This window comes from Enoplosus armatus, chromosome 19 (genome assembly GCF_043641665.1).
Source record: "Enoplosus armatus isolate fEnoArm2 chromosome 19, fEnoArm2.hap1, whole genome shotgun sequence".
Classification (NCBI taxonomy): domain Eukaryota; kingdom Metazoa; phylum Chordata; class Actinopteri; order Centrarchiformes; family Enoplosidae; genus Enoplosus; species Enoplosus armatus.
This window is the reverse complement of record NC_092198.1, coordinates 19798071-19867705: the sequence shown is the minus strand read 5'-3', so window position 1 is coordinate 19867705 and position 69635 is coordinate 19798071. Positions and strand designations below refer to the sequence as shown.

The following is a 69635-nucleotide window of genomic DNA, read 5'->3' as shown; positions in this document are numbered from 1 at the left end:
CAGTAAAGTCAGAGCTATTTAGTTCAGTCTCATTGCACTGTGGCAATTTATGTTATTTATAATCCACTTGTAATACATTTTGCAGCTGGTGGAATTCCAATGAAGACAAGCTCAATATAAATGAGATTCCTACGAGCCAACGATGTCTGCCGAAATACCTATGGAGAGAACGTACGAGAGGACGTGCATACGCCCAAATCAGTCAGTTCAGCCTCCTGCGCCTATCCCACCCACTCCTGGAATCAGCAGGGTGGAGCACCAAGGGGACAGACGGGACCCGCTGGCCTTTCAGGGTGAACCAATGGCGGGCGAGACTCCCCCTTACCTTTCCTCTGCCGTGAGCCACGAGGATGCTATCCCCACTGGACAATACCAGCCAACTGCTGCCAACCTGGCTGCTGAAGACTTTCAGACCGTGCATCAGGCTAGGCAACGAGTAAATATTACTTTTCTGTCTTACACAAAATCTCAATGATCAAGAAAAAACATCCACTATAAAATATGTTCACACTGTAAAAAACAGCTATTGTGTGCGCATTAGCCTCAGTAAACTAGAATGCAATCCAAAACACATGTATTTTCATTAGGGGGGGTGCTGAAAAGTTAAGGACTACAAATAAAATGCCACCCGAAATGCCACATTTCTTTCGCTGTAGGCCTGCGTGGAGGTTCACACATATTATATTGAACATTGGTTCTTGTGCATCATTTGTATGTCCACAGGAGTCCACTGAATATCATAAGTTGTTATTTTTTATATTATTATTTGTAGTACCAGTGGTGGATCTCCAGGAGGAATTTTTCCTACAGTTCATGATGTGACGGGGAACTTTGACTTGATTTTGTATAAATATTGTATGATTCATTGTATGCAATACTGCTCCATGTAATCGGGCATGTTCACTTTTAGTTCAGTTCTACTTGCCACTGGATAGCACTGGAACATCAGATTATTGTTTCTCCTGTAAAGCATCTGGAACTCCTCATTGGAACATGTTCTGTTCTCTTCTAGTTCTTAAAGATTTGTCTGCTTGCAGGCTCCAGATCATCCGTGTGAGCTGGTTCAGCAGCAAATTGAGCAGATCCACAAGGTTCTACAGGAGCAGAGTAGACTGCTGACTCTACTCGGAACAGGTCGGTGTAGAACAGTGCGCGCTGTTGTTAAGGCTGGGATAACTCCTGTTTCTCCATCAACACTTATCTTAATGAGCTCAATTCCATACAACTGCTCTCAGTCTGCGGCTGAGACATGAAGCCATTACAAGCTTTAAAGAAGCAGACAGAGCATGGAGCCGATCTGCAAGGAAGGCGGCTGCAATAACACTGACTGATCAGTGTTTTCCTATGTTTGGGGTTTGTTTTGTCTTCTTTGCTCTGCTGTTGTTGTTGTTGCTGCTGCTGAGGCTGCTAGCCTCAACTTGACAGCCACCACCAGCTCTCCCGTCGCAACACCCACGCAGCCCGCTCAGATCAAAGGGTGCACACCTCAAAACCATCCAAACGTAATCATATTTTTCAACAAAATGAGGGGCTAATGCGTTTATACACAGGATGTCAGTGCTCTGATTTAGTTTAGTGCTGTATTTGACCTATTGGAGGATGACTTCATGTTCTAAGTGTGACTGGAGTGGTTGCTGAACAAACTGTAGCACCAAAGGGGTAGAAACAAGGATATGGTGGTATTGCTTTTTGTGCTTGTTACACCATTAGAAAAAAAAGAAGGTGGTCTTACAGACACAGCTTTGTGTGTTGGTGCGTTGCTCATTGCATATGTAGCAGTGGTCTCAATCTTGTTGTAATGTTTTTTGCTGAGAACACTCTGCTCTTGTAGACTCTTAAAGCTATAAAACTACCGTCATGCAGTTGTGTTTACTGTGTCACCTGTGTTTTGTGTATTTACAGCAGCAGTATACAAAGATCTTCAGTCAGTATCTCAGTTTTATACAGATAACTCCATTTTGATAATCAGCGTCACAAAATTGTATACAGTGGGAATGAGGAAAGTTTAAAACAGCCTTCCAGGTTTCTGTAATCAACTCAGGGTTGACATTTAAGCGGTTGTTGAACGTAACCTCTAAACACCAGAATGTAGACAGGCTTATAAAAGATTATAAAAGAGGCAATAACAGGAACAATTAGTTCCGCATTAGCTGTAGAGGAGTGCAAATGCAACCACAGAAAAAAAAAAAAAAAAAGCTTAATTGAAATGTAGATTTACATTTTTGAGTGATGTTACAAAACGTGGTGGAGTTCACAATAGGTTGCACTGAGGGTATTCCCCTGAAAGGACAGGCACAACTGGTTTGAGGTACTCATAATGAACACAAAGATATAGGGTTTCCTGAGTTACAAATGAGAGCTGTGCAAACACTGTAAGAGAAAACGTGCAGCATGGCAGGCTGTCACAAGTTTCTGTACAGTATGATGTGGGGGTTTTCTACACTGTTCTGCTGAGTACGTTGCAGTTATTGTGGGGGGGGGGGGGCATCATATGCAGTAAAATACAATCACGAGGGTAATGCCATATCATGTCAGCTCCTTAACACCAGGTTTTAAAAATAAATCCTTATAAATCAAAATGCCTTAATACTTTCAAGTAAATAATAATGTATAAAAAATATATATCTGAATTGTAATATTTTAAGCACGCAGCTGAAAAGTACATTTATATCTAACACATCTGTCTTACGATTTTACATTAGATCAGGAGGCAGCCACATGATATGAACCCATAGGAGTGGACCAGTACCTCACTTTTATACACGTCCCTGTTAACCCACTTAAAGCCCTGTGCTTCTCTGACCTCTCTGACTACTTTCTTGGACAAAGTGTGCATTTGTACATTAACATACGCCTCCAGATAAAGACGTGAGCACGTGCTGCGTTTAGGTTGATGATGGTTTGGCCAGATGGTGGCATGCCTGCAGATGACTAACTCTATGGAGGAAGAGTGATGCATCCAGTATGTCATCATCCTTTGTGTAAACGTCATTTTTCAATATTGCTCTACCCAACATTTTCAGAGAATAATGCTTATCTGCCAGAGAAGCTGAAAACATCTCTGTAGGTGGACCAGTAGCGGTTATGCTCCTGTATCTATGAGGCTGAGGTATAATGATAAATAAAGAGCCTGTGCTCCCTCACACATACTTTTCATTACAATATAGGAGGAAAAAATTATTATTTGTCTATTATCGGCAAAGAAATGGTTCTAGTTCCAGACGTTGTAGTTGTGGTTGTTCCCATGCCAAAGTCAGTATTTAGCAGTCTCTTCCGAAGAAACGTAGGGCAGAAGGTGGATACGTAAGCATCTTTAAACCCTGAGTTACAGAAGCAGTATACCAGCGGGTCCAGCAGGCAGTCAATGTAAGACAAAACCATGAGGCTGTCGTAGACCTGAACCACTATGTCCTCTGCAGCCTGCCACTGTCCCAGCCTGACGCTCAGCAGCACCGCTCTGGCTACAGCGCAAGGCAGGAAGCAGATGGAGAAGACAACTGCCACAGACATGACCACGCACACAGCTCTCCTCAGTTTGGCCTTTTCCCCCACCGTCTTCTTCCTCAGCCGGTTGACGATGCGCACTGTGCAGTAGACAAGGATGATGAAGGGGATGACGATCTGGGTGAAGAAGACAATCTTAAAAAAAATGAAAAGCGACTGTGAGTATGATGGCCCCGAACAGCAAAGTGACCTTCATATATCTACAGACAGCCGAGAGTTCATTATCTATACCCCTCACTCAAAGATTATTTTGACTGTCGACTTTATAGGAAGTCTGTGCGTAGGTATGAGGTTCTTATCAAGTGGTGAAAACGATTAGCTTCTCGTTGGGCACTGAGTATATATTGTCCACATGTCATAGGGAAATATTTTACAGCTTTGCCACTTCAAACTAAAGCTAATCCAAATAAAACAATACCTCTCTGAACGTGTCTGTCACATCGTGAAGGTGGGTCTCAAATTGACGGCCGTGGCTGTTGCAGCACTCAAAGGTCTTGACCATAGTGGGGATGGTGAGGGGCAGCAAGAGAAGCCAGATGACGATGGAGATTTGGGGAGATTTCTTCAGCACTTTGACGAAATTCCTCCGTCCAAGATGCACCACGTTGAAGTAGCGATCGATGGACAAGGTGATGAGGAAGGCGATGCTGGCCCCTCGGTTGAGAAACAGCATGAAGAGCATCGCCTTGCACGTCACGTCGTCCGAGCTGCGCCGGAGGCCGTGATGGTAATGGTAGGCCTTGACAGGAAGACAGGCCACCAGCAAGAAGTCCGCCACAACAATATTGAACAGGAAGGTGCTTTTGTTCTTCCAGAACTTGAACCTAAAGTTGAAGTAATTGACAAAACTGTGATTTGTTCCACTGACAGAGTTTATTTTGCATCAAGAATAAACATAATAGAAGCAGAAAAAAAAATCATCAACCTGATGCACTCTGCTTGATGTTCTATCCACAAGTTGATGCATGCGTTTAGTGTAGCAATGTGATGTTTATATTAGGTTGTTAGTATCTCATAATTGCCATCGGTTTTCTTTTTTTGCATTGTATATTTCAGTGGTGGAAATATACAATGGTGCCCCTGTGCATGCTGGGCCACCGGAGTGAGTCTAGTAGGATTTCTTCCCACAGCACTAGTGAAAATGCGTTGAATCAGATCTGAATCAAGACACAACTCGAACGGGTCACAGTGGCCGAGATGCTCACCGCCACTATGTGACCGTTTTAACAGTGGCATAGTTTCAGCTTTTGTCATCCACTTGATAGAAAACACTCGTTGTAGTGGATTAAAAAAAAGCGTGCTGTGCCATCGCCATGTCGACATGTGGTCTTATCGACTTTTTTTGAAGTCAAGGTTTGAATCAGAGAGGCCAAATTCCAGGAAATTCCCCACCAGCTGATGAGCCGTGCAAACATCAAATGACCAAGTCTTAGTATGACTTGATACATTGCAAAAATAGTTTCCATGACTTCTTGCTGACCACCTTAGTCGACATTTTACTTTTGAATACTTTTGGAAACTAGGGAAAAGGCAGTGATAGAGAGATTTCCTCCTACCTGAAGATGAAGGTGTAGAGGACCGACAGGTTGAGAGGCAGACCCAGCATGAACTCTCCAATCATCAGCCAGGAGAGGATTTCGTATGTGACTGGACTGGGCGCTTTGCAGTGGTCGATTGTTGAGTTTGTAGACATGTTTTGTTGGCTGAACATAACGGTGGTGGAAGTAGAAATAGGAGAAGCTGCAGTCAAAGCAGCAGAAGTCCTATCTGACCAAAGCAATAGGAAGAATAAGGGTTGAAGGTGTTTCTAGGCAGGCATCACAAGGTTAAATCAGTCGTCTGGAGGTGGTCGTAGCAGCCTCTGACCCAGAATCGTCTCTCCTCAGGCGCAGATCCCCCTTCTCACTGTGATCCGTCAAATTCAACAGTCCCCTTCTGAGAGCCTTACAGTGATTCTGGAGCTCTGTCAAGACTCGACTGACCGTGCCAAAACATGCTGAGGAAACGAGCACTGTACACAGCGCGTACACTCCAAAAAAAAACAAAAAAACAAAGGAGAGAGTATAGAGAGAAGGAGAGAAAACACCCTGTCTCAATAAGTCTGTCAGCCTTCTTATGTGTGAGGCTGCCTCCGATCGTTCAGAGGGGAAGAATTTATAGTCAGCTGGAGGTGTGGTTTAAAGAGAGAGGCCTGTCTGACTGCACAGCATGGAAGATGCTGGTTTCAGCCTCCCACTTTAAAATGCCGTGATGCAGCAAGCTTCGTGGCACTTGGATTATGCAGAAATTGATACTGTGATAAGAGAGGATGACTTGCCAAGTGCAGTTTCTGTATTATGCGCATTTAAGGGGTTTTCCCCAGCAGAATGGGGGGGAAATGCTTGTGAAATTCCTCAGGTGGCTGTCCGCTCGAAGCCATCACGCCTGCACACGTCTAGCTTTATGCTTGGATGTGATGACAGTAGGAGCGGGGAAAAACCTTGTCCCACAAGGAAAAAAGGACATCAAGTTCTGTCACTTTCGTTAAACCTATGGAAGGACGGAGAGCTTAAGAACAAAAAAAGATTGTATGGGAAATACTGTCCGTAGTACATGTTGTATATATTTATTTATTATGACGAAGCTGCGTTACATGCGTTAACAGAAAACAGCGCAGCAGGAAAATTATCCTGTATCCATGCTTGTGTATAGTCGTTGCTGGCTTGCCACTGGAGAAATTACAGTCTGGAGAAAGGCGAATTGTTTTAATTGAACAGGATTTCTTCGCTTGTCGTCTGTCGCGGGGAATCGTGTTTTTTTTTTTTTTTTTTTTTTTCATAACGTTATGATTCTCAGGCACATCACCTCGCATGACAAAGACACTCTGTCCCAGACGTGATGTAATATTGCACAAAAGAGCAATACCACATTACTTCTGCAACAGCACGCAGGTCTAAACACAGTGGGTGCATTTAGACATGTGGCCTCTTGCACCTCTGACCACAACTGTGAACATTTTCATCGATCATAGTCATTGCCACATTGCTTCTCTGCCAGAGATGCGTAAGTCACAGCTGTGCAAGGGAAGTACAAAAACAGATGCATAGTACAGATAAGAAAGCTAAGAATAATGTGGGTGAGAATTAAGGAAGTGTCCTCTTAGGTGGATCCATTTGCTTTACAAAAACTCATTGATAGCTTTGAATGCTGCAACATTTAAGAGAACTATGGTACTCTTCGTGGGAGAAAATTATAAAAACACTGTGCAAAATTAATCAACAATGTCATCAACACCACAAACTAATACTAAAACTTTTCATTTGTTTTCCACACAGAGAAAATACAACATGGCTGTTCAGCCTTGTATTCTCAGATAATTTCAGTTCTCTGTTCTTCTTAGTTATTGAGTTCTTTGTTTTCCACGTGATGAGTTTGATCTCATTGCTATGAATACCTCAGTTTATTATTTTATATGTGGTTTTTACATGATTTGCCCAGCCTCACTGATCCAAAACTCCTGTTTCAATGGGTTTCAAATCGTTTTCTGACATTCGGACACTGGGCGCAGCATCATTTAAGTTAAACAGTTCAATCAGGAGAGACAAGTGAATGAAGTAAAGGTAATTGTTTATTAAAACAGCTGATATGAGATAATTCAGGTCTTTGGCGCTGGGACTCCACGGGGAGATTTTTGTAATCGGGAGGCGACTTCCCTGAGCAGCAGCAAGATAAATCCCCCCATGGAGTCCAGACCCTGGTGGTGGTGGCTGATGTATCCGCAGAGACTGATGCAGTGATGGGAAAGTGGAGGGCTGTGCATAACAGGGGGAATGAATGGCAGGATAGTATGAGAAATAAACTAAGCCTACGCCTAAGCATGCAGAAGAGTAGTCTACCTGACCGAACCTTTGCTCGAGCTTCATTCGGCAACACTAAATGATCACATATAGGACTGTGCTGTACACAAGTCCACTGGCGACACACGAGCAGGCTTGTCCATATGGTTGTCAGTTCCAATTCGGACCATGTAGCTAAGTCTACTTGCTCTGCTTTCACGCCAAAGTCTGACATTGCTCTGATCGAGACCCTTATTGCACTGCCCTGATCTTCTGTTAAGCTTTGAGGTTGAACCACATTTGGAAAATAAGAAGTTAATGCGCCAACATCAGTATAGAATAGAAGGAAGGAGAAGTTCAACCTGTGCGTTGAGTTATGCATTGCTACTCTTCAGTCTAGCAGGACTTAGAGGTAAAAAGTCTCAAGTGTGGGCGAAAATATCTACCTTGAGCAAGCTGCACTTGTGCAACCGTGTGTGACTGTTGAAAGGAGAACCACGCAGGCTCAACTGCTGTAGTCAGGTTGGCGTGTAGGCAAGAGAAAATGTGATGTACCTCCATAACGTGCATACAGAGCTGTTCAGATAAGACGCCCATAAGAAGTTATCTTTTCTTCATTTCGAGCAGCTACCCTCCAACAAACTACGGCTTCATTTCTGCCTCTGTGATTTCCAGATCAGGTCTTGGTAGTAAGCCACTGACTTATTCTTAACTATCTTGTTTAAAGCACCAGTAATGATGATGATGGTATACAGACGCTTGTTTACTTTGTCCGCACTTAGAGTAAGGTGCTCTGGAGGACATGTCCCTTAGATTTAGTGTAATCGGTATCGGTGGAAATGCCAAGGAGCATTTCTGGGTAGTGGTTCAGACTCCCCCCCACCCCCACCCCCACACACACACACACACACCAGATCATAGAAATTAAACACGTTGTTTCACAATCTCATCTGCCTCTCTCTCCTACTCTCCCCTTATCTCCGTCTCAGTCTCGGTTGAAGGGCTGATGTTTCCTGCCTGTGTGCCTTTGCGGTGGATTGGCGTACCGCCTGCGCAGGCTGCCATGAGCGCTGAGAAGGTTGGTACTTGGTACACGACTGATGAGGTGCTTCCTTCGAGTCAGGGCTCCTTTTAAAACTAGTAGAGTCACCAAACTTTCTACATTTTTACGGAAAATAGGTTGGAAAGAAAGTTAGGTCCACTCAGTTCTACCTATTTTGATAGACAAACAACCAGTTTTAAGCCATATACTAACAATCTTTGAGTCAGATTCTTTTGCATTTTAGGTAGCATGGTTTTATTTAATTCTGTTATGTACTGCATTCCTACACTCTTGTGTAACGCGAAATGGGTCAGTCACAGTGATGAACTGCACTAATTTGCCAGCACTAAACAGCCGACAGACAGAGTAAAACTAACCAGACCAGAGCTGAAGCATGCGTGAATATAGAACTTTTATTGATCAGGTGGCCAGAAACACGACTCCAAATAAGTGATAATTCTGTTCTCTGCCTGCTGGGTGTGGAAATGGTCAACTGTTTGCCAACGTGTTGGTCATAATAACACATAAATGTGAAAAGTGTCTTGTCAGATTAACCAGATTTTCTTATGAGACGTCTTTTTAAGATCCTTCCATGCCTTTCTATGTAGACATAACAAAACATAATTCTATCACTCCAACAACTCTAAAAACCGGTCTATCTACTCTATTCTCCTTGAACCCCTGCCGAAACGTCTTATCATGTCATCTTTTCCCCTTCACATGCTGCCTCTCATTCTCACCCCTGTCCTGCGTGGGCCCCCGACAGCTCCCAGTCCTCCCAGCGTCATCTCCTCCACCATTTCGACGGAAGCCAGAGGATGAATCTGTCCCCACATGTCCCAGCCAGGGTAAGAACTGGCCACTGCCTCCCGAAACCGTATCGACACTACTTGCTTATCTTATCTGACTCGGATTTCATGTTAACATGTTATGACAGAGCCCTGTTGTGTGGATGATTTGAAAAGTGATGATAAATGGACTGAAAGCAAATAAACCATAGATTGAATTTGAAGTAAAAAATCTGTCAGCTGTATTAGCCAAAATCAACCAAAGAGGGGATTTATTCAACTGAAATCATTAAACTGGATTACAATTTTGTATCCAGTGTATTGTATGTGATTATAATACAGCCAAAATACAAATTAAAGTTCAATAATATCAACTATTAATGGTACTTTTCAGACACAATAGGGCCAGGAATCAAAACCACACCCACTCCTTATCCCAGAACAGAAGTTTCAGGATTGCTCAAATGCATGTTGACTCATATCTGACCTTTCATGGGAATGTTTGTGTGTGACAGCTGAGATATGCTGCCGGATACAGAGCTCGTAGTTGGAGTTAAAACCGTTAAGTGAATTTACGGCAAGTGACGTGAAGATGTTTCAGGTTTTTCATCAACATCAGTTTCTCACCAGACGGAAGACGAAGGACCACGCAGCTGAAATGTACTCAAAAGATAAAAATATATTTACACATTCACATATTGCAGCAGTAGTAAAAACACATACAAGACAAGGCACATAGTATTCACACAATGCCACATGTAAAACAGAGTTATATCCCTGCTCTATTGTACATTTCTGTTACCAGAATGACACACATTCCTATTGACAACGTCACTCAATACAGTGATGGTTATCATGACTTGGGGGGATGATATCTAAAGCATTTACCGGGACGCTAGCAGTATAAAAAAAAAATGTATAATGTTAACATATCATGTAAATGTCTTACGTGTCACTAATCATCAGAATTCAGAAGATGTTCGCTCACATAATTCCTTCTATAAAAACAGAAACTGAATCTGTACTTTTACAATTAGTGACAGTACACGAGAGGCATTGGAGGCCACAAAAAAAGGGCCATGTCCTACTTGTAACTGGGCTGATTTATGCGTATATTTTATACTTTATCAATGCGGATACGACATTAAACACTGCAGGGTGTCAAAATGTTGTTTGCTCGTAAACACTGACATTGTCTTGTTTAAGGTCATACTATATATGGCCTGTGTATGGCATGGCTTCCTCTATTTACTCAGTAAATATTTCTTGTTTTCGTACACTCAAGAGTTAAACATAATCAGCTGAGCAGATGTGACATTTGCAGAGCCAAATATTTTCGCTCACATTTTCACATGTTGACTTATTTAAATCATGGAGCCACGTTACAGAAAGGCATTTAGATCCGCTACAAAGCCGTAGAGCTAAAGATCTTCTTCCCCTCAGTACTTAGATTTTTTAATAAATTCAATTTGACAAGAACGTTGCCTAATATCCCGCAGCACGTGTCTAATTATATTGCTGCAGCGTTTCACCATTTCAGACAGTGCTGTGACAAATACATAGCAATGACTTATTATGTGATACACAATGATGCTTCTTTAACACACAGATGAGTAAAAGCACACGCACTTAAACCCAGAATCACCAGACCCAGCTGGTTGATTACTTAAATGAGTAAGCCATCTATTTATAGCCAGACAGTGAACAACAGACCCTCAGACTCGTTTTGCTATTACTACTGATGATATCATCCAGGTGACTTGTGTGAATAAGTCTGGGTGAAGTATTTTGTTTTGTCTGGTTGAAGGCATGATTCATTGTATGGGGTGTTCAGAGGAATTTTACATTTTTGCGGCATTTTGTGCGCTGGATGAATAATTGTCACAGTGGGATCGTAAATCACAGTGTTCATGAAGAGGTCCTCAACATAATGAAGGACAGTTAACTGTAATTGTGTTCTAAATTTATTTACAAGAAAGTATCCCAGACTGAAAATATGTACAATGTCTCTCTCTACATACAGTATAAACTTCAGTTATGAAATTCAAAATATTAAATCAACATTAATGATCAGCTTCCTGTATGGGCCTTTAGGATTTAGGAAGTCTTATGTAATAGCGGACTGGCCATGGCCTAATATGCATCTATTTTGGGGTCAGTTACATGCGCACATTTAATACCGCTGCCGCAGGAATCCATATCAGTGAATACTGTCTGATGATTTCTGGAAAACCTTTCAGTTCCTTTTAGTTTGAAATGTCTCACCATCTACAGGTTCATAGGAAATCAATTTGACGACACATTCGGGTGACATGGTTGTATTTTCTGAGCCTTAATTAATGGCATTAAACACTATAGTTTGTTTGACTGTGGAAGCTTCGATGAAGGTTGTGTTGGTAAAGTTTGACAGATAAGATTCCTGTTCTTTTTTTTGGCCTCGGAGACTTGAAAGGAATCTTTCATGGTCATAACTAGTCATTCCGCTGTCCAAGACTAACAGAAAAACAGATGTGCATACTTTAGCTGAGGGGCATTCCCCTTAAAAAACCCTCATGTTTCACCAAATAAAATCCACAAACATTATTATATTCTAAACTATTATGAGACTATTTCACCTGTTGAGTCACTACTGGGGTATATCTACAATGCTGAAGAACACATCCCTCCTATTTACATATGTACCTCTATATATTTCTATTTAAGAATCAATAGAAAATAGAAACTTAATAATTACTGTAGGTCTTGTCTTCATAGCGCACTTAACCTTCAGAGTCCTCTTTCATAAAGTAGGCACAGTTTTGGGGCACACTGTCAGTCTCAGGTAGTATCCTGTTGGGTTGTACTGGTGTCACCACACAGAGAAACAACACAGTACAGTACAGTACTGTACAGTAGCCATCCATCCTCCGTTTGCCATGAACTTCAAATGACGGTGTTGCGTGCAGGATGGGATGTGTTTCCTGTTGAGCTGTCTAACGGCACTGGACCCTCTTTCATTAAGAACGGGAAATAACTGGAGAGATAAAGACTTTTAAACTTGGTGCTACAGAAGCAGTAGACCAGCGGATCCAGTAGACAGTCCATGTAGGAGAGGACCATGAGGCCGTCAAAGGCCACAGCAGCTATATTCTGGTTGATGTCAGGCCAATCTTTGACCCGGGCGATCAGCAGAACCATCCTGGCTATGGTGCAGGGGAGGAAGCACAAGGAGAAGACCACCATAACAGAGGTCACCAGGAAGACTGCTCTCTTCAGCTTGGTCTTATCCCCAATAGTTTTCTTCCTGAGCCGCTTGACGATGTGCACTGTGCAGTAGACCAGGATGCAGAAGGGGATGAGAATCTGGGTAAAGAAGACCACCTCCCGCATACTGTCCACCACACCCTTAAATCAGAAAAAGGATCAACTTAATTGTCATGTACATCAACAACAAATTCTCGTTCTGGATTGGTGAACCATCGTGTCCCTACAATTTGTATATCAGGACCAGTACCAATCAACAGTTTAACTACAATTCTAAATCATTGCACAAGGCAATCCTTTACTTAAATAGTAAAAGTACTGCAGTCAAGCTATAACTTTAGTAGCAAGATCTAGTTTGAAAAATAAAAGTACTTGCTCTGTAGAAGAATGTCGCTGTGGCCGATACATTATAATGACATTAGATTAAGACCGATGCATCAATATGTGAGTAGCATTTTCCTGTTGTAACTGGTTGAGATGGAACTAGTTTTAAGTACTTAAGTACTACGGTTTGGTAGTTTAGTCCTGTGGTTTCCGAGCTGATGGTCAGGCCCCTTCCAACTGCTCACATGATAAACTTGAGGGATTGTGAGATGATTCATTGGAGAGGAAAGATATAAAAATTGTTATTCTCTTTTTGGACCTGTCTCTAACCTTTTGCTTGCTTTATTTTGTGAAATATTTAATATTTTACCTCTTTAGGGCCTCAAACCGTTATTTAAATGAAACCATCTGTTGAGTTTGGAGGGGAAGTCACTCGTTGGTGGAACTGCCAACAACTCATGGACATCTGAAACGTGACAAAGGGTCCCAAGTAGACTCTACTTTTGTGTAAGAGGTCACAAGCCAAAAAGGTTGGAACCGCTGAGTTTATCGTTATCAACGTATTGTATTTTATAATCCAATCATACGTGTTTTGTAATATAGAGGATATTTAAAATAAATAAAGGGAAGTAAAAAGTACAGTGTTCGCCTCTGAAATGTATTGGAGTAGAAGTTTAAAGTAAAATAACATGAAATATTCTACTTAAGTAAACGAATTACATTGCATAAGTAAATCGTCTACTTCCTTTTAATTCAATTCAATTCAATTCAATTTTATTTATATAGCGCCAAATCACAACAAAGTCATCTCATGACACTTTACAAAATAGAGCAGGTCTAGACCGACTCTTTATAATGTCTTTACTTGTCACCACTGGTTAGGTATATGTAAAAGTAGCCAACAGAAGTTATACTTCAATCTATCAGTTAACTTACCAGCTAATCTCACCATGAATTACACTTCAAACTAGATAAGACACAACCTTGTTTACTAAGAGGCCATGGTATAAACACGATATTTCACTGCGAGGTATAGAAAATAATAGACATGCTCATGAGGCACCTTGTCCCGCATAGCATTTTATATAAGGTCTAATGCATGGTGAATAAACTTTTTTTTTTGGGGGGGCAATATTGATATTTTGGTTTCAGCGTGCACTTATCTTCTCCAAACTGTGGCCCTGTCACGTGTGGTGCAGTTTGACACACTCCGGCTTCAACACGTCTCAATTTTAGCTAGTGTCAGTGCAAAAAATAGCTCTGGGAACAGGCTTTATCTAAGTGGAGCTCTTGGATGAGATATCCCCCCTCGCACTCTGTTCTCTCTGGTAGGACGCCATGGACCCCACATGCTTCATTTCTGTTGAGGCCTCTCATCCCCTGCCTCACATAAATCAGGGCGAGTAAGTGGTTGCACAAAATCCTTTTGTGTGAAGGTAGTATTGCGTAAAATGAGAATGATGCAGATTTCGATGGCTGCAGTGACATCAACACTCGCTCTCTCAGCATTGTGTTGCCACATGGCCACAACTGACAGCCCTCAAGTGAGAACAACATGTGCCATGAACACGCCCTTAAAAAATGATTTCCAAGCAAAGCAGAAGTGTTTAGGACAAATCATTTGTTGCTTAAGCGCTTTATCATCACTTCTCATTTCACTCATCTCGTGCACTATACCAGAGTTTTGCGACTGGTGCTGAAAACCTGCCAAATGTCAAAACTTGGAAGACAGATGCATAGTGACAATTTACACATATTACCTTAATCAAGGTATCGTCTTTATCGGTCTTGTGGCTGTTGCAGCAGTCAAAGTTCTTGAGCATGGTGGGAATGGTGAGCGGCAGAAGAAGCAGCCAGATGAGGATAGAGATCTGAGGAGATTTCTTGAGAGCTCTTAGGAGGTTCTTCCGACCCGGATGTACCACATTGAAATACCGATCGATGGAAGTCACTGTCAGGAAGGCGATGCTGGCCCCTCGGTTTAAAAACAACATGAAGAGCATAGCTTTGCAAACTGTGTCGTTCCCGCTCCTCCTCTCTCCTTGGATGAAATTGTATGCCTTTATGGGCAAAGAGAAGAGTAGGAGAATGTCAGCCAACACCAGGTTGAAAAGGAAGATGTTGTTGGTGTTGGATTTCCAGAACTTCAGCTTGAATATGAAGAGGTGGAGGACGGATGCATTCAGAGGCAAAGCCAGGATGACAATCACAATCATGACAGCTGCATAGAATTTATACAGTGCCTTGTTTGTGGCTTCGCAGTCTTCAATAAGTTGGTAAATAGACCTGTTGGTTTCCATTTGAACAGTCAGATACACTCGCCAGGGAATGTGCAAAATGTTAATTACAAGCTAGAAAAACTATTCTGTCCTAAATGCACAGAGCAGCACAAGTATTCTTCTCCAAACTGACGAGGAAGTCTCACCCTACAAACAAAAAAAATCCAGTCAAACGAGTTTCTTCAGTGTCAGTTGTAACCCCCTTTTAGGTTTGTCTTTCCGTCCTCGTGTGTGTTTCTGGTTTCCCAAACTCATTCAAGGTTTTATGTCCTGTCTTGTGAGAGTCAGGACCAGGTCTGGAAGCGATTCTCTCAGTGTGCAGAGCAAATGGCAAACTTCTTTGAGTTTGCCTTGCTGTCCAGCCTTCAGCACACATAGCTCCGCCTTGCAGCCCGAGGAGGTGAGTCACCAGCTGCTTTTCCACTGTACGGCCAATGGGGCATAAGGGCCAAGACCAGCCTGTGACATTTAAATTACAAATAATCCAATTGCTTTCGTTAAAATGAAACAGAGACTGGTTAAACATCAAGCTAAGCACCGAGGTGCAGAGAATTTTTTTTTATGATTGAATTTGATCAAAGTCTGAATCTCGTGACTGCCGTGTTGAGCCCTGACATGCCTCTGCGTGATCCAAATCAAAACCGTCGCATAATGACAGCGCAGGCTGATATGATTTTTGACAGGCAGCCAACCATATGAGAAAAACATTATCATCATTATCAACACCGCCTTCATGCAAAGCATACTGCTATTTCCTGGACCAAACTGTGAGAATGAACCATTTTGCTATTCTGAGGGTTCAGTAAATCCCAGAAGCTACTGTATGACTTACTGTTTCTCATAAATGACAGCTTTCGGATGTCTCCGCTCTGACTGCCTGGCTCAGTGTGGCTGTTTAAAACTGTACATCTCCTCGGCAGATGCTATAAATGTTAAAATGGGAGAAAACTTCACCTTAGAGTACGCAGATGTGGATCCCTGGGAACTGATGATAGATTTACATGTAGGCACCAAGAGATGGACATAGTGCTGCTGTCAATGGTGTATACTATGTAAGGAGAAGTAAATGAGTTAACTTGGAATGTTGCGTCCTAAGGGAGGAGGATTTCTTTAAAGGAGGAGGAGGAGAGGGGGTTAACCCCAGGCCTCACACTCAGCTCTGCATGCCTCAAACTCCTTATCTACTCCAGCTACAAGTCCAGGCAGCTCTTGAGACTCAGACTTTCTGCAGGGACGCGTTCCTGAGACATGGAGAGGACGTGACCTCTTTCCAGATCTCGTTCATGATCTAAAAGTCGCTTTTACACTAGACTAGGTACATGAAACACCTAAGTATTCAACACAGTTGCCTATATAATAAATCTATATGTCTAATCTGTTACTATTGCTAGAGTGCATGTATGCATAAGTTAGCTTTGATCTGGTATCTTGGTTTATGCTGAGTGCCTAGAATCCTTGATTTAATCTTGTCTTCGACTTGACCTTGTCAGATGAGTACAATGATTTAATTGTATATTGGGTTACTCAGTCAACTATGCTAGAGGATCAAGGAGCAGTCTTGTCTTGGTGTAATTAAAGCTGGCCCTCTGTAGCTACTGCACAGCAAGACTGTAGCTACCTGGAGCACTAGTTTTATGACTGGGACTCTATCCCCCAATTTCTATCAAACTGGTAACACAAACACACACACACACACACAAATAGTAACTATTTAATTACGCCAAATCACAGCTCAGTCTTATTTATATTCAATAAAAGGTCTTGTATCGTCTATAAATCTATTTTTCCATGGACTTTGCAGTTTTTGTCTTTGTTGCACCACCCTCTAGTTCTGTGCTTTCAGATTTTAATCGGCAAAGTTGGCTCACAGCACATAAGAATACCAAGATGATGAGTTTCATGTTGCTGCATATATTGGTGTCTTCAGATGTCATTCCAAAATCTTCAATCTGTCGGTAAACTGCACTCAGATCAAATGACCGTTGTTCTGAAGTGTGTGAACAAAAGCGCTTTGCGCGTTTATGCAAAACATAATAGCAACGATGACCAACAGAGTTACTGAAATGAGGAGTGGGTATTAACCGAATGGAACTCGTGACCGTGGTTTGTTTTTTGCGAGTGTTTGAATCCAGCAGGACTCTGAGAAGTGTAGATCTGCAGCCTGTCTTGACAGATTAACAATCAGACTACTGTACTCAAAATTGTCAAGCCAACCTGTGACTCCAGCAACGCTCACTGTAAAGTTGTACTGGCTGCTATAACTCACAGTGGTGTAGAGTTTTCTCACTTTCATCCATACTATCTCACAGTAGGCTGAGATGTTTGGCACTCATCCAGCCAAAGTGCTTGTGACCTCCAGCTGGCACACAGTGACGCTTTTCCTTCCCCTCGTATCCTGCAGATTCACTCCTTCTGTATTGTACACCGAATATTAAAGTTTGCCCCGCCCTGTTGTCTCACTCAGATGCATTTAGATCCAAAAAAGATACAGCAGAGCAGAGACGCGTATCTACCGTCACAGGGACTGGCCAGACTTTACACAGAGATGGAGACCAGGACCCAGTCAGCCCCTCTGTTAACCCTGAAGACAGGTACTCTGGAGGTTTAAGGGGTTGTAAACCTACTTGGACTGCACATCTGAGATTACTATATGGCAGAACATTGTGTGCCACACTTTCTTCTGCTGTCCTGTTTTGCTCACAGGAATATTTCATATCTTTTAACTAATCTACTTTGATATTATGTTTGTTTTCCAAAGGTAATTGTTCTTCTTTTCTTTCTGTCTGGACACCAATGCTGATCAGATCTGTTGTAAGGGAGAAAGAGACCTTCAGGGAGTGTGTAGCGGTGCAGCTGAAAATGCATGGAATCTCTGAGCCAAAACAGCTGCAGGTATATTACACAGTAGTATAGTATAAATGGTAGCGTTCTGTAGTACTGTAGGACTGTATAATAAACAACACAAACATCGAATCACCAAACCTCAAACACAAAGAAATATTTATATCACAGGATAAATGTTAAAACTCATGACATCACATTAACCTCATACAGTCTTCACATTGATCCGCTGACTCTGGCAACACTGACTGCATTCTATTAAGTCTCTATTTTTCAGGACTTGAGTGGGATGATGAGGCAGACAGAGAGACGTTACTTGTTTCGTGAGGGTGAGGGCATTTCCAGGATGGACAGAAATAATTTCAAGGTCTCTGACCAGCAGGAGGTCCAGAGGAGGGCTTCCCTCAGCCAGCAGCTGCCCAGCAGGAAGTTAACCTCTGGCTTCCAGAGGCGCTCCTCTGTCCCATCTATGGTCTTAAAAGACGAAGGAACGCAGCTTGAAAACTTCCAAGCGCTGACCTTTCAGCCTGAGCATAGCAGAGAGTTTGGGACTTTACAAGACTTTTGCTCTGGTTCATATAATCCTCAGACACCCCAGGACAGCCAGAGAAACACCCAAACAGAGATCCAGGCTCAGGCTGAGGTCTTTTCCCTGGTCCTGCACCAACATGAAACTCCTTTCAAAGAGTTACCTGATACTCCTGCAACAACAGAAGAGAAAGTTAGCCAATTGCAAGAAAGGAACAAGTCCAGAGAGAAATCCCATTTGGAAGAAAAGGAGAAAAGTGATGACACTCATTCAAGAGAGACAGAAGGCAGAATGAATCAATCACTCTCTAAGCCGACAGCCTCTGTCGGAAAGTCTTTCAGAGAGAAAAGGGAGAGGCACCAAGAAATGGAAAACACGGGTGAAACTGCAGGGAAAGCTGCTGGCGAAGACGAGATGAAAGGTCAGTTTGAATTCACAGCACCTCATAGAAACGTGTCCGTAAGCTCATCTGGTGCCACCTCAGAGGATCGATGGGAACAATCCCTGCAGCAGCACAACACGCCACATGTCCGGACACCCAAACATCCCAGCGCTGTGAAAATAAATAAATCAAACTTTGTGCAATATTTCAACATATCCCCCCCTTTGAGGGACAACAGAGTTTCCCCTCGGGCCTGGGGAAATCAGGAAGTTATTGTTAGTTTTAAGACCGCGAACGGCCACATGGAGAGAGTCTCAAGCTTTAACTTGGAAACTCTATCCACAGGCTGTGATGAAACAAAAACACATTTTCATCTCTGCCAGTGCAGCAAGTCAAGGCCAGGAAGCAACACAGGCTCAAACTGGGTCGAAGGTCAAAAACAAGTTACAACAACAGCAGCAGTTTGTGTGCCAATCAACACAAGTCAAGCCTCAACACCTCTGAAACGCTGTACATTTCCCATGCATTCCACTACAAGAAGCACCAGTGGTAATGGTGGAAGCAGCGAGGATGAAGATAACCCACCCTCCCAGTGTCACCAGTTTCCCAAGCTCCCATCCCCTCCTCCGTGCCTCGACCTCCAGGACTTCCACTTAAACCTATCTGGGGATGATTGTGCTAGTGAGGCTGAGGAGGGATGGACGTTCCCGGGGATCCAGAAACTGAGAGAGGACCAGAGTCTTGCCTTTTCCTCCAGCTGCAACAGAGATGATAAAACTCATGATGGTAATTTTAACTTATATTTAAAGTCCATTCAGGCCTGGTTTGGATATTTTTTTTAAAAATTGTAATAAGTCTGGTTTTTAGTGCTACTCCACATCATTCTGCACAGTGAAACATCATCAACATCCTGTCCCCCATCTCTTACATTGAAAGTGCATGAGGAAGGAATATTTTAAGTTTATATGAACAGCAGGAATGTTTACAGCAAACAAAACCTGTTTACTGTCACTCGTGCTACAAAAGAGCTCAATCCATCTACTTTTTACATGTCATCAATTTGTTTGGCAGGTCCTCTGCAGGAAACCTGGAACAAAATCCAGTCCAGCACACCACAGTTATCTGTCTGGACCTCGCCCACAGAAAGCCGAACCAAACCTCTGAGGAACTGCAGCAGAGAACCGACGAGTGAGCAAGAACATCCGACCTCCTCACAGCACAGAAGGACGCCCGACAGAGGTAAGAACCAAAGTGGGGGTGTACACCAGGACAGGCAAAATAAACACAGGTTTGGCTGATTTCAGCTGCGTAGTGTTTATTTTATTACCCATATCTATCCAGAGTATAACCAACCCCTCCCACATTGGTTTCCTTCATTTTTAATATGGATACACTACCCTCGCACACGCAAACACACCCCGCCATACCCACAAACACATAAATACCACATAGACCACATGAACATGTCGAACCTGACTTACAGCCTCTCTGATTTTGTTTGCAACCACATGGTGTAACTAATACTGTATTGTCTTATTTTAATGTCGATGTCATGCATCGGTCTTGCTGTGTCACCTTTTAGTTGCATCAATAAAAAAAATTCAGGAAAGATGTCAAGAAAACAAAGACCTTCAGTCTCTTGGACCTCAGTGCCGTGTAATTGAGTAACAGTGTATCAAGAGTACAGTTCATCTTAAAGTATACAAACCAAGGAATGCAATACACAAGGACACTAGTGGCACAGTATTTTCAGTTAAGCTTAGCTTTAGCTTTCTCTGAAACAGCACTGGATGCCCTACAGCTGTTTTAGATTTCACTAAATAAACTCCCCATGCAAAGCTCGTGCAAACAGCAACAGCTTCATGTGGGTACGAGCGTTCGTTGTCCAATGAGCCTAAAGTTAAAGAATGTTTCAACCTGGCTATCTGGGAAAGCTGCGGGAGCCTCCCACAGCTTTCCAAATGAACTGATTTCACATGAATCTTTTCAAATGCTTGTCAGCACTCTCCGCACTGGAGGAATATGCTGTTGTTGTGTCGAGGGGAATTCACCACACTAAAGCCTGGTGGCTACGCCAGCCACTAACAGGCCACGCCAGCCACTAACAGGCCACAACATATACTAGGTGCCATCGGCATGCAGGCCTACCTGAACCACCGTGTTTCTCACAAGTCATTATCTGGTTCAGTGTATTTAGGTCAATATGTAAACCGAAACCCATTTGCACCGGCTTTACACATGGATTGACCAGGTCTTAACACAACTACCTCCGTGTTTACACCATGAATGCCTTTGAGGAGGAGTTTGCTTCAAAGACAGAGTCCTCCGTGAGATCAGGGAAGCTGTGTGATGCAGCCAGGAGGAGGCTATGACAGCAGGCTTTTTGCCCCCCGTGTGGATATTTGGGACAGGTGTAAACACTGCTGCCTTTAAATGAGGTTGGGAAGACACATCTTACAAAACAAAACATAAAAAGGTCATTTCCATAATTCTGTCCCCTGAGGGTCTGTTGTGTATTTTTGAATGTCCAGGTTGTCAGATGTTGAAGACGCACTATCTGAAACCTGATGATCCAGATACAACAAAGATGGCACCACGGGGATTTCACAGGTAAAAAACACCTTTTGGTATTTTCATAGCATGCAAAAAAGGATTTTTTTTAATTGCATCTTCTTCTATACTGCACTGATCAACAATCTGCCACATCTAAGCAGCGCCGCATTGGCCAGGAAGTAGGTTGGTGTCGTTTTTATCAGTTTAAGCTTCCTTTCTGTTTTGTTTCTTTCCTCTTACAAAATATATGCAAACAGATATTCAAATCTGAACGACAAAATGCCACTACTCCTACTTTCTTTTCAGTCTTTCTTTCCTACTTTCATTCAGTGTCATAGCAGCAAAGTAAAACAGCTGTCAAGTTTTGCAAGATTACAACGACAGCAGTAATGGAGGTTACTTGTTTTATTATTTCTAATGTTTCGCATTATTAATAGTTTCTCTGTTGATGTGCAGGGACAGAGTGGACCTGAGAGATGAGCTCAAGAGGGGCTGCAAAGGAGGCAACGTCCTCTCTGACTCAGAGGAGAGTCAGGCCATGACAAATCAACAGAGTGTGCACAAACTGGAATCCGGGGAAGTCCAGGTCAGTCTTTTTGCTGGGAGAAAATGTGGCTTTGGGCCAGACCAGGTGTGTTAGGAGCAGACCAGCGTTTGGATTTGATCCCAAACTACAATTAAAAAGATAAGATCAGGTCCGCTCAGTGTCGCTCACCTCTGTTGTGATGATCACAACATGTGTTTTTAACAATGCAGAAGTTCTTTGGCACACAGGTGCAGTATGAGCTATTTCAGGCTGCGCAGACAAGACTTGCAAGTAGGTTAAATCCACTGTCGAATGAATGGAGTCTTTACAGGGTGTTTGTTGACTTAAATAAAAAAAATAAAAACGAAACATCGGCCGCATAGCCTTTAAGCCGCACAAATGTTGGTTTGGCAGCTATTAAGCTCCAGTATTGCTTCACAAACTGCCTCAGTGTTTCCCATGACTTCATTGACCTGTTTCACAACACAACCTGTCTCGCCAAGCTGTATACACACATTTAATTGCCGCTCGTGGACGATGATCGAGGTGAACTTCCCTCTTCTCTTGAGATCACGCCCAGTCCGTGCCAGAGCTGTGTCTTGATAATAATTTACTATATTACATTTCTGATAAGCTCCCTCCAGTATTCCCTTGAGTCATGAATACCGCCCACTCCTACAGCGCGAATGTTGCAGAACTGGTACCACGGTGTTGCATTGCCTTTTGCATTTAGTAGATAACAGGCTCCTTAATAACAGTACTTCAGCAATACTCTCAGGTACCACTTCAGTCTTTCAGCACAAGGATTAAGAGTGTGAAAATGTTAAACTTGATTTTGCACCTATCTCCACGGTTGCAGATGGTTTCATGTACGGGAGATTATGTGTAATTGTCTGACTAGTCTGTCTGGTGATTCTCTCTTCGTTTCATTTTGATCACGCACTCAAGTGTGTGCAGCACATATTTTCCTGTTAATTACGCCGTGTTTTCTGCTTCGGAGCAGACCTGGACGAGTTGCTGCCTGTTTTGTTTCTCTGATGTCACTCACCTGCTTGTCAAACTGGAACTGATTATCGTTGCCGCTTTGAAACTTCATGTCAGGGGTGGGGGAGGGGGCGTGGTAAACGCAGATCTTATTTGACAGCCACAGAAACTTAACATGCCAACTACAGTACTGTGCAAACAGTATCTTTGTATATAGCAAATGAAGTAAAAGCTGTAGGTGTTTTCCAAGGACCTTTAGAGGGTTTGCAGATTGCTTGTGCTGGTTCCAAATAGTCCCCAGAAAAATGAGAAATAAGCATATTTGCTCGACATCTCAGCTTTATTATCCCCTCTTTTACAATGTATAATGTTGTATAATTTATAATTACAAAGCAACAGCTGCTGGAAATAGATCATTTGTGTCTTTCGATATCACAGGGTCCTGGGAAAAGACGGCGTCAGCTTCTTATTCTTTACAGATAAGGAAGATGTGGAGTCTTTTTCTTCAATATGTTCCAGCTGAAAAAGTTGAAAATCAATTATTTGCCATGTTAAAAAAAAGAAAGAAGATATGATATAATTCTATCATTTCACATTAGACCCCAAAATGTGTGGTAAAGTGGAGCTATTTCCTGTTTTCTGATGGAGACTCTTGTCATCAGGTGTGATGCAGAGCAGTTAAACACATCATGATGTAAATCTGTGCAAACATTTACAAACATGCTCCCACTTCAGTCAACACGAGTCACATACAGAGCTACGTGTTTTTGAACAGGGTCACATTGTGTTCTGTTCTGTGTGTGTGTATGTGTGTGTGTGCGTGTGCGTGAAGGCCCTCAGGCAGCAGATGGAGGCCCTTCAGCTGCAATTTGAGCAGAGAGAGAGTGATTGGTCCGTAGTTCGATGCCAGCTGGACGAGCTGATCAGAGAAAACTCTGAGCTGAGGGAGAAACTCACAGTTACTCCACAGTGCCGCCCAGTGGCTGGCCGACGTACTGCACAACCACACACTGTGCACCAGGAGGGGCAGACGGAGGTAAAATGTTCTGGTTTGTCAGTGTAATTATACATGAAAACAGACATCGCAATATCTCAAGCTTCAAGTACAGTCAATCTCCAAGGAACAAAACTCTTCACAGAATTACAGAACTCCTCCTGTTCTTATTATCTATTTATTATTATACATGTTCTTATTGATTATATATCTAAGGAAGTGTTGACATTCAGATAAATATCGGCCCAAACACCGGGCCATCAATCACCCTCGGTGTGAGCCTTTGCTCTGCTCCCACCGTTAATAATCTGCAGATACAGCGGCGCAGGCTGGTCGGTATTTTGGATAGAAGTGATCAGTACATCAGTCATGTGACGAAGGTCTTTACCTCACGGCCACCACGTGTTTTCGCCTTTGACACAGATCACTCACTGAGAACAACGGGTGTCTCAGTCTTTGCTCACTCTGTTTTCGACTCTAGTTACGCGGAGAGGACGGAGGAGCTGGTCGACACGTTCTTCTGAAAGCAGATCCTCAAAGCATCTAAGCGAGTAGAAAAGAAACAGGCCGTTAATACAAGAACATTTTCATATTCTTATCCCAAACCTGTTTTACTTTTATTCTGTGAGGTTTACTTGTACGCGCGTCTCAAGTCAGATTCGCCAAACTCTCTTAACTGGATGAATGTCCCCTGTTCATGAGGAGTGTGTGCATTCCTGAGATTTGATCATTAGCATAATCAGCGCCCCATAAATTGCCATATAAGGCTGCCTGTTCTGCTGACGTTCACACTCCCTGTTTTTGGAAATCAGCAGAGAAATAGTGCGGCGCGTTACATACATGAGAGGGAATGGTCTGACGTAAAGTTAGACAAGTTAGATGAAGTTAGGATGCCTCCTGGGCACCTGGCAATTGGGAGGATGTACCAGGTGTGCCTTGGGGTAGACCCAGAACACGCTGGAAGGATTATATACGCCTCGGAATCCCCTAGTGGAATGTGACAGCCTTGGGGATATTAGAGAGATCATTTTAGGGCCTAGGTGATGTTACGCTGTCAGGTGCAAAAGAGGATGTTAGCTGACAGAAACCTGCAGAAAGACCCCCGAGGCAGCCGCCAGAGTGAGAGACTCTAAAACACAAATGATCTTAAATTACTTGCACGTACCATATAAGAACAAATCTGTTTGTACAGAGTTTGTATGGCAAGCAAACCATGAAAATGCAACATTTTCTGGGCAGATATTTGTGAAAAACATCTTTCAGCCAACAAGCAAATGGTATTGTCAAGCTGTATTTTGCGTTACACGGAGAGGTCAGTTTGTTCTCAATCAAACTGTTCTGTTCTATTAACAATATATATCTCTGTCACGTCTTCAAGCAGTCATGGTAGATATAAGTGAAGCAATGCTGCCGCCCACTGGCCCCCAGAGAGCAACACGAGAGACAGATAGATACAAGGTGTCCGTTCACTTTGACTGCCATTTCTCAGAAAGTATATTTGGTTTGTTGACGCATGATAGGTTTTTTTTTATAACTCTGAACTAGAACGAGGCTCTAAAAGACCACACAACACAGAAGCTACACTAAAATAAGCTGCACTTTTCATGGTCACCATCTCATATTGTGGTATGCATAATGTCATTAGTGACATTCCAGAGTTCGCCTTTCGTGTCTGCTCTGTAAATCTCGTCGGTATCAAATTATTCAAGTGTATAATACACTGTTAAGTGGTCTTTAAGCGCCCCGGCAATAATTTATGAGGATGGACAAAAGATGGTGTCAAAGCACTGGCTGACCTCGTTACATGTGTGTGCAGTGCAAGTCGATATGGTCCCTGAGCCAGCTCTGTCGCTGCCCAAACTAGATTTGACCTTCCCAACTTAAAGTGTTTTCTACCAGGGAGTCAAAACAATAGGTAAAACAGTGTTGACGTTTAAATAAATCAATGATTCGAGCTCTTTCAGGGGTATTAAGGATAATATGTCATGGCAAAGTGTATTGTTGTATTTAGTAAATTCCAAGCTGATGTGTTCTATATATAAAGAATATATTAATGACAGTAAACACACACACACACAAAATAATCATGATGAACTTCCTTATCAAAGATGTGCATTTTCCTCTAAATGATTCAGAAACAGGCAATTAAACCCACAGTTACCTGCGAAAGTCGCTCGCAGAAATGTGTCTGAATCACCAAAAAACGTTCGACTGGATGTCACACGTCACCGTGTTGACAGTTTTGCACTGATGAAGATTTCTGTGTCTCCCGAGACGGAACAGCTTCTCTCCAGCGGGTGCAGCCTGGAGACTTTCCCCAACGCGACGAGGAAAACGATTTCTGCCGACCGGAAGACGAAAACAGTCACATTCTCCAATGGAGACGTCAAACACATTTTGGAAGACGGGAAAGTGGTGAGCGTCTGTGGCTGCTCTTGTTACCTCTATGTGTGTCTAAAAACGTGATATTAGGGCTTTAGCTGCAGTAACAATCCCCGAGAACCATTGTTGGTGTGTAAGTATTCGTGGTTGTATTTTTTGTGCCGCATTGACCTGATCGAACTTGTCACACAATGATGTTAATGTTGGTGTCTTCATTTTTCATTTGGATCATTTGAGGATCATGCGTATGTGTGTTACAGGTGTATTACTATGCTGGTTCACAGACGACACACACCACCTACCCGAGTGGTCTGGAGATCCTTCACTTCCCCAACAGACAGATTGGTAAGAGGTGCACACCAGTCAGGGCACTGTTGTGGTTTGAGTTTTATATTCTAGATAGATAGATATAGATATATATATATATATATATATATATATACGCTACCAGCTCAGCACCAAACACACAGACAGGAACAGTCAGAGACCAGCTGGTGGTAGTGGAGCTTTTAGCAGCTAAAGAGCCAGATGTTTCCCTCAGGAGACATCTGGCTCAGAGCTAACAGAGAGTGAATAATGGACTTACGTTCATCAGGTGGGCACAAACACGAATGATAATGTTGCTCCGTAACTGCTGAAGTTATTTCCCCCCGGGGGCCAAACAAGTCAGTTATTGACATTCTGTTCCCAAACTGCTTTCTTTCTTATGTCAAAAAGAAAAGACTGAAACATTGGCTGATGAACATTTATGAATATTTTCCATCATACTCATTATAAAGCTCATCGTATTCATTTCAGGTGACGGGGCAACCAGAGTGCTGTTGATTAACAATGCAATACCAACATTATCAAAAGAAATTTCAAATGAACCCTCCACCAGTGGTCCCATTTTATTGACAAACGGACTCAATTTAAACCAAATGTCTTACGGTCAGCTAACATTTCTAACAGAAAATGTCTAAAAAGTACATGACTCCAGCTTATAGTGTAGTCTTTCTTTCGTAATACGTCTCCTTCTGTAACAGAGAAGCGACACCCCGGGGGAGAGAGGGAGATCTTATTTCCAGACCAGACCATCAAGCATTTGGAGCCTGACGGCAGCGAGAGGACGATCTTCCCTGATGGCACCATCGTTCACCTTTCACCGTAAGGCCGAAATCTCCGGGGTCAGACAGCCAGTGGAACCTTTGGAAGACTAGCTGTCATTAAGGTGGCAGCTAGCAGGCGCCCTCATAAATAAATAAACAATATTAGAACACCATGAGGTAACCAGTAAGAGGGCAGACGCTGACATGATCGAACTGTGATATCACACCCTTAACGTGACAGTATTATGTTCTGTAAGCTATATGATGTTCCCAGGTTAAGTTGGAAAAGGCAGACACAGTTCAACAAGCAGTACAAATTACAGGTTTTTTTTAAGTTTTTTTTATTTTATTTATTTATTTTTTTTGGTGGGGCTTTATGTATACATGGGATTTAGTAACACTTAACTATATAGTTACATACTGACTACACTGGGTTTAATCAGAGCATTAAAGAAGCTATTTGTTCAGTGCGCTTCCTGGAATCATCATCTCTTCCAGGTCAGGTGAGAAGGTGGTCCACTTCCCCAACGGGCAGAGAGAGATCCACACGTCCCAGTACAAGAGGAGAGAGGATCCCGATGGGACGGTGAAGACCATCTACCCGGACGGACGACGAGAAACCAAGTACGCATCAGGCAGAGTACGCATCAAGGAAAAGGACAAAGTAGCATCTTAAGGGACTGTGTGCGCGTGTGTTCATGTGTGTGGAAGTGTCAAAGAGAGGCGATTAGAGATGTTCTCACATTGTAGATCTGACTTTGTCTTTCACCCTCATGTAGCAAGTCATTTATTATTTTTTACTATTTATGTACTGTTTATTTTAAAAAAGGTAGAGAACTCATTTGATCTTTAAAGATGGAATATGTGCCTTGAGGCAGATGAGTATGTTGATCATGAGCCAGCGACCGTCATTAATCTTGATGAGTTATCTGATTAAACTCAGTGATAAAGCTAGCACAGGTAGGGCTGGGCTAAAGGCACCGCAGGCCACAAGACTTCTCCGCTAAGTAATACTCTTCTGACTCTAATGGAAATGACAAGTGATGTCAGACAACAAAGATTCAGTTTAATTATGTAAATACTGTGCTTCTGGAAGATCTTCTTCCTTGGCGTACGGAGGAGAAAGAAGTCAGGGCTTAGCAACAAATGGAAAGAAAGGAACGCCACTCTAAGTGGGTTTGAGGCATTGACTGAGCAATGGAGGATTCTTTGGCCCCCACAACAGTGAATCAAAGTCTTCGTCACCATCTACGGCCTTCCCCGCCCCCTCCTCCTCCTCTTCTCTCCCGTTCTTCTCACCCGATGTGGCCAGCTGAGCGGTCAGCTTGTGGAGCTCCCGTATGACTTTCTTAACATCCAGTTCGCGCTGCGAGGCCCTCAGGGTGGCCGTGTTAAACGGGAATGTCCGTATGAAGTCTCCGACTCTGAGCGGGGGAGTGTGCCGTCCACTCGGTGCTGTGGTTTCCTCTGAGGGACCCCTCACCGGCCCGTCACTCCCACTGCGAAACAATGGCAACGTTTGTTTGTTACGTTAACTGAACGTTTGGGCCTTTTGATTTGTCCCGATGCAGCTAGTTGGAATCTCTGCCGTCTACAACCTCTGTCCTGCTTTTATTGTTATTATCTCTGACACCTCGACTCACTTATAGACCCGCCTCTTCTAGTTGAGCCATGACTAGGGCTTATGGGAAATGGCGTTTGTGAGAAAAGTATTGAATTAAACGATATTAGATCGTCCTTACCTACACATATGAATCAAGCCACAGGAGGCGCTGTTGACCTTGTACTTGGCGAACATTTCGCCCCACAGATTAAGAAACGATGATCAATTTCACCCAGATCACGCACAGACAATGCATTGTTTTCTTTACAGAAAACACAGCAGTGCTCTATATACCTGTAAATGTTTGGGAGCTTCCAGGACGCGGCAGGACGTCTGAATCCCAGCCCCCTCTGTGGGACATCGCGTATGGAAGAGGAAACGTCCATCGGGGCTTCTGTTTCGGTGTTGTCGCGGCTCGTAAACTCAGACACGTGAAGACTCCTGTTGTCCGTCAGCCACGGCGCAAGAGCCGGACACGTCTGTCTGTTTACCACCGGCACGTTTTTCCTTGAATGCGGGCAGAGTATCAGGTTTAGGGTCTCGTCGGTTTGGGTTTCGGTCGCCGGGGTGTTAACTGTTCTGCCCCTGGCTGCAAATATCTTTTTTAAGTCGACGGGGGGAAGGTGTCTTTGCTGGTCAGCTACAAAAGCGTGTCGTCTGGGCTGTCTTTGGTTCATCTTTTCAGGCTGGCGAAGAGCATTTAGCAGGGGGAGTGTCTGAGTTTGCGAGGACTGGCTACCACTCCTTCGCCTCTGAAAATTGGTTTCTTTAACCTTCGAGAACACAGGTATGACTTGTGAGGGGCGCTTAGCATGGAAACAAGGCTGCTTGGACCCTCGTCTCTGGTAAGCCCTCTCCCGCAAGCTGTCAATCAGCGTGTAGTTCATCAAATCAATTAGATCGTTGATCAGCCTCTTCTTCACTGTGATATCTGCTTGGCAGTCCAGAGTCAGCGCAGGGCTGTAGTTTACCTCCAGCAGCCATGGCTTTAACTTGCCGTCAATGAGGATGTCAAAGCCAAACAGCTCCACACAGTTTGGGCAGGAGGGGACAGAGGGAGCGATGGTGAGGAGGGTCAGAGTGACAATGTTGTTGATCCTCTGCCACAAGAGAAGCTCGTTGATGTCTTGGCTGTGGAGAAAATGCCTGAACTTGCTCATGGTCCACTTGCACCCTTGGCCCACTCTCCCCTTTTCGGTTTTGTAGAAAGGACCAAACTTGTTGATGCTGGTGTTGGTGAGGTGAGCGTACAGGTTACGCAGAGACGACAGGTCGTACTTCTCGGTGGCGAAGCGCACCAGGCCTTCTTGATGAACGTAGACGGTCAGCGGACGAAAGCTCTTCACACACACATAGATCCTCAGGTCGAACTTGTAGCCGGAGATCAGCAGGGGGTTGCTGACGTACCTCTGCACGATCACAGAGCAGTCGTAGACCAAGTCCTTGATGTCCTCGAACATGAAGATCCCCCGGCCTCTGGAGAGATCCACGGGCTTACATATCCAGTAGACCGACGGCCCTCTGGTCAGACGCAGTTTGTCGTACTCAGCCAGGAAGCGGGTGTAGTCGTTGGGGAGGATGAAGGCGGTGGGACTGAAGTCATAGAGGGCTGAACCGAACGTGGCTCTCATTCTCCTCAGGTTGCGTGCCAAGCAGTCCTTCCAAACAATTACAAATCATTCTTTTAGAGCGGGATTCGTTTTAACAGAAAAGAACAAACGTCTTCTTTTTTGGGGACAGGTATGTTTACGTTCTGTTGAGGCTAAGGAAGGTGTAGAAAGATGCTGTGAATGTTTTTTTTTTTCCACACCAATGAAACATTCACAGCCCTGAGATTCCAAGTTTCCAAAGCAGGATCGTCGTACATTGATTTAGATTAATGCAATAACAAATCAAAGCTTATTTGTAAAACATTCTTCTTTTGGTAATACTTGCTCGGCGATATCTCCTTTTTGAATGTCTGGGCACACCTTGTAATAGAAAGTACAAACACATGGATTATTCTGGTGTCTTTTATCTAATCTGCACTACCGGGACGACACCACGCACTCTTTAACACGCAACACGTCAGACCGTCACCTTGCGCGTGATGCCGACAGTCTTGGGATGGTGGTTGAGGCGCTGCCATGGCAGCAGCTTGTGATATTCCGAGTTGCGAAATGCGGAGCCCCGCCAGTAGAGGTTCCAGTCTTCCTCCTCCCGTTCTTCTTGGTCGTATTCCTCCCATCCTCGCTCCAGAAGCACCTCCCTCACCAGCTCCGGAGCTCGGTCGTGCAGCCTGAACACCAGGGATGCAGCCATGCGAGCATCGTCAACTATAGACACAGCAGACATGAAGAACAGAAACGTGGATAATTCATATCACAGCTCAAAATAGATTGTGCTTTTTTTTTTTTTTCCTTCTTAGCAGATTTGTTGACAAAGTGACAAAGATATACACTAAAAGCCCCATCCGGACGCGAAACATTATGCGCTTCTCAGTGATTTAACTCACCATTCTGGACGGCATTTTAACCATCGGGAAGTTTTATGGTCCGTAATAGACATTTAGCAGCACAAAGCCGAGAGAAAAAGACAAAAGATACTATGTGATGTGAATTTGAGTCAAAAATGGTGCTCCTTCTCAGAGTCATAACCCAGTCCAATCAAAACACAGACATGAAACACACGTTGATGCCATTCAGTCTGACGTCGATCCGATAAAAACGTCCACAAATCCGCTTAAAAATCAACTCCCAAGTCAAATTTCACACCGAGCCGCCAAAAAAAAACTGAAGAAATAAGGCGAATAAAAAGTAGTAATGCTAAAAGGCAGTAATGCTGAGTTGTATTCCACTGTTACAAAGCTTACCAGTTCATCCCCTGGCTGGTCACACAGCACCTTGTGTGTGTGTGTGTGCGCGCGCTCTCTAAAGCATTTACATGTAAATCTGAGAAGCCCAAACAAACCTGACACTTTGTGGACGCATCAGCTTCAGTGTGCCGGTGTACTAACCAACACTCAACAATGCGCCAAATACAAGAAATAATTCTACAAGTCCATTAAAATGCTTTTTTTCCATAATGAATATATTAACATGTTTTACAGGTTATTTCAGAGCCCCTCCCCCCCACACACTGAAAATGAGCCATTTACGGAAAACCACTAAAACATGCAAGCCAGGAAACCAATAGGATTTGCCTTACCTTTGAATGCTGAACGCACATGAACTGATGGGCTTCCTTCCTGTCTGCCGTGGAAATGAAGGGCAGGCGTTGAAGAGTCGGTCGCCTCGTCTCTTGCCTGGTGGGCAAGTCTGCTCTTTTAGCGCCTCCTACAGACAAAACCAGGCGCTCACACTGTCGGCGGGCTGTCAGAAGCTACACTGGAAACTATTGCAGTCATTTAATACACTGAGGAAAGTTTATAATGTCCAGTTTCTGTTGAAAGTCGTCAACGTGTACTGAGGTCACAGTTAAAAGCTGCCTAAGTTCTGGTAAGAGCAGTACATTTCTAGTGATGTGGGTTTCATTTGATGCCAAAAAAAAAAAAAAAAAAAACAGTAGGCATAAACACAGTAGGATTTTTATAATTTTATTAAATCTTTCGGGCAAATGTTAACCAACAGCGAGTCCGCTCACCGCGATGTCATCCGCTCATCTGAAAAGAAGGAAGTTTCAGCACATCCACTGAGTTGTAAGTGTAAGTGTGTGTGCGTCAGAACGTGCAGTGAGTGCGCTTGTTACCACAGTGGTAGAGCGTGTTCAGCCTCTGTACGTCCAGCCGGCTGAGGTGCGTCCTCTGGCCCATCTGCTCTCCGCCATGTTTGGGCAACACCGTGGGACTTCCGTCTGCGCTGAAAAAATATCTGCGACAGAAAGAATAGAAGGAGGTTTGCCAGGCGTATATGGAAGTCATTACTCTTATTTAAAAAAAAAAAAAAAAGGCCATTAAGCAGTTGAAAATTGAGCTGTCCAGGATAAAAAAACAAACAATACACTTTTCTATAGACGGGTGAGCTACGTTAGCATGTTGGACTGGTGTCGTTACATCAGCTCATCCAAGCAGTGATGATCTGTGGCTTACTGTCCGTAGTGCATTATGGAGCCCAGGTCGTACGGCAGGTTCAGAGTCTCCCCGTGCTTCACCTTGAAGTTCTTTTGTCTCCCTTTTAAAAAAAAAAACAAAAAAAAAATCAGAAACGTTGCAAATCAACTCCACTATAGCAGTTGATGTAAGAATATTTGTGACTTTGTGATTTTAACTAAATTAGTTTACAGTTTGTCTCGTCACAAAAAGGAAAATGCAGCTTTGAATGTGCAAACAGTTTGGTCACGGCTCGTGTTTTTCAGACAGGGAATCTCCATTAAAACAATAATAATAAAAAAAAAAAATAATAATAATAAAAAACACATGTCTGCTGAGGCGTCCACCTGGCATGATGCTCTGCCACTGCACAGTGACGTACTGATCCCGGTCCTCGCGGGTGTGTTCGTGATGCAGCCCCAGAGCATGAATGATCTCGTGGCACAGGTTCCCCACACTGCACGAGCGGGAGTAGTACACCGACTGGGCTCCCCCTCGACAGCCGACAAAGGACGCGCACCTGGGGGGGGGGGGGGGGGGACAAAACGAAAGCCATGAAGCCAAAGAGTCGACTCACCCAAACTATTAAAAAGAAAACAGGCATAATCTACATAAACACGCTACTCAACAGTTGTCAGTGGAACTACTCTTCTAGTGAAGAAATAGTCCCTATAAAAACACTACTTTTACTGTTGCTTTTGTAAAGCGTGCATTATTAACGCTGTTAATACCACAAACTAAAAAGTGACAATTCACTGGCTTGTATTTGCGTGGAAGAATTATTCGTTTTACCCTCCTTACAGTTTGTGTTAAGATTCTATCAATTACTTAAAAAATGTTTAAAAAAAAAAGGCTCCTTGCCATAATTTCTGACCTTTTACGTATTTCCGGGTCTTATATCCGGCTTAAAACAAAACTTTTAGCTCAAGTTCATCCGGATTTCACTTGGATTTGTTTTGAATGTAATTCTATTATAAAAGCTAATCATTAAAAAAAAAAAAAATTGCTTCCCTATGTCAAACACATAAAAAGGGATTTATGAATAATTTCTGCATGGCTAGAGACCATTAAAGATAAGATAAAAAATATATATTTTTTGGTGAACTGACCCTTTAGCAGATATTATTAATAATAATAATAATAATAATAATAACATCCCAGAGTACATTTCTCACCCTTTGCCATCCAGGAACTTGAGGTAGTTGAACTCCGCGGTGCGCTCCTGGAAGCGAATGCACGTGACGTCAGAGATCATCTTGAAGGCAGCGTCGATGTTTGACCGTCGATCAGCTGTCCGAGTGACGACACACAAACTCTCTCGTTACCATCCCCAGCGGCCACGCACCCCGGGACATCAACAACAACAACAACCACAACCACAACAACAACCTACCCAGTTCATGACTGACGGTGTAAGGCACGGTGGCGTCGGACCACAGGGTCTCCACGGCATTCCTGTCCTCCTGGAAGCGTGGACGGTGGAAGACGTGTATGTATTATTACAGCCATTTCTGCGGTTGTCTCAACACTCCACGCAATATCTAGTGTATTTAGAAAGTTCTTACCGGAATCAAAATGTCTCCCTCTCGGACAATCACGTTGTCTTGAAGCTCTGCGGCAGTCAAGAGTGTGGGGATTAAAAACTGGACATTGTCTCTCTCGTGAAAAAGACGATTTCAACAAAGTATGACATGTTTGAAGAAGTTTACCCTCTAAGGTTTCTGCAGCGGCTTGCTGCGGCGGACCAAGCATTAAAACAACCGTGCCTGCGGAAATCGGAGGGTTGAATCCCATTCAATTAAAAAAAAACACACAAAAGAAATTCCCAAGTCTCCTAAAGCACCAACCTGGGGCCGGACTAGTCCCATTCTGGGTTTCATTGAAGGGGACACCACCAACTGAAAGAGAGGTCCAGTGACGTTTAGGTCATTTTATATGTTCAGAGTGTATATATTGTAGAGGGGGGGGGGGTGCAAGTAAATCCAAGTGAACACCGACCTGGGGCACGAGTGGTCGCCTCCTGGGTTGGATTTATGGGGACGCCACCAACTGCGTGAAAAAGACAAGACTTAATAATCGCCATCATTCATCAGAATATCTGCAGCTTGGGTGCTCCGGCTTGTACCTGTCGACACGCAGATGAAGACCAGGGACCACATGGTGTGCACGCAGCTCGATTTGGGGGGGAAAAAACGGGAGGAAGCTGTGAATCCAAGGCTTCTGGTGGCTGTCCGACAGAGCTCTGATAAAACGGGTGCCATCAGGCAACAGGTGTGATCACTTCACTCTGATTGTGACCGGTCAGCTTCAGTCTGACCTGTAGAGGGCGCTACAGTGTGTTGGCTCAGTGATAGGTTACGACGATAACAATACTACTAAATACTAAAAAAAAAAATACTAAATTAGATGAATAAAGTGGGCGTCTTGAAAAGTTTAAAGTACAAAATTCCACTCTCTGTGTTGCCGTCCCTCCACCACATCTGAATTACAATTTGTGGTGCTCCGACGTGGCCGCTAGAGGGCGCAATATGGCACTGGAACATTTGAAGGCTCTCGGTCGACTGAGGTGAGCATTTTTGCCCTGAGCCGTACCTTTCAGGGACAGCTGCAGATTTCTCCCTGACTGAGGACTGACTCTCAACAAACTACTGACAAATGTGTAAAATAATAGGTTACGGGCGCGGGAGAAGGGCAGGATCGCTCACTCCGGGCTAAAAGTCTTTATTGTAAAAAGCGCCTGGTGGCTATGTGCCATCAGGAATGCTGCGTTCACGGAACATACAGTACTATCTTTCCATTCATATTCGGAAACATGACATATTACAGTTAATCAGGATTATTTCTGATGACATCTTTGGGGATATTTTTGCTGACTTTGGAAAGCTCTTTTTTTTTTTAAAGACATACAGCTGTTTTCATCTTGAGGCGGAGTGTTTTCGGTTTATAACTTACTTGGCAATGTAGGACTTTCTGTAAAATATGAAAAGCTCAGAAAACAAAAGGTTAGTTGCATGATCCCGCTTTAAGAAATGCTCAGCACGAAAACAACAACTTCGAAACTATCACATTTGTCCCACAGACCGTGGACGCAGCATTAGTCACCGTCATGAGAGTCATGTGACGTCCTGTCATGTGGTGCTGTCACTTCCTACTGATTTGGTCCATAGCGGATAGACTCTGCTGTATCATGTCGTCTTAGTTAGGCTCCACAGACAGTATCCACCACAGCAAACATGTTATTTCGGTATAAATCTGACCGTTGTTCGCCTCTGAAGCTGGCTCTTTGGTTAGTGGCGTGCCTGGGATGGTCGTTGGTCCGGACCGGAGCGGCGGAGGACAGCAGCCTGTGGTACCAGGACCTCTGCAGGTAACAAACACACCTCCGGCTGATACACACTGCAGCTATGAACAGAACAAACAACGTGTAAGATTACAGCATTTCATCCTGTTGCGTACATAGACCGTCGAGTTGGATTTAATTCAGAAATATGTTAGTTGATGATTTATTTCCTTGTCGCCAGACATGCTCGCCCGGTACCTCTCGACCCTTGACATTATAAGAAGGTCTCCTGTTAAATTTAGCTCATAAACAATCAGCCAGTCTGCTCTTTGTTTTGCTTAAAATATCAACTTTTAGATTCAATACCAACCTTACCGCTCTCAACGGCGCAAGCTAGCTAACAAACCGGTTGAAACAGTTGCTTTGTTTGAAAAATAGAATAAGTTTTAGTCAGCTAGCTAACTTGCTGTCGAATTAAATGAGCGCCACAACTCATTCAATTTGCCTCGAGCCAAAGGAGTAAGCGGTTATTATTGTTTTCATCGGGCTAAAGTGTAGCCTAGCTAAACGCTAACGTCACACGATAACTGTCATGTCACAGCTAACGCGGATTGTTAGCAGCGTCAAATGACATGTCTCCGGATAGGACCGTGGTATTGACAGCCTGTCCATTAAACCGCCGCGCAGGAGAGAGCGACGCCGCTTGTGTCGCAGCTAAAGTAAGCCGAGCGACCTGTTGTCTGAAGGCAAGTGTTGTCCCCGCTCGCTGGAGCCGTGTCCCCTGCAGCCGCTGTCCAAATATTGACACAGCAATAAGGCAGAAATGATAACCGGGTAACGCAGCCTGGTTGCATTTCGTTGACTTGTTTTGCTTCGCTAGCTTGTTCGCAATAGTTCACTAGAAACTTTTGCTATATAATTGCAATAAAGGGATAATTCAATGCCGTTATGGCGTCTTGACGAGCTAGTTGTGGTTAAGTGGGGTCCATGTAGAGAGACACCTTTGGGCACTTGAAGGTTCTCCAGAGTTAGTTGCTTAATTATAACTTCTTCTTTTTTTTTAATCCATGACAATATAACATAAATTCAACACTATAAGAAAAGGAGACCAAACAAATGAGTCGCAGGAACACTTTAGTGTATCCTCAGTATCAATGCAAGTAGGAAAACAATTCATGGATGATAACAAACTACTGTGAAGACAGAAACGTCACACATTTGCATTATTAATTAGTCCGTTTATTTTCTTGATTCATCAATGAATCACTCGACCCATTAAAATAATGGAAAATACCCACAATCTCAATTTCCTACGTCTTCAAATCGCTCGTCACAATGCGCTGCATAATAATGACTGACTGTCTGGGCTCAGTTCTGCTCTTGTCTTCATCACTTCCGTGCTTTCGTTCCTTGTGTTGCAGTTACAAATGGGAGGCTATAGACCAGGACAGTAATGTGAGCTACGCCCTAAAGCTCTGCGAGTCCTCGCCGACGACCAGCTGCGGCCCCGGCGCCGCTGTCTGCGCTCGGAACCTCACCACCAGCACAGTCCGGTCCGTGGGTGAGTACCGTCCACTGGGTGTACACTGGGATACAATGGTTTTCCACTAGGCATCTCTCATTAGCCAGGTGTAGTGGCATCACAATCTGTCCGAGAGAACATAAGAAAGACACAATAAATAAAGATTTTCTCTTCAGGCTAGTGTAATGGACATGGTGACATTTGAAGAGTTGTGAGTGTCACTGTGTTCATTGATGTTGGCTCCGAGGATTAAAAGGAATGCTGTAGTGCGGCTATTGCGATTTCAAGGGTGTCAGTGAACACTTCGTCGGCTCAGCCACCGTGACGACTCAGTTTTGCTACCTGTGAACTATGTGAGATAGCGGTGCCTGTGATTGGCCGAGAGTTAAAGGAAGTGGGTGTTTTCCTGCTGGTTCGGGAGTGAGAGTTAGGTGGGGTTTAGCGAGAGGCTAATTCAGAGCTAACAGCAGGATAACTGTCTGGTCGTTTTCCTGCTGCGTAGCTGGTGCCTGGCTCGCTCTCCCGAGTTTTTTTAGTTTTTTTTAATGCTTCCGATTGCCACAACAGCTCTGCTCAGGTGGCTCTTGCAGCTCCGCAGGGCGACAACCTGTGTAAAGTTGCAGATTCTCACCATGTCAACTTTGTCTCCAGCAGGAGACAAACCCAGTTAACAACCCCATCACACTGCTGTGTTATAATCCTAATGGCTCGGTTCATGTGAGCTAATGGACTGTTGTTGCTCTTTGACTCCCGATGTGTCTTAGTGTCTTATGACAGCCACACAGCAGCTGCGGCTCTTTAGCGGCACCGCAGGATTACATCTACATCCTCAGGGCTGTTGTGTTTGTATGACTGTGGAGCCATTTGTTGCGGTCGCAGTTTGATCGCAAACACCGCGTCTAGCCCGTCTCTGCGCGAAGCACGAAACTATCTGCGAGTTATCTGGCAGCAGGTCTGTGGCTGGGACTGCTGACATGCCCCCCTGAGGGGTTTTCTTAATGCTGCCGTATGGATTGGCCTTTCGGAGCTTTATCAGTACATTAGCAGATCCGATCTCCGCGCTGATGAGGCTGAATCTGCTGCTGCTGCTGCTGCTGCTGTTGTGTGTCAGCAAGTTCCACATCTCTGTCCTAGACGAGTACTCCTCACTGCAAGCTGCAGGTCAGGCAAGGCCCTGCACGTTTAGCACCGCTCACCACCCCAAAATAAGTTCATAAATTCATAAAAAACGTCATTTGAACATTATTCATTTGAACATTTTTTTACTCAGTCAGTCACTTCGTTATATACAGAGTTACCCTGACGCAGGTGCTGGCACTGCACAGTGAGGGGCGTCTTGTCCTAGATGGCCTGACGCGTCAAAGCCAACAAACTCACTTGCTTACTGCAATTCAGCCATTTAGACCACGAAATATCAACCAAAATCCCAGATGATGCGTGTCAGTGTACTACTAAGATGCTATACATGCCCGCGTTGGCATCGTGTGTCACTATTGGAGCCCCAGAGGCAGCCCCGATCTCTGTTAATCACGCCGGCGTAAATTGATTTAAGCTTAATTTAAGGCATCGGCTCCCAAACTTTTTTGGTCTGTTTGGAAGCAAAAAAAACAATCTTTATTGTTTATATATTGTTTATATATTATAATAATATTGGGACATTTAGTAGAGCTGAATCAATTATTTGATCAACGGGAAATCAATCGGCAACACATTTGATGATTGGTGAATCATTTGAGTCATTTTATCAGCTAAATGCCAAATATCTGCTGCTTCCAGCTTCTTAAACAACTTCTCTACGTTTTAACCCCCCCCCCCCCCCCACACACACACACACACACACACACACACACACGCGTGCACACAATTTAACAAATGAAAAGATTTGACAGAAATATCAAGGTTTTGAATCTCTGAAAGACAGAAGGCTTCCTGGTATATTTACGACACTCGTGTTTGTTTTGTTGTTTCCACATCACTCAGGTTCATTCAACTTTAGTTCCGCTCCACATTTTTCCACCCCAGGTCACGTGCACCCCCAAACAATGGGCCCTCTGGCCCTCTAATTAAAGGTTTGGGGGACGCAGCTCATTTGTGATGCATTTTGAGATGTTTTATAAGGAACGTCTCTCTGATATGCAGTCATCTGTTCTTATTTATAGCACTTGTCGCTCCATTGAATGGCTCCCCATATAGTGTTGAGCTACATGTGCTACACATGGGTTTTTTTGTTTTCTGTACTTGTGTTGCACAAATGGTGTTATAATCACATAATCATCCATTTTAATTTTTACCCAAAGATGACTTTTAGGCACTCAGGCTTACGTCACTAGTTTTGGGGGGGGGGGGGCTGTTCCTCAATTTCAGTTGCATCGCCGTCTTTGATTTGTGCCCATGACCTTTTCTAAAGAAGACAGGCTGCCAGACTGAGTTATTTCAGAGTCCCACAACAACAATTTGTCCTGCAGTCTGAGGTCCAGACCTTCCCCTTGTGACCAGTTGGTGTTTGGTAGCTCTCGGAGTGTCATCCGGCTCGGATTTCGGAGCGTGACAAAGGCTCTGGACTGAGGATTGCAGACTCACGTTGCCGGTCGGTCATGTTTTTTTTTTACGGCTTATTTTATTAAGATGTCCTCGTTAGATGCAAGTTATTTTTCAAGAGGAAGCTCAGACGTGGAAAAGTGAAAGAAACGCGAGACGGCAAACGGGAAGCAGAGTGATCAGATGAGTTGGTCATAGTGAGTTTTGTCATACATGCTGACTAATCACATGACCCAGGAGCGCATCATGGAGCGTAAACGCTCACAAACGCCAATCTCTCTCTCTCTCTCTCTCTCTCTCTCTCTCATGCTGCTTGCTTCAGGCTGTGTTCGTGCTGTCTGGTTGCTCAGAGACCACGCACGATCCGTCCTCGCACTTTGACATTCAGAGTCTCCCGTGCTCCCTCGAATCAAAGTCGTGGGAGTAACAAACTCACCTCGCTGCAGAGCCGAGTGCCTGTAAGGCGCTCTGCTCCTTTTACTGAGGGTCGGCAGCTGTAGTCGGTTTAGATTCACGTCATTTATTCCCACGGTTTCATAAAAGAAAGTATCGAAAATTAACGAGCAAATATTTTGCATTATCTATTGCTGTCTGATTGCTTTTAGACGTGAAAAGTGCCCGTCACAAAGTCCAAAGTCTTCAAATGTCTTGTTTTGAGTCCAAAAGACAATCAGTCAACTATCACAGAAGATAAAGGAAAGAGCCAAGTCATCACAATTTTAAAAGCTGAAAACCAGGAAATGTTTGCCATTTCTTTCTTGTCAACTGACGTTTAATGACTAATAAGATGCCAGTTAAATAGTTGCAGATTTGTTTTCCTGCCGATCAACTAGTCGACTGGTCGTTTCAGCTTTAATAGTAATGTAATAATGTAACATTTTGGTGATAAAACGTCTGTACTTTTACCTAAGTAAAGTTTTGAACATGCGGGGGTTAGTAATCTGTGTTTTTTTTTTTTTTTATCCATTAATTAATTTAACCATTTTGCGCTCTATTTTTGTACCTTTAATTGTACTTATATATATATATATATATATATATATATATATATTACTTGTATATTATAACTTTTGTTATTAATGTCACTGTTTACTTTTGTTACTTCTATTATTTTTGTGCAAATCCCTGTTTCCCTGTTAGGAAAACTGCAAAATGTACTGTCACTAACGAGATAGACCACCTCCCCCCCCCCCCCCCCCCCACCCACTTTTGTTGAGATAACAGAGATCAAGCAGCGAGTCCTGACTTCTGAGTTGGAACCAGAAGTGCAGCAGGCCGGGACATGTTTCGTCTGAACAGTCCAGCCTACAGTAGAGTCAGTTTTTGGTGTTAGTAGGTCACGCCACTGTTGTTCAGTCACATGCCTTAATGGTCCCTTTGTGATAACAGTCCCGCCGTATCAGAGGAAGCAGAGAGAGCGCATGCTCACACACACACACACACACCCAAAAGCTCATGCAAGTTTCCATTAGACTGGCTTTTATGGAAGGATCAAAAGGAACGAGAACCTTTTTCAATATTTCGTGACATTTTATATTTAACAAGAGAAACTGAACTGCGAACAAGAGGAACATGAGGTCATCGACTAAACACTGACATACACACAAAGGGAATTATAATGCTTCACCGAGAGCACTTTATTCAGACTGAATGTGTGTTAGACCGGACCTCCAAGAAGAAGGAAACTGATTATTCATTATGCCGAGCGTTGATTTGGTAGATTTGGTCTCGCTGCGTTTCTATCTGGCTGCGAGTTTATTAAGCCGCCCTGAACTGTTCCTCACATGCAGCACTTTTCCCACCGCTGTCTGTTATCTATTCAGATGATGAATGCAAAAGACTGACAGCAGGGTCGGGATATTATGGTCCCGGAGGTTTTATCTTGTGTGCTTTTGTGGGGGTTTCCAGGGCCAGCGGGTCAGTAGAGGTTGGAGGGTCAAGACGTCAGTCGGCCAGACTGTCTGCCACAGTGACATACAGGGATGCCCAGCCTGAGAAGGAGAGCCTGCGTGCGTGTGTGTGTGTGTGTGTGTGTGTGTGTGTGTGTGTGTGTTGGGAAAACCTTCATAGATATATGTAAAGAATCTTAATTGAATTCAGTGTTTGCGTGAAGAGTCCTAGTTGTTAATGAAATGCTCTGTAATTGACTCGTGTCTTGAATGTGCAGGTGAGCTGGCCTTGCAGAGGCTCTCTGCCGCTGTGCTGGATTTCAACGGCACCGAAAAATGCCCAGGAAGCGACAACAACATTCAGGCCAGCATCAGCTTCCAGTGCGGGAAAACCATGGTAAGACTTTGTGGTGCTCCAGGGTCTGTGTGTAGGCTGATAGGTGGGAGCAGCGGGGGCCGGCAGGATAAATCCGAGGCGCCCTTGTCACTTCCCTGGTTAACGCAAAGTGTCGAACACATATTGAAATACATTATTAACACTGGTCTTCTGCGAGTGTCTGCACTGGATCCACTCAACCACAGTCCTGCTTTCCTATGAGGGCTACAACACATTGTGTCTTAAACTATATTGCGATCACCTTTTTAGAAAGCTGCCCTTGAGTTGCCGCCCTCCTCCTTTAGGCTTGCCTTTTGTTTAGCTTTTGTACTTTTATAGCGTACGTCTTAAAATCCCTTGCTGTTAAATATATCTGATCTACGTAGTAGATGCTCTGCTTATTTGTCACGATTTAAAGAGCGAGCTGTGAGCTGCAACGGTGGCTCTATAGTGAGAGAGAACTTGTTTTTTTTGTTTTTTTTACTGCGTGTTTCCCTAAATTGAACAAATAGGGCCTTTCAGCCGTGGAAACCAACTTAATTAGCAGGTTATCAGCACAATCCCACACTTTCCCCCAACTTTGTCAGACACCTGATTAAGGATATATACAGAGAAGTTAATCAGGTTTGATCAGCAGAAATTCAACTGTAGATGCAGTTTATTGCATGTCGCCACTCACACGCTCCAAAGGTGCAAAATAATAAACTTTGCTGCGGCGTAAAGTTCCACCATGAACTGCCCCTGACACTGTTGCACAATGTAGCACAAGCGTTAATGTGCTTTGCTGTTTTGAGTCAATAATTTGTATTCAATACGTTACGTTATGACAAAAATGGATAGATAAAACAAAGATTAAACCCCTCCCATTATTTTTGAGCTTTCGTTTGGCCCGTATTTCCATGGGTTGAACTTATATATGTATATAAAACAAAAGACGTGGGGTTATGGGATGCCAGAAGCAGCCGTCTGCTGTAAGCGACAATGAAAGGAAGTGAATCTGTAAATAGAAGCCACACAGCAACAGTCACCTGCTATCTATGTGCTCACTTGAGTCAATGGTGTGTGTGTCTGCGGTTTTGGGGGGGGGGGGGGGGGGGGGGGGTGACAACGACGACGCATGTCATTTCCTGTCAAGGAAGGACTAGAATTCCAGTTTACAGAGTGCAGAGTGAAGAAATGAAAGTGGCTTTTATTAAACCTCAAAAACTCATTTAAAGCTGAAAAGAAGTGTGAGAGCCAATCTGTAATAACAGTCGCCGTTTATTTGTTTAGTTATTGTCAACACTTACAGACAAGATTTATTTTTACTAGATTGTTTATGCAGAAATGATGTCACTCACAAGTCTTGGGGAGTAGTTACCAATCGCAGGGAGACTATTGTGGACAAACAAATATATGTGTACATTTACAGCTATGTATATCCTGTATTATAACAAACACTGACTCAGAGCAGCCAACATGTTACCAAACCTCCCCTTAATGTCACGTCGCGCTTCCGTCTTTGCACTCTGATGCGTTAGCCACTCTTATTAACATGAAACTGTCTGTCTTGCCCGCGTTCCTCTTGTGTTGGTGTGCTTGCAGGGGACCCCGGAGTTTGTTGCCGTGTCTCAGTGTGTGCATTACTTTGAGTGGAGGACCTACGCCGCCTGCAAGAATGATAAATTCAAGCCACGGAAAGAGGTATGTGGTGTGGAACATGTGATGGGCAGCTGACTCAGGGTTTTTTTTGCGCGCAAGAAAGGAGCGAACTGACGCGGCGCCTGTTCGGGTGTGAAAGAAACGACGGGCCCAGAGAGGTGTTTTTCAGAAGCAATGTCTTCCCACGGAGTTTGAGGAGGTGTAGAGGACATGTCACATGTCGTCCCGGTGAAGCTGCTAACACGGAATGATTGAAAGAATGTGTGAAATGAATTGAAGTTGCTCTTTCAGCGACGGACACACATGTCGAACCATGGCAACAAGTCAGTTGACACATTTATGACGTACCATTTTTTCTTTTATAACGAACCCCAAAAAAATGACCCATTAATTAAAATCCAATAAAGGGAATCTGCTGGTCCTTTTTAGATGTGGACACATTAATCAGAGTTGCCATACTGTACAGACCTGTACGACCCCTGTACAGAACGAACCTTTTTATTGTAAGTCACTTCCACCATAACCCCCCATTTCCCTCCGAGCGCATCTTCAGGTGTTTATGAAAGCATGTCAGCGCTGCCGAGTAAGCTGCCCCCCCTCTCCCCCAGGTGCCCTGCTACGCGTTCGACGCGGACGGCAAGAAGCACGACCTCAGCCCCCTGATCAAAGTGAGCGACGGATATCTGGTGGACGACGGTGACGACAGCGTCGACTTCTACATCAACATCTGCCGGACTCTCGGTGAGTGAAGGGGCGGATCGGATCAGTCCAGGGCAACGCGGGATGTCCGGCTGGATTCTCTTCCGCTCACAGAGGGTTGGAAAATAGAGACGCCACGCAGTCAAGCCAGTCCCTGCAATCAGGGAGCCGCTGCAGCTTGATATTCGCGCGTGCCCAGTTTGACGCACATGCACCGAGTTGTTTTGCTATTAAATACAAACTTCCTTTTCTTTCCCATCTCCTCACATCCGTCCTCATCCTCTCTCTCTCTCTCTCTCTCACAGACCGCCCAGACAAATCCTGTCCAGAGGGCTCTGCAGCCTGCCTGATCACCAGTAATGGCTCCTACAACATGGGCTCTCCCACCCAGCAGCTGGAGCTGGTGTCCAGTGACAGGTATCGCGTTGGTGAACGCTGCACGGGGGCACTTGTCTGTTTGAGTCAGAGCGGAGGGGATGATTTGCAGCTGCTGTTCTGTTGCTTTGAGTTTAGATGTACTTGATGTGTTTTTGTTTAGTCCGCGTTGAGCTGCTACATCGCCATCTTTATTGGACAGAACTTTTACTTTTTGAAAAGGGGGAATGTCTTGAATCAGATTTTTTACTCGCCTCACTCGTTTTCTTGTCTCCTCTCCTCTCCTCTCCTCTGAAGACTGAGGTTGCAGTACAAATCCAGTGCCGGTTCGTCTCGTCCACACATCTGCAAGGAACACGACCCCGCCGTCACCATCACCTTCATCTGCCCGTCAAGCAGACACTCGGTAGGTTACACACACACACTCTTCACTGCACTCGCAGAAGCGTAACTCAATTCCTGCTGTGCTGAACGTGTCCTGTGGTCTCGCAGGGCAGCAATCCCACCATGACGGCAGAGTCGAACTGTCGCTACGAGGTGGAGTGGGTGACTGAGTACGCGTGTCACAGAGACTATCTGGAGAGCCATGACTGCAAACTGACCAGCGAAAAGCATGACTTGTCCATAGACCTAACGCCTCTCACCTTGAGCTGTAAGTAGTTCTCCCTCTAAACCCATTGAAATGTTTACGCCGTCTTTTATTTTGAAGTATTCACATTTGCAAATTTCACATTTAACAAAGCAACCTTTACCGTAGTGCTCAACTTGTCATTATGAACACACAAACCTTTGGCCATGCTTACCGCGTTGTAACGGTCTCAACGTAGGGAGAAATGACTAAACCTACGGAGGGAGAGGATGGAGGAAAGAGTAGTTGAAATTTATAGTTTAAAAATAAAAAAATAAAATAGCACTGGTGTATTTTTTTTGACACCTGACCTGTCCATGTGTCTTCTTATGTCATTTGAGTTTGGGACCCGTGCTCTTAACCTCACGTTTTTTTTTTGTTTCGTTTTTTATACAGTAATAAAACCCCCTTAAAGGAAGTGAGTAGCGGCCACAATGAACTTTTGCAAACATGTCCTCATTTCTCAGCCCGCTTCTCACAAACTACTCGAGTGAGCACACAAGCGCAGAGGAAGGTGTTTCTTCCCTCCACGGTCTGGAACCCCAGCCAGCCAGACTCTGCGACGTGAAACTCTGACGTTCCTTTCTCTCTTGAGTTATCCACGATTTGGACATTTAACCTTCAAGAATTATTGGCTCATAATGCCTCCTTTTTTTTTTTTTTATCTCAGTTAGATGAAGTAGCTTTATGCCACAGTTTACTGTCTTACTAGAAGTATCTCCTAGTGTTAATACCAGTGGTTGTACACATAAATGAAAGTCCAGTTTTGCCCGTATTCATTATCTTTTACAGGAATAGCTCCACATTTTTGAGAAATACGCGGAATTGCTTTGTTGCTGAGGATTGCGTGAAAAGATTTCAGTATTCTGACAGACATCCACATTTTTATTCATTTGTCCATTTGTGTAGGGATCACACGCCACATAAAACTCGACAACAGATACACAAGAGACGGTACAAAACGCAAACAACAGGTTACGTGCGTTACAAACGCGGAACTCGGAGCTCAACAAAAAGTACGCACGAAACAATACAAGCTCTTAATCCAACGTGGCCCAGTGACACTTACAGTAAGATGAAGATGACGATAATAATAAGTCACTGGACAAATATGTCAGCCTCAACCGGCGCCATTTTGTGTTTGTGTGCAGCTACAGATCATCCGTACTATGTGCATTCTGGGCCCAGTGAGGGGGACGAAAGCTACTTCTACTACCTGAACGTGTGTGGAGCGATCCCCACTAAGGAATGTGGCGACGACCCCTTTATATCGTCCTGCCAGGTGAAGACGTCCGGAGGCGTGAGGAAGGTGGCTGGACGAAGTCGGAACCAGACGCTGCGGTAATGTGTGAACGAAACTTTGCAGGAATTCGGAAGCCACATTTAAGCAAGACTGTATGTATGACCTCATGGAAGAAAAATGGCTCCGTCGTTCACTCACAAATGAAAAGCTGAATGCATTAGCAATAAAAAACCCCTCGCTCAGTTCAGCACTCGGACTGTCACCACATCGACACGCACGGCTGCCCAGCTTTAGGTAGCTCAACCCGCTGGCAGCCTCATTTGTGGGGCATCCAAAACTTTTGTTTGGCCATTATTATGTGAGGACGTTGCTCTCTGTTTGTCGGCCCGTGTAATGAAGCCCACAAACAAACAAATCTTATCAGTGCAATCTGATGAATTTACAGTCGCCGCAACACAAAGGTGAACGTGATGCAGAAGCAAACTCCCGTGTGACCAAAAAAAAAAAAATCCTTTTGATGATTTACCCCAATTTTTAGGTTGTACAAAGGTTTAATTTTTTCCAATATTTTTACTCTTTATAAAAGTAGAGACATACTACATAAAGTCATAAAAATGATCGAGGTAGACCATCTTAAACATTGGCTCACTGATGAAATGTCAAAGATTTTCTTAACTCTTTCACCTTCTAACCATGTTTCTCCCCCCCTCCCCCGTGTGTAGTTATTCAGACGGAGATCTGACTCTGATCTACCCAAATGGCAACAGCTGCTCCTCCGGCTTCCAGAGAATGACCATCATCAACTTTGAATGCAACAAGACTGCGTGTGAGACTGAAACCTTTTCCCCCCCTCGTTCTATCCTTGTAACTTTTACATTTCTTTACTTTGGCACCATCCGGTGGTAGTATCAAGAATGAACCTGGGGCAGACGGCAAGGCACGCTGCCGCCGTGAGATGGCCTTCTTCCAATACATTTTGTACATGAGGCTGAGGATGAATGGCGAGGTTGTTTTTGCATTTTCAAACTTAAACTTATCGAGACAAAGGGACGCTACATTCAAAGGTCAAAATAAGAGCAAAAGGCTACGCTCTCTAGTATTCTTCCTGTGCAAGTGTTCCTCCATTAAACATTTTTTTTAATCGAATTAGTGAATGATATGTGCATTTCCAGATAGCTCCTTTTTCATTCAAAATCGCCAGACAAGTGGAATCGCACCGTGACTTCATCTCAATGAATCCTTAATGGCTTGCCTTGTTTTTTTTTTAATCCTGCAGCTGACGGCGGGCGAGGGACTCCAGCTTTTGCGGGGGAGACGGACTGCACTTATTACTTTGACTGGCAGACGGCCTTCGCCTGCGTCAAGGAGAAGGAGGACCTGCTCTGTCGAGTCAGAGACGGCCACAAACACTATGACCTGTCGCCCCTCACAAGATACCCCGGTGAGTTTACCAGCTCAGCAGTCAAACTCCCCTTTGGGTGGTGCTCACGCTTTATTTCCTTTCTATTTATTACCGGGCCTTCGAGCTTTGTACTGCTGGTTTGCAGTATTATGCTTATCATTTGTGTGTGCGTGTTTCCATCGCTTCTGTGCTTGCCTGCTGTGGCTTAACATCTGCTGTTTCTTTTCAGGGTCAGATGGCAGTGGGAACTGGGAGGCGGAGGATGCTAGATCCCCGAAGTCGGACTCGCGATTCTACCTGAACGTCTGTCACAAAGTGATCCAGACGGGAGGTGCCGCCGGCTGCCCGGTGAACGCCTCCATCTGCGCCGTGGGTAAGAGTCTTCACAAGGACGTGGGCTTCTGGAGACTACCGGAATGAGACTTATTTTATCAGTGATGGTGGTACAAAGGGTGTAGGGAAGCCCTCCGGCCGTCACATTTGTTCATCTTTTTATACGGTTGTCGACCATTAAAAACACATTAGCAAGCCGTACCTCATCAGGGCAGTTTATCGATTGTGTCTCTCTGCTTCAGATAAGAATCACAGGGCCATCAGCCTGGGCGGCTTCCTCTCGTCTCCCCAGAAGACAAAAATAGGAAACGACATCAGGCTGGTGTATACTGACGGACATTTCTGCGTCAATGAAAAGAAGAGGATCCAAACCATCCTGACCCTCAAGTGCAAACCAGGTATGATGAACAGAGAGCTAAGCAGGCGTTCATTATGTTTTCTCTTCAATATTTTATTACTTTAATCTCTTTTCCCCTCTGGTTTCTGTTTGGTTGCCGTGTTGTCGCTGCTTGTTGCGGACGTTGGAATCAGTCCTCCCACGCTTCTCTTGTCTTCACAGGATACCTGGAGAGCGCTCCCGTCCTTCGCAGCGTTTCGGCCGACGGATGTGTCTACGAGTTGGAGTGGTACACCGCCACCGCCTGCGTCCTCTCGAAGACGCAGGGAGACGACTGCAAGGTGGAGGACCCTCAGGCTGGTACGACACTCACACACACACACACACAAAGTTTGATCAATGCGATTTCGGACTGATCGAAATTTTACTTGAGCAAGAAAAAAACAGCACTGAAGGCCAGACGAGTCTTTTTAAACATTGATTTTTCAGGGAAAACGAGCAGAAGCACTAATTGACACAGGGAGTAGCCTGATTTTTACTTTGCCAGGGTCTAAAAGGTCAAATCCAACTGATTGCGAACTTAGGTCGCACCTTTAATGTCACATGAGAGCCATCTAGCTGTTGCAGCCTGATCCGTGCCATTGCCTTTTTTTTCGGGCCCTGTGCTGTTTGACAGACCCTGACCAACCCCTGTCGCTCCACAGAGCTCTCTTTCGACCTGTCGCCTCTCTCCAAAGCCGCCGGTGGCTTCTACAACCTGTCCAGTGGCAACTACGACTACTACATCAACGTCTGTGGTCCCGTCAATGTGGTCAACTGTCCCGACAAGGCCGGAGCATGCCAGGTCGAAAAGAGGTAAGAAGGGCATGCAGCTGTCTACCGTCACGTGGGTTGATATTGTTTTCGTTATTGAAATTGAGACCTTGTAGTCCGTGTTATAATTCGTCCCTCTGCCTCTTCAGCTCTTGGAGTCTTGGGCAAGCGAACTCCCGCCTGTCGTACTACGACGGCCTGATCCAGCTGACCTACAGTAACGGCTCCCAGTACAACGACGAAGGACACACTCTCAGATCCACACTCATCTCTTTCCTCTGTGACCCAGAAGCCGGCGCTGGAAAACCCGAATTCCAGGCAAACCTCCTCCCTCCCTCCCTCCCTTTCCTTTTCATTGTTTTATTGTTTTAGTTTTACAACTCACGTCTATTTAAGGCACATTTTCTACCTCACCTGTACGAGCTGTATTCATCTATACATTTTAATCTTGTCTTCATTTTTATGAATCCAGACTGAGGACAAGTACACTTACAACTTCCGCTGGTACACATCCTACGCATGTCCGGAAAGGCCTCATGAGTGTTTGGTGACGGACCCCAACACGCTTGACCAGTACGACTTATCCAGGTACCTCATGGACGCATTAACACACTTAAATAGTCACAAAATCAAGCAAAACCAGAAGACACGGATTCAGTGTGGGACTGTTACTGTGACCTCCTCCTCACCTTTTTCGTTTTGACCTCCTTCTGCCTCCAGCCTGTCACGCTCCACCTCCGGCAGCAACTGGCAGGCCATGGATTTGTCCGACACCCTGAACCTGAAGAAGTACTACATCAACATATGTCGGCCCATCAACGCCGTGCCGGGCTGCGACCGCCACGCGTCCGTCTGCCAGATGAAGTACATATTCGAGCAGGTCTGCAAAAGCCAAAGCTGACTTCAGAACTAACGTCATGAGATTTTAGGGCGTTTTTTTTTTTTTTTTTTTACATGAGAATCTAGAGGAAGCTTAGTGCACCTGCAGATGGACCTTTATTCATCCTGATGGACATTTTTGTGCCACAGACGGTCAATATATATATAGATATAGATATATAGATCTACTATGAACGAGCCGAGCCTCCTCAGCAAGCACAGTTGGCTCTGAGCAGTCCTATACAGCGCGTTGGCGTTGCTAGTCCAGGCCAGTTTGTTGTCCTGGTGGACTCGCAGGTGCTCGTAGTCCTCAATGGAAGCAGGATACAGGGCAGTCTTCTTTTTTCCTGGGGTCCATCCAGCTGATACAGAGAAAACATTAGCAGTCATTTGGAGTTGTGTGTCTGTCAGTCCAGTGTTTTCTGTCTCTTTAGCTCCAAAATGCTCCACTATGTCCGCCAGGTAGTTGCTAACTGTGTCTGTCTGCTGTGTGGTTTTTACCTCCTGAATATTCACGTGATCAGTCATACTGTAAATAACAGCCTTTTATTGTGTATTGTGTCTTGAATGTGATTTAGGATGCTGTTTTTTGTGTCCTCCCCTCTGTCTTCAGGGCTCTCCAAAGGAGGTCGTCTCGGTCAGTAACATGGGCATGTCCAAGCGAGGGCCGATCATCGAGGGGCGGGACCGGCTGCTGCTGGAGTTCACGGGCGGCTCCGTCTGCATGTCGGACGGCCAGAAGCTCGCGTACACGACGCACATCCACCTGGTCTGCTCCAGAGGCGCTGTGGTGAGTCGGCACAGTCCAGACAGGAGGGCTTGTTTGTTAACGCCGAATGTGTTTGTTACGTGTCTGAGATGTGACTGTGTTCCACACTGTGCAGTCGACAAGCCCGCGGTTCCTGATGTACCAGAACTGTACCGCCAACTTCATGTGGGAGACCAGCGCAGCCTGTGCCATCACCACCACCAAGAACAATGTGAGTTCACTGATACTGCAAACATATTGCACATTCTGATTCAACTTCTTCGCACACACTGACAGGACAACAATTTGGAAAGATTTTTTTGCTGGAAAATGTGTATGATTTCAGATAATGAAATATTCTGAAGTGGTTGGAAAGATTAAAAACACGATGATGTTTTTGTGTCTCAGAGCTGCGCTGTGGTGGACCCCAACACTGGCTTTGAGTTCAACTTTCAGCTTTTGGCTACTAAGACCGGGTACAAGACAAATGCAAATGGCAAGGACTTCCTGGTAAGACGGACACCTTGATAGTGCTCTGCCAACAGTAAATAATGTCCACCAAATGTCCAGTGAGACAGCGCTCCCTCTCCAAAATTATAATCTCGCCTGCTTTCCACCCTGTAGGTGAACATCTGCTCAGAAGTGGCAGAATGCGGACAGGGCATGGCTGGCTGCGAGCTGGAAGACGGGCATCCCTCCAGCCCAGTGGGGGTGGAGAAGACCCTCCAGTACTCCACTGATGGCCTGCTCAAACTGACATATAAGGGACCCCTGGACAGTCCCACAGGTACCAAGGATGCAAAAACCCTCTTTTCTGCCATCAGAATCAGTATTGACTTTACTCCGATCGGCTGTGGTGCATTTTTGCATTTCCTGTATGCACAGCTGCAGGTTGTGAACAGGAAATCACCAGTCGGCTGTGTAGATTTGGCTATTACTCTGTTGCGTTGATTTGGTGAGTCTGGTATAGCCAGGTCCTTTCAGCACAGAGTGCAACGCAAAGTAGACTCATGTCAGTGTACTATCAAAAGGGGAGTTTGTGTTCGCCCTCAGAAAGTGGAAGCTAGCAAGCTAGGCTAACTAGCTTTGCGAGTTCAGCCCCTGCACACTCTTTCATGGGTCCATGAACCAGGTCGTCCTGTAACCTCAGCACTCTGTCTGTTCCTCTGAGTGTGTATATATAATCTGTATATATATATAGATATGTACTGAGAACAGTGTGGGGCAAAGCTTAACAGCGTCGGCCTTCAGCTGGTTCGCTGCTCGTGTGGCCGTCGGAATAGAAGTGACGTAACAAACTACTTTAAGTGCCCGCCCACACATGTCAAATTACAGGACTGGCATCATGTAGGGGACAATTTTGACCAAATAAGTACACAAGTGAAAACAAGGCCACTTTAAAGAGCCAAATGTTTTCTTGACTCTCATTCCACCTGTTCATTGAAATGATTCTGTCGTCGCCAGCGACTCGGGACACCTTCACCATTAACTTTGTGTGCGACCTGAACGCTCAGACTGGCTCGTTGAAACTGCTGCGAGAGGACATGAGTTCTCTGCCGCACCACGTGGTCCACGATGCCCTGTTTGAGTTCTCCACTGCTCTGGCCTGCGTCCCTGCTCCGGTTGACTGCCGCATCAGTGGTATGGACGGACACACACACACACACACATCTAGATCGTTCATGTTTTCAGTCGAAGTGGCAACATAAACCAGGTGTCGATAAGTGTTTAGAGGGCTGAGTGAAGTTTGTTTGCAGAGTGGAATCATTGACTTGTGCGTGTAAACATTACTTCCTCTCCTACCTCCTAGATTCCCACGGTAATGAGTATGACCTGAGTCACCTGACCCGGGACGGAGACGACAGCCCCTGGATCGCCATCGACACGGATGTGGTCAAATCGCGCAGCTTTTACATCAACGTCTGTAAACCCCTCCCCCCCATGAAAGAATGCCCAGGTCAGTGTGCTCGTCCATGTGTCCACCCACACGTGCACGCGGCAATCACGAGGTTTAGACTGAAATATGGGGGTTTGATATTAAGATAAATAGATAAATGTTGGCCTTGGAATTGCATAGTGACAACTTTTGTTACCCAGGTCACTGATTTCAAGCCAGTAGTATTTCGAAACAAACAAAATGAGTTGTCCAAGTTTTTATTTTGCAGCGATAGCAACGATTAATCGATTAGCCAGTGGAAAGAAAATGAATCGGCAACTATTTTTGGTAATCAGTTGATCGTTTCGGTCATTATTCAAGCAAAAAGGGTTTGCTGCTTGACAGTAAATTAAATATACATTTGGTTTCGGACCACTGGCCGAATATATATATATATATATATATATATTTTAAGGACATCACTTTCACTTGGTGGTAGGCAATTAATCGATTGATTCTAGACAACAATCAGCAGATGAATCCCTAATGAAAATAGTTGCAGCCCTACACACACGTAGTAACAGTGCTCTAAGCATCAGTTTGATCATTTTAATTGTGATTTAGCCCACCATCGTTCCATTTTATGTTACAAGGCTCCTAAGACTTGGAATCATAGCAGGAACAATGTGGACACTGAACAATACAACAACAGACAGTATATCAAATCACAAAGTCCGACCGACATCAAAATATTTACATTCCCGTCCGTTACGTACGTTCTCTTCTCTCCAGTGGGTCCTTTGGGTGCCTGTGGCCTGATTGACGGACGGAGCTACAACCTGGGATACGTCCAGTCCAGCCCACAGGCGGCGGGGGACGGCTCCATCAGCATCGTGTACCAGAACGGGGAGCGGTGTGGATCCACGTCCCGCTACTCGACGCGCATCATCCTCCAGTGTGATGACAACCCAGTGAGTGTCGGAGCTCCCACTCTGAGCCAATGTCACAGGCTGTGCTGCGGAAACAGCTTACACGTAGAACAGCCGCTTCAGTCCACCGTCTCTGTCTACACAGGATGCGTTCAGGCGCAGTATTGAGTGTTAGTCATCCGCAGCACTGTTGGTAATCATGTAAAGCGGACCGAATAGACTTGAAGCATAAAAACACCTCCAGTCATGGGTCATGCGCGTGTAAAGATCAAGTGAAACGTGGTTTGTTTCATGACACAAACATGCCAGAATTTTCTTTTTAAAAAGCACAGTTTGTACCAGCTTGTGTTAGTCGTGTTGTTGTGTTGTTTACTTTGCACACTGGCTGGAACAGTTGCACAACAAAGTCCGTCCTCAGCTCCGCGCACGCAAACAGATTACGTTTTCAAGACATGCAACTTACCGGCTGAACGGCTGGCACTTTAATGTTTGTTTGTGCACGTGTGTCTATTTCTAGGGCTCCCCCATGTTTGACCGTAGAGACGGTTGCGAGTATGTCTTCATCTGGAGGACATCTGAGGCCTGCCCTATCAGGAAGTCTCAAGGTGAGGACTGTGGAGACCAACATTTTAAGATTAAAACCCGCTATTAACCTGGTTATTGAGTCATTTGTGCAGAACAAATACTGACATTTAAAATGTGACCGGTTTGCATCTGACTTGTCCAAACTTTGTCCTCCCAGGTGACGACTGTCAGGTTCGTGACCCCAAGAGCGGCTACCTGTTCAACCTGAGCTCTCTGAAGGGTCGAGATTACCCCATCAAGAGTGATAAGTACACCTACCACCTGTCGGTCTGCGGGGGGCTCCAGAAAGGCATCTGCACCCACAAGGACACGGGCATCGAAACGGTCTCCTCCTGCCAGGTGGAGGGTGACACCCACAAGATTGCAGGTGTGCAGAATTGCAAATGTCAACCACAAAACCGAATAGCTGAATATTCTGACATTTGACGTCGCATCGTATGTACGAACTTTCATGTGTGTTGTGTTTTCACTTCTGTGTGTGTGTGTGTGCAGGAATGGCAAACCAGGTCCTGAGTTACGTGGGAGACCAGCTCATCCTGAACTACACTAATGGAGAAACCTGCCATAAGATATATAAAAGATCCACCGAGATCTACTTCTCCTGCCACCCTGACAGGCACCCTGTGAGTTTCACACAAAGACGGGAAAAAAAAAAAAACAACCAGCAGATCACACAGCTCTCACTGGGTTGTAATGGGTTGTAACTTTAAAAAAATGTGTTAATGGGGCGGCAATATACTGAAAAAGCCATTATTTTGTAGTCTGTTTCCACTTAAAAACATCAGACAGGCGCTGCAAATCTGCCTGAATGTGACCCTGTGCTTTAATATTGTTAAAAAATATATATATTTATACACACTCTTATCGATTCAAATCTTTGTCTCAGTGTAGTTTTGGGAGCATTTGTTCACTGCGAGCTGTTGGGGGGTGATTATTGGTGGCGAGCTTGACAACTACACATGTCTTTCCCCCAAAGTGTCAGACGTCTCCGTTTGACGTTTCTTCATATAAAATACAGGAATGCGTCGCAGCCCTCTTATCGGCGGTTACTGATCGTGTGTTTGTGTTGATTCACTTGTTAAGGGAGCGCCAGAGTTCATCAAGGAGACTCCAGACTGTACCTACCTGTTCAGCTGGCCCACGGCTCTGGCCTGCGTCTCGGTCAAAACCACCGGCTGCTCCTACAAGTAACGATCCTCCACCGCCTCCTCTTTTCTCCCTCCTCCTCTCTTCCTTTAAGTGGACCTGTACCCTTCAGCTTCAGCGAAAAACCTATGACCTAGATTAATGAAAAATACTCTGAGCAGGGCTGACATCATGATTAAAGCTAATTTGCTATGTGGGCGATTCATTGGTTAGTTAAAAGTGAATTGTGTGTTTTCATTTGTTTTAGCTAACTGTTCACTTCCGAGTGAATAAATCCAGTATTTCATCTTACTTCCTTTTGTATTTCTGAAAACCCTTTTTCCCGTTCTTACATTCTTACGTAATCACGTGTTTTTCTTTGAGTGTGACGGTCGATTTTACAGCGTACGTTTTCAAGGATCCATCTAGTAACCATCTGCATGTCTGTTCTGCCCTCAGTGACGGTCAGGGACGCTCCTACGACCTCTCTCCTCTGGCTCTGGACTCTTGGAACTGGGAGGTGGAGCCCTCCACTGAGGACACGAAGAAGCTATTTTACATTAACGTCTGCAGGTCGCTGGTGCACCAGGGAGGTCAGTCTGCATGCTCGTGCACTTGCGTCCTTTAGCCGGTAAAGCGCACAGCAACACTGTAGCGTTCGGCTCTGGTTTGTTGATCAGAACTCGAGTCGCAAGAGCATTTTGTAGACGTTTGAAACTGAATTTTCCTCAGTCCCCCTTTTGATTTCACCGCATTCTGCTGACGTTGCTGTGAAAGTTGACCCGCTGCTCACCTTGTGACAGGTTCGTGGAAGTGTCCCTCCAGTTCAGCGTCCTGTATGAAGGTCGGGGACGATGAGTACGTGAGTCTGGGGCAGGTGGAGTCGGGTCCTACGTGGGACAAAAGTGTCCTGAAGCTGCAGTACACCAGCGGTCAGCTCTGTCCCGATGGCATCCGCAACAGGAGCAGCATCATCCGCTTCAAGTGTGACAAAGACAAAGTGGTGAGGGACACACTGCACAAGTGATAGACGTGTATATATACTGTATGCTAGAGTTGGACCTTAGAGAGTCTGAAGAGACCCTCCTTTACTGGACAGCTTCAGGGATGTCAGTCTGTAAAACATGAAGTTAGACCTGCAAAATAAACACAATAGTTTGAATAGAACTCTGGAACTAAACCTGTGTTTCCATCGGAGGAACCAGGGATGAAATAAGATCCTGTACTAAAGTTCCAGGTGGCAAAAGGTTAGGGTTAGGGTTCCTGGTCCTTGTTTGGTTGTTCCCAACAGTCACATTCTAGTCAAAATATCCGGCCAGTGACTCAGTTAGATGAAAGTTAAGCATATACACTCTGTACGTCCTTTTCTTGTGTTAATACCAGGGCAATATAGTGAGGACAGGTGGTTTGTTTAACAAAAAATATGAACAGCAAAACGCATGTGTTCCCGTCTCCCATCCAGGACTCCCGGCCCACTCTGATCTCTGCCATTGAGGACTGTGTGTACACCTTCCTCTGGTTAACGGCTGCTGCCTGCCCTCTAAACAGCACCCAGCACGACAACTGCAGGGTCACCAACCCGGCCACAGGTCAGACATCCAAGCTGTACGCGTGTCTTTTTACTGTCTGGGGACAGTAGAAACCGGAAAACTGTAGTGTGGAAGTGGCAAAATTATATAACAGCCAGCTTGTTTTCTGGCAAAACTCCAGTATTTGTCTGTACATGAATGTATTTGTATTCCTATAAACTGCGACCTTCACATGTTTGAATCTCCTCTCTGCCAGGTCATTTGTTCGATCTCAACACCCTGACAAAGGAAGGAGGTTACACTGTGTACGATGGTCAGGAACACAGGAAGATGTTCCGCATGAACATCTGCGGAAGCGTGACCAACGCTGGATGCAACCCCGGCACCGGTACGCACATCCGTCCCCGAGTCGCCCCCCGCCGTTGATTTCAAAGAATAAAAGCTCCTCCTTCATTCTGTGCTACAGCAGCAAGGCAGCGTTGAAATGAGCTTATATCCGGTTACATTTAGTTGACATATTTCTTTATTTCACAATTCATGACGTCTTAAATGAACCGAAGCAGCACATCATTTCTCTCCAGTCACCCAAAAGGCTCAAAGGCCACTCGCTTACGTCGTAAGGCATCTTTCAGCCTTTAACCAGTCGGAGCTAAATCGTTTTGTTGTGAAAATGTGCCGCTGCAGTCGAGTCTAATGGGAGCTGCAAATGAAACTGAAAACCAAAAATTCAAATATAAATGACTCTTTGAAAGTTACCCAGTAGACGGTTTTGCCATTTCTTCTGTACATGAAGTGCAAAAGTGATTCAAAGCCATAAAGTAGCGGAAAACAAATGTACATTGTCCACATAACGACTCTAAACAGAGAGAGAGAGCTGCCTGAAAGAAGGCGACGAAGAAGTTACACTGAAGCCACCACAGCTGTGTGAAAACGGACACTTCTTTTTATTTCCTCTCCTCTGTCCTCATTTCTCTGGGAACAAATCTCATTTTGTTTTTAACAGTAATAAGGAGAGAGATTCATTGACTTCTCTCCTGGTTACTGTTTCCTGCTCAGACACTTGTATGGTTGATGTGACACTGAGGACCTGCGTCACCGCCGTTTGTCAAACCGCAGCGCGGAGGACATAAAATAAAGAGACCTGACGTTCCAGTTCTCCTCAAATGATTGACTGCTCTCTCACCGGAGCTGTAGTAGATATTACACGGCACAATGGGTCTGAATTAGTGATTTATACTTCTGGGAATGTTGAGAAATGTTTAATGCGCATCAAAATACGCAGTGGATCTGAATCGAACTGCTTTGTCATAAAAAAGGGTCCAATAACATAAAGGTGGAGGTAATAAAAAATCACAGGTATGGAATGGTGTTTTTAAAGTCACGTGTGTTCAGTTTGGCCACGTGTGTCTTTCGGTGCTGTCGTTCTGAAGAATACCTCCTATGCTTACTGTGTTTTATAGCTGTGTGTATCAAGGACGTCACTACTGCGGTGAGCGGTGGCCAGGTGAGCAGGAAGCTCTCATACAAGGACCACGTCCTGGAGCTGACGTATGAGGGAGGAAGCCCCTGCCCAGGAAACCCCGACCTCAAACACAGCACCGTCGTACACTTCATCTGCAGGCACGCAGTTGTTTTCATTAGTTGTTTCCTTCTACAACTGCTTTTTATCAAGTAACTGATAAAGACGTCTTAAATAATAGCCCTTATACTTGCAGTTCTGTTCGCCTGCATTGCTCAGGTGCAGACAACTGGAAACTTCAGAAACCCCTGAAGAATATTCAAATCTGTTTTCCGCAAATGACATATGTTTTTATTTTAAAAGCTTCATACCTCAAAGAGCCTGATTGTTTCAGCTGTTTTTTTTTGTTTTTTTTTGTCAAGTTTAATACTGAAATATATCTATATTTACATGTTGTCGTTTGTATAGGCAACCTAACATGGGCTCGGCCCCTCCAGAGCCAGTTCTCATTGACTCCAACGCAGAGACTTGCACGCACTTCTTCTCTTTCCACACACCTCTGGTCTGCGAACAGTCAGTAAGTATGTTTGTCAGGGTGCTGTGACTTTTATAAAGGTTGCTCCATCCGACAGTCAAAAAAAAAAAAATGATATCAGTAGATAACAGCCTCCCTGTGTGGTCAGGAATGATGAATGATGCATCTAAACGCAGTCGCACAGACGTTCTTATGCCTTTTTGTTGTGGTGATTATTGGGTTTTAGCAACAGCCAATAATTACAGGCTGCTGTGCGGAACTTCTTTATTGTTATTATGTGGGAGTTATTTCCACGTATTCAAGTGGAAAGCGTGGAGCAAATAGAATTTCAGTCGAGTGGAGTCTGCAGGTGGACTACAGTCGGCTCTGTCAAGGATAATCAAATAACAAACAGGAATGTAGCATTACATCCAGTAGAAAGCGTGGGATTGGCTCCGGCTCACTTGTTACAGAAATGATTTTTAAAAGTAAAAACAAATATATATATATATTTGAAGAAAACTTTCTGTCGCTGTTGTAAAGTATAAAAATGTTTGGATTGTGGCTCTCTGAAGGCTAAGGCTGGTTTTAGGCTCTGAAAAGATGTACCACTGACATTTCTTTTCTGACATTTTTCAGGTAAAGTGCTCAGTCCAGAACGGCTCTGCTCTCATAGACCTGACCCCTCTCATTCACATCAGTGGGTACTACACAGCAACAGGTCAGTGGGCCGAGGTGTCGCATCTGAGCACCTACAAAGAGAGATCAGATTTCAGCTTGCAGTGGCCGAGCGCCGAAGAGATCCATTCTCAAAATAACGAGGGCAAAATGTATAACGCGCGTGTAGATTTGGTTCATCCGGGTTTACCGTTGCCGTGTCTCCGTTTCAGTTCCCTCCGTTGTTGTCCTTTTCAGATGACGCTGTGGAGCAGAGTGACGGATCGCCGGACTTCTACATCAACATCTGTCAGCCGCTCAACCCCATCCCCGGGGTCACCTGCCCCCCTGGAGCCGCCGTCTGTATGGATCCTGATAATGGGCCGCCCGTGGTAAGACACACACACACACACACACACACACACACACACACACACACACACACACACGTTCTCTTTCATCCTTTTCTCTTTTAACTTGCCCTTCCTGTGTCTTTAAAGGACATTGGGCGGACCACCGGCGGTCCTGAGATCAACAACGCAACAGGGGAAGTGACCATCACTTACCGCAGCTCCACCAAGTGCGCGGCCGATCCCGCGCAGTACTACACCTCCACCATCATCTTCACCTGCCAGAGAGGCCTGGAGCTGGTCAGGCGCCACCTTTTTGCCTCCTTTTGTTTTATGACGCTGTTGTGAACGGCAGCGGTGACCTTTTTTTTAAAAAAAAAAAATGTATGTCTTCATGCAGGGCTCTCCGCAAATGCTGAGGCTGCAGGAATGCGTCTACTTGTTCGAGTGGGCGACCCCTGTAGTGTGCTCGGATGCCACCCACACCAGCGATTGCAAGCTCACCGACTCCCAGCTCCAGTTCACCTTTGACCTGTCGACCCTCTCCGGCGAAGTCCAGGTGAGCCCCGCGGGCCTGTTTGTCTGTCCACCGAGGTTTCACTCATAGCTGCAATATTTGTGTCTGGCAAGAATATATTTTGAAAATGGTAATAAAGTCAAGTCTCTGCGTTAGGTACCAGCGGGCTCCAGCAGCTACCACATCAACGTCTGCGGCTCGGTGGCAGAGCCGGCCTGCAAGAACAGCACAGTTTGCCGGGTGTCTGGTTCTGGGTCAGGCAAGTCCTCTTCATCATTCGGCATCAGCAAGGCCATGACAATGGACTTCAAACATGACGAGCAGGCCGTGCTGATGCAGTATGGTGGGGGCGATCCCTGCCCACCAGGTGAGTCTGCTGTACTTAGGCTGTTTACGACCACCCAAATAAGTCAAGTAAAAGTTTCTAAAATGTCATCAGACAAATGGAGCCAGAAGGTGTACTGGAAGTTATGACATTATCACAAGGATTTGTTTTTATGATTTTTTTTTTTTTGTCTGTACTGACTGACCGACACACACTGCAGTACCACACAATTCAGCCGATAATAATACCAATAACACCAGTAAGAGTCCAATGCATGTTGAGAGGCTTCCTTACACATGATCAGCACTCAGCCAGTCAGCACGTACGAGTTCAGACCATAGTCTAGACTCTCTTATTTCTGACACACTGTTGTTCAAGATAACTTCACCTAAGATTAACAAATCAATCCTCTAAATGCATGTGAAGAACCAAATTAGCCGGATGAGAATTAACAGGAACGTTTTAGCCTGATTAACAACATATTAGCCCGGATTAGTTTGAGGAGCAGAGCTCAGGTTACCTACTGTAATGAAGATATTGGACTATTATTTCAGTCTGCTGAGATTTGTAAGTTAGCATCAACATATGTTTGTCTTATGACATGTACTCTAGATTCTCAACATGGAGCGTAATAATTAGTTAAGTCATTTTGGAAAACAATTGAACAAAGCGTGTGTTCATGTGTTGGTTTGTGTGCTCTAGTGACAAATGAGGGCGAGGTGTGTGTGTTCCCCTTCACTCTCATGAAGAAGTCGTACACAGAGTGCACCAACGACGAAAGGACGGACGGCAGGAAGTGGTGTGCCACCACTGACAACTATGACACGGACAGGAAGTGGGGATTCTGCAGTGCAGGTGATGGCTTTTTTTTTTGTTTGGGGGGGGGGGGGGGGCAGGATTTATGAAGCTCAATTTATTACTCAGGCTTTGAAAAGTTGATGTTGGACGTTTTCGATGTTTTAGATGTGGAGCAGGCAGACAGGGAAAGTGGAGAGGGATAACTAAATGTTCAAAGATGGCGGCCCCATTAACATGAAAGGATAAATCTACTTGTTTCAGAGCACCAGCCTGCATTTATTTCACTATCACTTTTTCGTATTTGTTTAAACCTTCCAACCTATCTGCGTTTCATTATTAGTGGATATACGCTAGTTCACTGGTCCTCATCCAGTTTGGCTTGAGACCCTTTATAGGCAAGCGATGCCCATCTGCCACTGTGAGCACCAAAATGTGACGTTAACCCTAACCCTTTTATGAAAGATCAGAAAAATGACGTAGTAGTTTTGTGTAGCCGAAAGGTTACTTCTTCTTCTCTCCTGTCTTGCGAATCATTTCGCGACCCCTCAGCTTTGTCTTTGTGATCCCTTGGGTGGCCCGGCCCCCAGGGTTGGGAACCACTGCTCTAGCTGATACGTCAAAGTGTAAATTCTTGACTGAGAATAGATATAGTTTATAAAAAAAAAAAAAAAAAAAGAATAACCTTCACCGATGATTGTGTTGAGTGGTAATGTAGTTATAAGAGCAGGGATAATTTCTTGATGGTGTGTTCAGGAACATGTGTAAAAATGCAGTCGTTAATCTTAAAACCTATGACAGTCGGTTGGACCTTTTTTTTACCTCCACATTTACCAACCTAAAATCAGAAAATACAAGGACAACAGCTTTATTCCTCTTAGTTTAAAATGCTTTGTTGCGTTGCATTTTGTTACCTCACCCAGTACTCATACCTTTTTCGAAAACCACCCCTCTTTTTTGTCTTTCCCTTCCAGCCTCTGGTAAGCGCCAGTCCTCCATATTGTTCACCTGCGACCACTCCGCAGGCCTCGGCTCCCCGCAGCTGCTCTCGGAGACGGCGGGCTGCTCGGCCACTTTTCAGTGGCGAACCACCGCCGTCTGCCCCCCGAGGAAGATGGAGTGTAAGCTGGTCAGCCAGCACCAGACCTTCGACCTCCGCACCCTGTCCTCCCTCACTGAGCCGTGGAAGTTTAGCCACCGAGGAGACTCGTAAGTCTGGCTTCAGTCGTGGGTGGACACTGTCTCCTCAATAGATGCAAGGAGAAAGAAGAAATATTTCTAAAAGCGTGCATATAGATGGGAAAAAAAACTGCGAATATTCCTGCAAGGCCTTGAGTCCTCACTTTATTCTTTCCTCTTTTTATGTCCTCAGGTATTTCATCAACCTGTGTCAGGGTATCCACGGTGGATTAACAGATTGTCCAGAAGGAGCGACTGTGTGCCGACGCTCAGCAGCAGGAAAGACCGAGTCCCTGGGCCGAGTTTACACTCAGAAAATGAGCTACACTGGTGGGTAATCAAGTCATAGACATTTCAGTATGCTCGATGTTGGATTTTTTAGGGGGTCAATAATGATATCTGATTGAAGTTTCTAATATCCTAGGGTCACCCTTTGAATGTATTTTTCTGTTTTGTTGCCAGTAGAATTAATTTAAAACTATTGGCAAGATTTTTTTTTTTTTTTTCTGAATTGGGTATTTTTCTTCTATTTTTCCACAACAATGTAACTCAAAACCGACTCCGAAATTAAACTGAAAACAGTCCCGGCTTTGAGGTAATTAGACGAGTATACATTAATTTTATTTGCTTTAAGAATATTGTAGCATTTGCGTGAGCTCCTGCTTTCCTGTTGCGCTGGTGACTCTCACAGCTGCGTTCTTGAGTTTGTGCGTCAGGAAGAAGTTCATGATCACAGTCTCAAACTCCTTTTTCTGCAGATGGGAAGATCTCCGTCAGTTACTCAGCGGGAGACGATGTTTGTGGCAACGGCGTGAAGGCCAAGACTGTGATCCAGCTGAGCTGTGGCTCCACTGTCGGACACCCAGCGCTCATCAAGTAACGCACACCCCAATGAAATCTCTCCTTTTTTTTTTTTTTTTTTTTGTTTATTTAAGTTTTTCATTTTGTTTTTTTAGCCCAAATGGCAAGATATTAGATTTGTTGGGGGACAACATTTGAAGTAGGGATGCGGAGAAATGAAACAAGGCAGAACAGAATAGAGAGTCTGCGTCATTCACACCTACGGTTACAGTGATTACAGCAACTACTAGACACGATGCTGCAATAGACAATAAACCACATTCCACAGTGACACTCATTTACTCTTTGGTTCAGCATTTCTCTCTGCCAGTTAATGGCAGAACAGAGTGTTTGTCTTTTAAAGTTAAAGTGTCTCTGGTCAAAACAGTTCTCGTTTCTCAGCAGACTTGATGTTATTCACAGTCACGAATCAGTCGGATTGTCGCCATTTGATACAAATGCTTTTCATCAGAGACCTTGAATTGTCTTTTCTCAACTCTCTCTTCTTTTCTTTTTTTTTTTTGTTAAAGTTTTTATTGATCGAAAGCAGTTTCTTTGAAATACTTTATTCACACAATCTAACTTGCTTCACCTGTGATTAAAGTCTAGTTAAAGTGGCCCCAGAAGTCTTAAACGTGGCTTTCTGAAATGTTGCAATCACGCCGTCTCTATCTCTGTCTGTGTGAGCAGCATCAACGAGGCGTCGTGCGAGTTCGTGATTGGCTGGGAGACTCGGTCGGCGTGTGCGGTGAAGCAGCACGAGGTGGAGATGGTGAATGGGACCATACAGGTTCCCGACACCGGAGCCAGCCTCAGTCTGGGAGCTCTCTACTTCAGGTAACGCAAGCACACACTCCGCCCGATCCTTCCCCCAGTACGCTCGTCCTCATGTAACTGAACAAACGGCTCACCTCGTTGTTTAAATGCGATAGAACAAACAGACTTCTTTTACCCTCCTCCTCTCAGCCACCATCAGGCGTCTGGAGACATCCGTCCCAACGGCGACCGCTACATCTACCACATCCAGTTGTCCGGCATCACAAACAACTCCCTGCCCAGCTGTCTTGGCGCCAACATCTGCCAGGTCAAACTCAACGGGCCCTACAGACGCAGGATTGGCTCCTCCAGCAAGGCCAAGTACTACATTAAAGGTGATTTAGTGCTTGGTTTGGTTTTTAACTATAAACAACTTGAAGTAAAAGTACAAATGAAGTGGTTGAATTGCAGTTAAAAATGGTTATCCAAACTAGCCGTATGACTCCAGGGATTGTAGTGTTGTTTGGTTGGCATGACGTCTATAAAAACAAATGATTGGAATCCCATCATCATGCTAAATGCTAGCAGGATGTGTACCAGAGTACAGTAACTCTTTATTTTACAGGTCCCATAGTGTCCTATAATTATAACTGTAAACTCTGTAAAGAGGAAAGGACTATGTCATTTGGCAGTAATGAAAGGCAAAGGCAAGAGTGATCGAGTGGTACACGGACATCACAATCCCACTCATCTATCTAACGAATATCATAATAACAACATGTCAACGACGCCTCTACTTTTCCCGTCAGGGGGAAACCTGGATGTGATGGTGCCCTCTGAGTCGGCGTGCGGCCGGGAGAAGACCAAAATGGTGTCATCCACCATCATGTTCCACTGCAACCCCTCGGCGGGCGTCGGCATCCCCGAGTTCATGCTGGAGACGGATGAATGCCAGTATCTGTTTGTGTGGCACACGAACGCTGTGTGCGGTCTGACGTGAGTAAACGCTTTTACACGAATGGCCAAAAAAAAAAAAAAACACATCTGGAATTTGGTTTTTACTCCAGACGGCAAAAGAAGATTTAAGTCTTTCCCCTACATTGACTCGCAGAACTGTTGACGCGCAGTCGTATGACGACAACGGCAGCGAGACTCCGGCTCTTTCTAGGCGGAGCCAGGCGGTGGGGGTGATGCTGAGCCTCCTGCTGGTCGGCGTGTCGGCCTGCATGCTGGGGCTTTTGCTCCACAAGCGAGAGAGGAGGTGAGACCCGGAGTCCAAACAAATGCAGAGAGAGGCTTAAAGAACTTTTTGTTTTTTAATTGATGAAAGAACTTTTGCCATGAGCGTCTGCTCTCGTCTCCTAACAGAGAGCTGGTGCTCCAGAAGGTTGCCGGCTGCTGCAGGAGAGGAAACCAAGTCTCCTATAAATATTCAAAGGTAGGTTGATCTTTTGTTATTACGTAACGCAGACGTCTCGCCGGCCTGCCTCTCAAAATTTGAATCGTGGCGATCTGCGGCCACGCGGATGGTGATTGGCTTGTTGGCCGATCACTTCCTCTTCCGCTGCCTTTTTAAAAACACACCAGCGATGTATTTTAAAAGACTCTTTTATGCTGCAGTGCAGAATAAAAATAAGAATATTAGGAGTTGGTTCATGGGGATAAGGATTGGGTGGCGCTAATTCTCCAATCGGGTGCCATTAAACCGTCGTAGAAGAAGAGGGAGCAACGAGGTGACGTAGTTTAAAGAGCTCCAGTTAAATCTCAAGCTTTTCCAGCTCCCTCATGTGTCAAAACATTTCTGTGATGTTTCAGCTCATCTCCAGTCCCGCAGGATTTGATTTACTCGCCTTTAAATCCTCAGGTCAACATGGACGAAGAAGGGGGTGAAGAGGAGATGGAGTGGCTGATGGAGGAGCTCGAAGCCCCTCCCTCATCCACCTCCTCGTCCTCCCACCGGGGCAGGAGTAACCACGGCAACGGTCACATCAAGACCAAGCCGGTCAACGCGGACGGCCTGCGCTCGTTCGCGCTGGACGACCAGGACGACGACAGCGAGGACGAGGTGCTGAGCGTCCCCGGGGTGCGAGTGGTCAAGTCCTCTGTGGCCCATCGCAGCCCCTTCCTCCAGGTGAGTGTCGTGGTCTCAGCATGTCGCCCGTTAGGCGTTACCGTGTCCTTGCTCGGTGCTCAGAACCTCACGCGGGTCCTCTGTTCCAGGAGGAGAGCGACGAGGACCTGGTCGGCCTCCTGGAAGAGTCCGACAGGAAGAGGAAGAGCAGCAGGCCTCGCTCCTCAGGCCCTAACGGTATGGACGCGGCAGCCAATAGGAAACGGGACGAGGATGACAGTGACGAGGACCTCCTCAGGGTGTGATGTCACTTCCTCCTTTCCTCCCATCCCTCCCCTCCTCCAATCTGAACTCTTCTCTCAGTGAATGTCTCCATATTAGCAACAACAACATATTGAAAGCAGAAACCTTTCCTCTCTTTTGGGATTTTCTTTTTTGTTGGACTGCACCTTTACTCGGCCTACTCAGACTCTCTCCAGTCCACCTTCTGCTGACTGTCGGCGTCAGCACATGGTTTCTTATTTATTGATAGCTGATTATTCAAAGTGTTCTGCGGGCCACTTTTGGCCTGCACCCTACTTTCTGTCTGAAAGGAAATAATTCGCTGCACTATAGTTGCTTCAGTCTTTTGCCACATTTATCTAATGTAGACCCGACAGGGGTGGTGACCCTGCAATGAGGCATGTCAGTGCAGAGATGTAGAAAAGTGAATTATATTATGTCTTTCTGTTGTTCTAGAACTGAAGCTGTGCCATTTGCTTTAGCACTTTATTGTAGCATCGTTTAACTGAAGCTAATACATGTCTCATTGCAGGCCGGGCGGCGATGAAAAGAAAAAAAACGTCGCTGCCTTTGGGAGTTTGTTTTTTTTACCGTCCGTCGTCCCATCAGGGCTGTATTTGATAAGCGTGGTGAGATTTTACCGTTAAGTAGCTCGATAGTGAAGCAACTCCAATTTTGGGAGGAAAAACAGCCGCTATCAAAGAACATAAAAGGGGACTCTGGTCCAGCTCTGTGGACGTAGGCAGGGAAGGTGTGTCGGCTTGTGTTGTTTCTAAAGGGAATGAAGACACCCGTTTGTCTTTTCTTGCTGTTTACAGTTGCTATAAGAGCAGATCTCTTCTCTTTCTTTCCCCTCGAAAAGAAAGCGCGATGCCTTCCTGACGACGAATTTGCGTTTTCGTCGACGAATCGTGTCCGGCGACAGATTGATTTTTGTCTTGTTTTGATCAGAGACACTGTACATAGATGATAATGTTCTATAATATGGACGTTTTGTTTGTTTGTTTGTTTGTTTGTTTGTTGTCTTCACCGGTGAATTGCTCACACATTTTTTTGTTTTTATGATTATTTAAATGGTCGTCCGAGCTGATGATCTGTGCGTATCTCTGTTCTGTGCGAAAATACAGATGGCCTTAAGTGTGAATGGACGGTCGGCGAGGACGGAGGGCTGAAAGTGAAACTTGAGATATGTTAGCTTAGTTTGTGTTGGTCCCCCCCCTCCCCCCCGCCCCCGCCAAAGCCATATTTCTACAGCCAACACTGGCACTAATGTATGGAAGCTGGGATTTTGTTTCCGCTTGCACGCTCTTGTACATTAAAGGCTGAGTTTTGGTCTTCAGGTCTGTGATTGTGGATGTTGCTGCATCAAAGGTGAGATTTTTAACCCGGTAAAGCCAAGTTTTTTGTTTTTGTTTTGCCGAAATCAGCCCTTTTAAGCCAAACGCATGTAAGACATTTACATTTAACATATTTTCTGCTTCATGATGAAACGAAGGATATCACTAATGTGCGATGTTTTGTAGATGTTCGCTCTCTTTCTCAAATCAAATCAAACTGACTCCAGTGTTCCCACGCCAGAGTGATATGAAGAAGCCTACACAGTATACACACACACACACACACACACACACACACACACACACACACACACACACACACACACACACAGTATTCGGGTGCCGTCCAAACTCACAAATAGCTGAAATCTTCCACCAATGTAGTTTTCGGTAACATGGTCATTCCCCCCCGTTCAGAGGCTCCGGCAGTGAGTCTAGTTCCTGGAACTTTAACTAAACACGATGAACTTGTCTGTCTTCTTGTACTATGAATGTATCTTCTCTGGTGTGCCAACCGGCTGAGATCAAGAACAAGCATTTGTTTTGTGAGGCTGCAACAAACAAACAATTTTCATCTGTTGGTTTTTTTTTTTTTTTCAATTCTTCGATTAATCGTCTAGGCTGTAAAACTAAAAACCGGAAAATAGTGAAAAGTTCCCGTCACGCGTTCAAGGTGATGTCGTCAAATCTTCCTCTTTGTCTGAACATCAAAGACACAGAGAGAAGCTTTATGAATAACTTGATTAGTGAGTGTATCACTGATTGGTGAACAGAAAAGATGGCAGTTTATTTTCTGTAGATCAACTATAATTGACTTATAGTTAAGGTGTTTTCATCATTTTGTTCATGTGCCATTTTCCAGC

The 69635-nt window shown here is 44.7% G+C and overlaps 5 protein-coding genes and 1 long non-coding RNA gene across 6 annotated transcripts; 2 read left to right on the top strand and 4 right to left on the bottom strand.

The window, feature by feature from the left end:
* Positions 1-1925: 1925 nt before the first annotated feature.
* LOC139302374 (12-(S)-hydroxy-5,8,10,14-eicosatetraenoic acid receptor-like) lies at positions 1926-5509 on the bottom strand. The gene is made up of 3 exons (XM_070926054.1): positions 5061-5509; positions 3923-4328; positions 1926-3639 (listed from the first exon to the last, which is right to left on the bottom strand). The coding sequence occupies exons 1-3, from the start codon at positions 5213-5215 to the stop codon at positions 3181-3183; spliced, it is 1020 nt and encodes a 339-aa protein (XP_070782155.1). The 5' UTR covers positions 5216-5509; the 3' UTR covers positions 1926-3180.
* Positions 5510-12071: 6562 nt separating this feature from the next.
* gpr31 (G protein-coupled receptor 31) lies at positions 12072-15037 on the bottom strand. Its single transcript, XM_070926383.1, has 2 exons — positions 14477-15037; positions 12072-12533 (listed from the first exon to the last, which is right to left on the bottom strand). Exons 1-2 carry the CDS (start codon positions 15014-15016, stop codon positions 12072-12074), a joined length of 1002 nt encoding a protein of 333 aa, XP_070782484.1. The 5' UTR covers positions 15017-15037.
* Positions 15038-26102: 11065 nt separating this feature from the next.
* Positions 26103-28302, top strand: LOC139302703 (uncharacterized). Its single transcript, XR_011598913.1, has 4 exons — positions 26103-26219; positions 26447-26531; positions 27212-27332; positions 27773-28302. It is a non-coding gene; the product is annotated as an uncharacterized lncRNA (long non-coding RNA).
* A 140-nt stretch (positions 28303-28442) lies between these two features.
* Positions 28443-31178, bottom strand: ttll2 (tubulin tyrosine ligase-like family, member 2). The gene is made up of 3 exons (XM_070926260.1): positions 30957-31178; positions 29172-30535; positions 28443-28773 (listed from the first exon to the last, which is right to left on the bottom strand). The coding sequence occupies exons 1-3, from the start codon at positions 31176-31178 to the stop codon at positions 28443-28445; spliced, it is 1917 nt and encodes a 638-aa protein (XP_070782361.1).
* Positions 31179-32430: 1252 nt separating this feature from the next.
* LOC139302659 (hatching enzyme 1.2-like) lies at positions 32431-35102 on the bottom strand. The gene is made up of 10 exons (XM_070926362.1): positions 35069-35102; positions 34942-34992; positions 34791-34841; positions 34653-34709; positions 34509-34555; positions 34337-34406; positions 34119-34233; positions 33291-33463; positions 32944-33025; positions 32431-32725 (listed from the first exon to the last, which is right to left on the bottom strand). The coding sequence occupies exons 1-10, from the start codon at positions 35100-35102 to the stop codon at positions 32575-32577; spliced, it is 831 nt and encodes a 276-aa protein (XP_070782463.1). The 3' UTR covers positions 32431-32574.
* Positions 35103-36176: 1074 nt separating this feature from the next.
* Positions 36177-67692, top strand: igf2r (insulin-like growth factor 2 receptor). Its single transcript, XM_070925582.1, has 51 exons — positions 36177-36310; positions 37645-37784; positions 42451-42569; positions 44133-44231; positions 44798-44930; positions 45194-45305; positions 45561-45669; positions 45756-45915; positions 47043-47232; positions 47857-47960; positions 48411-48575; positions 48766-48909; positions 49112-49267; positions 49429-49566; positions 49911-50061; positions 50169-50337; positions 50492-50607; positions 50740-50899; positions 51512-51688; positions 51783-51878; positions 52055-52156; positions 52271-52433; positions 53111-53287; positions 53457-53603; positions 54315-54493; positions 54969-55056; positions 55194-55403; positions 55529-55659; positions 56120-56223; positions 56621-56754; positions 56965-57164; positions 57624-57750; positions 57947-58078; positions 59151-59310; positions 59618-59726; positions 60303-60384; positions 60579-60712; positions 60821-60970; positions 61071-61229; positions 61344-61554; positions 62215-62367; positions 63282-63516; positions 63680-63816; positions 64245-64362; positions 65017-65163; positions 65293-65477; positions 65892-66078; positions 66194-66343; positions 66451-66520; positions 66947-67213; positions 67303-67692. Exons 1-51 carry the CDS (start codon positions 36177-36179, stop codon positions 67456-67458), a joined length of 7476 nt encoding a protein of 2491 aa, XP_070781683.1. The 3' UTR covers positions 67459-67692.
* Positions 67693-69635: the final 1943 nt, after the last annotated feature.

Coding starts and splice junctions, on each gene's coding strand:
- LOC139302659 (XM_070926362.1), bottom strand. CDS start 35,102: ATGTGGTCCCTGGTCTTCATCTGCGTGTCGACAG. Junction 34,993..35,068: donor CTTCATCTGCGTGTCGACAG/GTACAAGCCGGA, acceptor TTTTTCACGCAG/TTGGTGGCGTCCCCATAAAT. Junction 32,726..32,943: donor TCCATAATGCACTACGGACA/GTAAGCCACAGA, acceptor TTTCTGTCGCAG/ATATTTTTTCAGCGCAGACG.
- gpr31 (XM_070926383.1), bottom strand. CDS start 15,016: ATGGAAACCAACAGGTCTATTTACCAACTTATTGAAGACTGCGAAGCC. Junction 12,534..14,476: donor AAGACGATACCTTGATTAAG/GTAATATGTGTA, acceptor TTCTGATTTAAG/GGTGTGGTGGACAGTATGCG.
- ttll2 (XM_070926260.1), bottom strand. CDS start 31,178: ATGGCTGCATCCCTGGTGTTCAGGCTGCACGACCGAGCTCCGGAGCTG. Junction 30,536..30,956: donor CTGTCGGCATCACGCGCAAG/GTGACGGTCTGA, acceptor ATTGTTTGGAAG/GACTGCTTGGCACGCAACCT. Junction 28,774..29,171: donor AAGCTCCCAAACATTTACAG/GTATATAGAGCA, acceptor ATTGTTTCGCAG/TGGGAGTGACGGGCCGGTGA.
- igf2r (XM_070925582.1), top strand. CDS start 36,177: ATGTTATTTCGGTATAAATCTGACCGTTGTTCGCCTCTGAAGCTGGCT. Junction 53,604..54,314: donor CCCCATGAAAGAATGCCCAG/GTCAGTGTGCTC, acceptor TCTTCTCTCCAG/TGGGTCCTTTGGGTGCCTGT. Junction 54,494..54,968: donor TCCAGTGTGATGACAACCCA/GTGAGTGTCGGA, acceptor GTCTATTTCTAG/GGCTCCCCCATGTTTGACCG.
- LOC139302374 (XM_070926054.1), bottom strand. CDS start 5,215: ATGTTCAGCCAACAAAACATGTCTACAAACTCAACAATCGACCACTGC. Junction 4,329..5,060: donor CTCTACACCTTCATCTTCAG/GTAGGAGGAAAT, acceptor CTTCAACTTTAG/GTTCAAGTTCTGGAAGAACA. Junction 3,640..3,922: donor TGACAGACACGTTCAGAGAG/GTATTGTTTTAT, acceptor ATTTTTTTTAAG/ATTGTCTTCTTCACCCAGAT.